We start from the raw sequence: 72,089 nt of genomic DNA on the forward strand, positions 1-72,089 counted from the left end.
TCTCCCCGGAAGCCCACCTGAACTGCTGCTGAGGGCACCAAGGAAAGGCTGTAAGGCACCACACACGGCCACCCTCCTTCATATATGCGGTACCCAGAGTCCAGCTGCTATTCAGTCTGGCAAAGAGGGAAGTTTTTTCCCCTTTTAGGCAATCTGCCCTGTATTATACAAGGGAAGGCACAAAGAAGCCAATTGATTTATAGACTCCTTTTGGGAGAAACAAAACAAAACAAAAAACCCTAATAAAACTTAAGCTCTACTTTTTCATCTGAACCTGAGTTTTGTCTTTCCTAGAAATACTGCTTCTTAGATGGATTCAGAGCTTTGGAAATCTCTCCTGCCATTGAAGGGTCCGTCTTTAACAGGTCAGTGGGTAAAGCTCATTGAAGCTGTTTTTATTTTTATTCTGTCAAAGAACTAGCCCACTTTTCCCTCTCAGATGATATAATGGTTCTCCAGGCTCTGGAGCCGGCAGATGGCTCATGATACAATGTTGACGTTCCATTTAGAGACCGACCTTTGGATTTTGTTCGTTTCCCCTGTCCCCTTCTCTTATTTGAGAGGTCAGGGAGGGACAAAGATGTGCAAGAGGAAAGCTGTGACTTGCTGGTGACCTCCCCACCCTCCAACAAGTGACAGGGCATCCCAGTGCACTGAGTCTGGACCCCTTGAATATGCCGTCTGCCAGTCGAACTCCTTTTTTGTGTGCAGATCTAAAAAGAAAAAAATAAACTGACATCTCATTATGGGAGGAATTCACCTCAAGTGTGGACATCAGAGACAAGGCTTTGACAGGAAAATGCCTCCTGTCTTCTCTCCCTGGGATCCCAGCCTTTATTCCAGGACCTTTGAACTCTCATTGTTACTGACGATGGTTAGAGAGAAAATGGGACAAGAGGGGGCACATTGAATGCTGCAGAGCGGCCGTCATAGTTTTCATTCAGTGGAAGAAACTGGACACTCACGAATGAGAGGGGGATGGGCCACTCACGTCTTGATCGTTAAGTTGTTGGAATATCTAAGCCTCTTGTTCTCTTGTCACCCTGTTATTTGGTCATTAACCCAGCTGCCCAGGGATTGAGTGCTGGAAGGATGAGTGGATAAAGTTAAAACAAGTGAGGACAAAATGGGTGAAGATGCTCAAAAGATGTAAACTTCCAGCTATAAGGTAGATAAGTCCTGGGGGTGTAATGCACAGCATGGTGACTATAAAGAAAAAAAAAAGAAATTAAAAACCCACGTGAGCATGTCTACTAGAGAGTAGATAAATCTGCGTCTACTTAATAAAAGAGAGTTTAGCTCAGTCTTTGTCCCTTACACGATAAAGGACGAATCCCCATAGTCTGGTCTCTCCCTTCCAACTACTGCATTCCAGCCACGTGATTTCTCAGGGTATTTGACTAGTCGAGTGGTTCCTGATCCCAGCTACTGAGGCTAATTGAGAGTTAATCGTATGTTTGCTCGTTATTTTGCTTACCTCCTGGTTTAAAAGTAAGAGCAGTTGCTTAGACTCCAAACTTGGGCCCAAAAGTAGCATCATATGGTGTGATTCAGGGTGTGAGGAAGCCTTTCTTTCCATTATCTTTCCCACCATCCAATCCCAGCACCTAAAATTAGAGTTATTCATTGAGGCTAAGACAGCTTTATTTTCCCCAGGGGAAGGGAATACTATATATATGTTTTTCCACTTTTCTACATTTTTGAAATGGATATGCATTACAAGTGATGAATATATTATAGTGTTTTTTCTCCCCACATTTCATTAAATTTATAATGCATTTTCAGTGGATGGAACTTACGATGTTGTAAATATGATATATTAAGCAGTTATTAAGTCAATCATATTTAAGTGTGAATTATTTCAGTATTTTTGTTTCTGGAAAGTTACCTGAGAAAAGCATTTTGTGAAATTAGAAATGCTAATATGTATTTCTTAAATTAATATATATTGAGTACCTTGCAGTGTTCCTGGCTCTGCTTTTATTAACATGACCTCACTTGATCTTTAAAGCAATCCTCTTACAGGGATGACTTTTTATTATTACTTTTATTATTATTATACAATTTGGTCTCAAATAATTTGAATGAAGTTCATTTATTTATGTAACATATTTGTTGAGCATCTACTAGGTATCAGGCATTCTTCTAGGTACCAAGGATTCAGAGATGAATTAAGGCAGTTACTGTCTCTGACCTAGGAAGCTGCCTGTGATAAACCAGCAAAGCAATAAACGAGATAATTTCAAATATCAAGTGCGATGAAGAAAATAAAACCCAGTGCATCTGGGAATTGCTGATTGTGGGGGGCTGTCACTGTTATGTCGGTAGAGGAAACAGCAAGTATAAAGCAATGAGGGTTCGCTTAAGGCTTTTGACTTTTCGAGGTCACCCAACTAGTGAGAGGCTCTGGGTTTTAATCTGTTTCTGGAATAAGCAAGAGGCAGTGGCAAGCCTGAGAAGTTTTGCTTCTTTAAGGTGAAGCCATGAGAGTTATTAGAGCATATTGAAATGATTTTTGCCGAACTGGACTGGTGCCAGGACACCTGGGCTGCGAGCTCCACCCCTCCCCTCGGAACATTAGGGACTTCAGAGGAAGTATCTGTTTTCATCATTTCTGGAAACAGGATTGTTCTTTGATGTTTTCTCATTCTGTTTGCCTGACGACCACACCAGAATCAGACTTTCTTCAAGGCCTCTCTTGCCTAATGAACTAGAGGCTTTGGAAAAATCTGCCAAATAATAGAAATATTTCTCTTTCAGCTTAACTGCTGACCCAGACTAGTCAGAGAAACGGCCTTTCAAAGGATAAATCGATGAAATTCCATTTCTGGGGGCAAGTGCCTTGATTTGCATCGAGCATTGTTGTAAATGTCAACCGTCCAGCTCCCACTGTCAGCTTGAATGGCCGTCAGTGTTTATCCTCCCAAGAAAATTGCCCCGACATATTCAGTGCATGGCTGGGGGCTGTGAGGCCGTACTGTTTCTTGTTAATCACAAGCATGCCCCTCTTATCTGTCCCCCTTCCTTTCTCTCCTGTGAGCCGCTTCCAAGTTTTCCAAAGTTCTGATGACACGCTGACTTCATTTAGCTGGGTTGTTCGTTTTTCTGGGCTACTCTGCTGAGCCGGCATTCCCATGACCCATCCTGTGAAGTCCTGGGAGGGCAGCAAACTGAGCTGGTGGAAGAATGAGAGGCAGTTGAAGAAACTGAACAAAGGGACGAGCCGTGGCAGCTTCCTTCCCTTGCAACTGGAAGTAGATGTGAAAAGCCCAGGGCACAAAACTGTTCCAAAGCAAAAACGCCAGAATGTATGTGCTGTCTTGTTTACCACTGTGTCCCCAAGACCTAGAACATAGCAGGTGATGAATAAATGACTCTCGAGGCAAGCTGTCTCTCCGAGCTTAACCACGCCCTCCATTGCCTCCTAGGTCCCTTTCTCATTGACCACTGCTGGGCTTTTGCCAGTTCTTTGCTCTTGAGGAAGGAATGGAGCCTAGAAAGGGGTGGGGGAAGGCTGGTCCTACTGCCAGGCTCGATTGGCTGAAGCAATCAGGACCCTTTTTCCAGCTGCAGACCACTTTGTGTGTGATAAATGATACAGAAACATGCCCCGGGCAGCCGACTGGCCCCTCACCCGTTCTTTGTAAATACCAGCCAGAGGCAGCTCTGGTCTTGTGCCAGGCTGGAGGCAGCAAGAGCAAATCTCGCAGGTTCCTGCTCCTCCCAGGGGCTTGTCATACCTCTACAGCTGCTGTCTCAGTTCCAGATACAGGGTGATGAATTCTTTGTAATTTTCCTTTGGAGCATCCATGAAGGAGACGTCATCCTCCCACTCTGCCTGTATCTGTTTGCTTTGGCAGAGCATCGCTTCGCGTTTCCTCTCTTCTCTACTCTCATCTCTTTGATTCAGAATGATCTCTCCTGCTGCTTACTTCTTGTTCCTGGAGGTACAAACCACAAGTAGGGCTTTGATAGCAATGACCAGAGGAAGTGTTAGGTCACTGGGGCGGGTCTAGATGAACAACTCTGTGTCTTGGAATTTATTTTATCTCTCTTCCATCAAACTGCGTTACACTGAGACAGTCTAGGAAAGAGAATTTATATAAATGAAATGTTTAGTCCCCTGACTGAGGGGCTGTGTTGCTATGTTTTGTGGCTTTTGAGACTCAGACATTTTCACCCTTTAACACCTCAGAATTTGGGAGTTATTTTTCTTATAATGTATGTCACTCATTAATTGGCAATTAAAAAAAATTTTTTTTTTTGGTGGTGGATATAAAATAATGATGTCTCTCACAATGGGTGTAATCTTAGATTTGATAAAAGAAGACAGTTCATTTTGGCCAGAAATGTCTCAATTTTTTTATGACTTCATTTTTTAAAAGCAATTTTTGGCTTACAGCAAAATTGAGAGGGAGGAACAGAGATTTCCCATACTCTTTTCCTCCGCATGTGCATGGCTTCCCCCTTATCAACATCACTGAAATGGTACATTTTTAAACCAAGGATAAGCCTACTTTGACACATCATAATCACTCTAAGTCCGTAGTTTACCTTAGGGTTCGCTCTTGGTGTTGTACATTCTATGGATTTGAACAAATGGATAATGACATATATTCATCACTGTAATATCATGTAGAGTATTTTTATTACCTTATTCATCATTTCTTCCCCTCCTGGGACAACCATTGACCTTTTTATTGTCTCCATAGTTTTGCCTTTTCCAAAACATCATATAGTTGGAATCATACAATGAGTAGCCTTTTCAGGTTGGTTTTTTTCACTTAGTAATATGCATTTAAGTTTCCTTCTTGTCTTTTTATAGCTTGATAGCTCCTTTCTTTTTAGCACTGAATAAAATTCTACTGTCTGGATGTACCACAGTTTATTTATCCATTCACCTACTGAAAGACATCTGGCTGCCTCCAAATCTGCTTTAGCAGTTATGAATAAAGCTGCTATAAAGATCCATGTGCAGGTTTCAGTGCAGACATAAATTTTCAACTCCTTTGGGTAAATACCAAGGAAGATGATGGCTGGATCACCTGGTAGGAGCACATGTAGTTTTGTAAGAACTGCCAGACTGTCTTCCAAAGTGGCTGGACACTTCTGCTCGTCCACCAGCAAAGAGTGACAGTTCCTCTTGTTCCATATGCTCACCAGCATTTGGTGCTATCAGTGTTCTGGATTTCAGCCATTCTAAAGGTGGGTAGTGGTATCTCCTTGTTTTAATTCGCTTTTCTCTGACAACAAATGATGTGGAACATCTTTGCATGAGCTTATTTGCCATCAGTATGCTTTGATGTCTGTTAATATCTACAGCCCATTTTTTAAGTGTGTTTTTTGTTTTCTTATTGCTGCATTTTAAGAGTTCTTTGTATATTTTGAATAATGCTTCTTTATCAGATATCTCTTTGGCAAAGATTTTCTCCTAGTCTGTGACTTGTCTTCTGATTCTCTTGAGAATGTCTTTCACAGAGCAGAAGTTTTTTAATTTTAACAAAGTTTAGCTTCTCAGTGATTTATTTCCTGGTTTGCGTCTTTGGTATTACATCTGAAAAGATATATGTAGGGAACCTGTAAACATTTGTGTAGAAAGAGTGCTGAAACTATCCAACAACCAACAGGACCGCAAACTCCTGGCACACTCTCCAAGCAGTGGCCGTTAGAAGTCTGTTTAAGGTCAGGGGAAGCTTAGAGGCTCCGAGGTCCTGCCCAAGATGGCAAATGGGGGAGTCGGAATTTTAACCCAGGAACTCTAACTGCAAGAGTTCATCCTCTCAAGTACCACAAAGGCCTTTAGGTCACGTTTATCTTTATTGATTTCAGTGTAATTTTACGTTCTCTTCCACTAGATTCTATTTCCAGAGTTACTACAATTAGGCAGGTAGAATATTTACTTGGTCCTTCCAGAAGCAATTTCCAGTGATCTGGCATCAATGTGATTGGACATATGTCAAGTGATCTTTCTACTCATGGAGCCATTGATGGGAGACACTGAGGATGTGCTTATTTAGCCTGTAAGTGATGCTACATCACGTAGACCAATGCAATATTATTTAAGAGGAGCATAATCCTGGACAAACAGGATAAAAGACAATTACACCAGGGTGAGAGTAGGCACTTAGGAAACCAAAACTATAAAAATCATTACAAGATTGACTAGCCACAGTCATTAGCCTGAAAGACCTGTGGGCCAGAGCTGATCATTATGAGTGAGAAACACCATGTTCCTATGGGAATAGGGCTGAGATGAACAGTTCTTCCTCTGTGCTCTGAGAACCTCAAGCACCTACTAGTGTGTTACAAGTAATACCACCTCCTGAATCTTTTTAAAAAAGATTCAAGCATTGGTATTTTAGTTTAACCAATAAAATTGGAAAAGTTGAAAAATAAGACTCAATGTTTGATTGTTTGGAAAAAAGAGACATTTCACATACTCCTGATGGGATTCTGAAAGATACCACTTTTCTACAAGACAGCTTGGCAACATCTATTAAAAGCTGTCAACTGTGAATATTCTTGGAGCAATTCCAATTTCAGAATTATTTCCCTTAAAGAAATTGTGGAAGCTGGATGAAAAGATTTAGTTACATAAATGTTTAGTGCAGTGCAATTTATAATAGCAAGATTGGATAATATGGTGGAAAATTATACAGCCATTAAAAATCCTGTTGTTAAATGAGAATTTTTAACTGTTTTTAGGTCATACATCCTTTTGGGAATATGATGAAAGCAGACAACTTCTTTCTTGGGAAGAAAGCATATACGTACCTGCATAAAAATTTATATATAATTTCATAGAATTCACTATGTGAAGCCCATGCACATACTTGAGTTGAAGACTACAACTTGATAGTAAAGAGTAATAATTTTTTTTACATTGTGTGTATATATATGTTTATGTATATATATATAATTGAAGTATAGTCAGTTTGCAGTGTTATGTCAATAAAAATAATAATTAGTGATGGAGAATCATTAGAAAAGCATGTATGTGCATTGACATATGAGACTGCAAAGATATATATCATAGTAGCTCTGAGAAATGAGATGCTGGAATTTAAAAAATTTATTCTTTGGGCTTTTTAGTATTTCTCTAAATTTCCACCAGGAAAATGTGTTATTTCAATATAGTTTAAAAAATTGTTTTAATATGGAGTCAAAAAAATACACAGGAAGCTTAGAGAAGCCCCCAAGAAAGCTAGCAAACATGAAAAATGATGAAAAGTGCAAAGGAATAATATCATGTTGCCTATGGTAATAGGCACTCCTGGGGGAGGGCACAAAACAGTTCTCTGTCCTCATATAACATTCAAGGGAAATGGATTTAATTTAAACTAAAGGTTATGCTTGGGCAGAAAATAGAATTTCTTTTCTGTCGTGTGTAAAATACTTAGATGAGGCACTCAAGGGCAAGGTGAAACCTCTGTCCATGAAAATGCAAAAGGTGTAGCGAAAAATTATCCATCTTGTTGGTTTAAGCATCCATTTCCCTGAAGGCATGAAATGCAATCAGCTGATTTATCTGGAACCCTTCTGTTCAATGTGCTTATATTTTTGAAGCAGGGTGTTCTGGTACACGAGAGGGAGAGGCGCTGCCGGTGCTCAGCCATCTGCTCCATCCCCCCATACTTCCTTGACGCCCCTGGCGGGGGTGGGCAATGAGTGCTGCTTCTCAAATAAGGTGATTCAGATCTCCTATTAATAAACGTTGGCTACCAGGGAAACTGGTGATCTAGTTTCAAAAAGCTCCATTCATTTTTGTGCCTTGTCTGACCCACATCACTAAGTGAAGTACGCTTATAAGGGAAAGTCTGGTCAAGTAAAATTATTCTCTGTGCTCTTGATTATTGATGTTAAGGGCTTCTCTGGAGGAAAGTATTCTATTTTTGAGCAGGCTGAATCCTCTGGAGACCTACTGCATCTGTAGGGGAATTTCCCTATTCTGCAGGCTTGGCAAGTCTTTGCCCTTGTTATTTCTTGTTTCTTCTCATGCTTCCCATTCTTTTTATGACCTTGAAGTATTGCTGCTAAAAATGTATACCTTAGGACAATTCAGTTTCTGTGACAGAATGCATGATTCAGTATCACTGTAGTACTCACACAGATGCATGTACAAACATGCACACACATATATACTACATGTATAAATGTAGAAATATGCAACATAGTGTTATGATTAACAGCATGGGCTCTGTGGACAGACTTTCTGAGTTGGGTTCCTGGTACCATAAATAGCTTTGTGAACTTGGGCAGTTTATTTAACCTTGGTAAAATTTAGTTTATCAAAATGGGGTTAGTAATGGTTACTTTTCTGATAGGTTGGTGGTGAAGATTAAATGCATTAATACAAGCACAGCGATGATAACGTTGCCTGTACTGTAGTGCGTGTTTGCTCGTAGTTTCAACACTTGCTGAGTATCAGGAGGTTTGTGAGACTGATTTGTTGGCCTTCTCAGTCCCAGAGCTCACGAAAGTCTTGCTTGATCCTAAGGCCACAGGAACCAGAATCTCCTTTGGCTATTACACCCTTTCCAGCACTAGCTTCTCTAGGGCAGACATGCCCAAGTGTCTGTATTGGTGCTAAGTCATTGTGTGGACAGCATTACCCAAAGGAGATTCATGAAGTAGATGGAGCTCTCTAAGCTTCAGGCACCCATGGGATTGGAGTCCTGCTACTTTTCCCTGTTAACCTACCAGCCAAAGCTACCTGTGGAGCAGGATCCATCTTGGTCTCTTGTATGTTTACTAGTCTTCAGGCCTGAGTACCACAGACTGTCTTGGGAGTATTGAGTGTCTTTTCTTGTTCATAACTTCATAGTCACGGTTGATTATCTTTTTTGCATAGTCCTTGCCTTCCAATAGGAGACCTGAATTCCTCTTGAGATTCTTGTTTCCTGGGATCCTAGACTTTCTGACTTTTCTAGATGAATCAGAGGAGGTGATTATATCAAGATGTTGGCAAAGACAGCTCACAGAGTCATGGAAGGGTGTGTCTCCCTTCATCCAGAAGTAAAATTTCTAAAGTTGTATGTAAATAAAATTTTTGTAACTCAAATGTACTAAACTTGTTGAAACTGTTTTTTTTTTTTTTTGGTCAAGATTCTGCCATATTCTCAAATAGGTAACAACATTATTCTGCAAGGCACTATACAAAATATTTGGAGGAAGTTATTAAAGAAGTAGAAATTATATTTGTCTCCATTGAGTCTGTGTTTTAATGGAGAGTCATGGAAAAACATAAATTAGGGTTTTTCTACTGTATATTATCTTGTTTTGATGCTCTGTAGTTGTGGGGACTAGAAATAGTCCCTACTGAAATCCACAGTTAGATCTTCACAGAAGTGAATCTGAAATATTCTCACCATTTTGATTTCCTGAAGGTTGTATATCCTGAATTCACTAGGATGGTGTCTATTTCCTGTTATTTCATTCGATTCAGTATAAGTGGTTTATTAATTATTGCATAATATTTAGCCTTCCATAGATTTTTATGTAAGTCAAACAACAATAACAAACCTTAGATGGACTTCAAGTTCCAATATTTGGTTCTGAAAATGTGGTCTTTTGGACTCATACTTTGGTTTCATACTTAGGAAAAGTGGCTGGCAGAGTTAGGAGTCGGATGGTCTCCTCCGAGGTGAGGACAATGCTTTACTATTCCTGCAGGGCACCTCGCCTTTGGCACGGTTCATCATGGTCATTGTGACCTCTGCATCACAGCTGTTGGCCTGTCAGCTTCTCCGTCTGTCAGGGAGGACCAGGAACCACGTTTGAGTGACGCTGCCATTGTTTATCCCCGACCCGTGCTTCTTCTCCTCTCTGCTTCCCATGGCTGCTCCGTTGTCCTCCACCTGTTAGCTTCCTTACCTGGGACTCTTAAAAAACTGGATCGTCCAGGGATAGAGTGAGTGTCATCACTGAGTGTCTGCTTCCTTGTCAGGGGAAGACTCTGGACAGCCTCTGTTCTTTTATTTCTTTCAAAGGAGATTAGAGAGGCTGTTGCTGGGTGGTTTGTGTCACTATGTAGGTCTGGCCTGGAGTGCCCCAGTTGTCTACTTTGAGAAGTGGAGAACTCATTGTTCACCTTCTTTGTGTCTCCGGGCTGACAGTTCTTAGCTGGTTCTGTCCTTGGGCTAGGAAAGTAAATGTTACACATGGAGCTCAAGGGAATTTTCCTTCTTAGGATTTACTAGTGCAAATAATAACTTCAATGCCATACAGAAGGGACTTTGACGGCTGAAAGAAAACCTTTAGGGCCAACCTGATCCCCAAAGTTAGAGGAAGGCACGAGGTGGGGCAGGTCAAGTGGTTTTAATCTCTCCAGCTCAGAGTTCTAGTTTTACAAACTCTCTTATGGCTCATCAACTGCTCTAAATGTGTTAGAAAATTTAGCACAAAACATTCTCTAATAGGCTTTGGAGCCATCTCGAAATAATTTCCCTTAATTAGATATAATGGATTGTCCGATGAACTGTATGGCTCGATTTGGTTTGGCAGAGGTAATTAGCCATGAACAATTGTACTTGGCCATTTTTTATGATGCAAGTGTGAAAATTACACTTTTATTTTTTACAGCTGCCATTTGATAAAGCCTAAAGATTTTAACTCAAGTTAACACCAGATTTTTTTTTCTTTCAAAACACTGTTTAAACTCAGTATACCTTCATTTGAGGTCTGCTCCACACCCAACACGCACTGGCTGTAAGATCCTGACAAATCACTCACACTAAGTGTGTTTTCTCAGCTATAAAATGGGGTTAATGATAACTTGTAGGATTAATTGGAATAGTATCTTGATCGCTTTTAACAAACAATGCTATGTCGTGTTGTCTATAAAAAATAATAACGAAACTTGCCAGAGGCTTGAATAAGCAGTGTTTTTCAAAGAATGGGTTGCAACTCATTCCTGGGTCCTGGAATCAGTTTACTAGGTTGAGATGAATAGTTACAGGAAAAGTGAAATAGAATGGAATAGAAAACATGTGCGTGCTCACAGGTGGTAAGGTCGTGTTTCACTGAAGGTTGTGAAGTATGCCTAAGGTTGTGATGTTTAATGTATTTTTTACCTTGGATCAAGGTGTTTGAGAGCCACTGGGGAAGGTGACTCTACGACAGAAGCAACATCAATTTTTGAGCAATTTTATCCACTAGAAAAGTTTCCTAAAACTTTTCAGCCTTCCTCTGAGTTTGTATTGAAGACAAAATAGCTTTTTGAAATCTTAGACCCGCAGAACCTTAATCAGATGAATTAAATAACAATTTTGAAAGCACAGTATTTTCTCTGTTTAGGAGAGACTGTTGCCTGCCTAATTGCCAAACCCCATATGTCTCTTTTTTTCCTTACTGCCTCCTCTGGAGCTCTCCCACAGAAGTCAGGGAAGACTGGCCCTATCTTCAGCTCCAGGGGCCAATCCTGATAGGTCTAAGCCAACCCTAATGGCTTCATTTCCCTCGATGGTAGTTTGTTCAGGAAAGGACGTATAATTCCCACCTACGAGATGTGAAGGCCACTTCTGAGAATGGTTTCCTTGCTGATGAAAACAAGTAACAAGAAAAGATTTCCCCTTCTGCGTCTTCCACCTGATGCGTCTTCTAATCCTGCCTGGGCCTGAGATAAACATCTGTTCACTCTAGAGGAACTAGCCAAGGGCATCTCAGTGGATGGCAGAGCTGAAAGAAGGAAAGAACCTGAGTCTTTGACAATGTTGTTGATCCTAAACTTTACCCGCCCCAACGTTGTTCTGCCTCTACCTCTGGCTTCTTTCTAATTGAGTTCATACATATTCTTTGTGGGTTGAGACATTTTACAACAGGGTTTTCTGTTGTTTGCAGCTGGGAATATAATAGCTAACACACACAGAATAACATCTTGATTATGTCCCTAAGAAATGTAACCTCTATAGCTGCATATCCTTGGAATATTTTGAGCTTACCATATGACTGTTTCCAACCTAAGAGCCAGATGTGAGACAGAAGGTTCTATATCGTCTTCTTCAAAATCATTATGCCTCATACTCTTTGGAGTTGTCTCCCTATAGAGGTGGTTGGTATAGGCGTGTGAAGGAAAGAGATTCTTAATGCCTCGTGTAAATATTGTGCTTTTGGAAGTACTTTTACATCTATTTTTGTTGAGGATTCTGTCAACTGAAATAAAATGCACAGCCTATCAGTTGAGAGTTATGTTTTATCTGGCAGACTTTCTGAGGACTCAAGCCCAGGAGGCAGCCTCTCGGATTGCTCTAAGAGACTGTTCCGCCCAGGCAAGGGAGAAGCCAGGATATATAGGAATTTTTGCAACAAAGACCAGGTAGTCAGAACATCAAAAGATTACTATTATGTAAAGAAAGCCAGATATCTCGAGTTAAGGAATTTAGCGATTTTCTGTATACAGAAAAGTGCAAAGGTCTGGGCCGCTCATTGAAATCATTCCTTTGATATGCACCTAGCTGTCTAGGGCCAGTATCCTGTTTTTCCACATTCTGAGTTCCCTCAGGGGGCACCGTTGGGAGTGGCAGCAGAGGCCGGGCTGCCTGCTTATCCATGTCCTGAGGGCACCCTGAGTTCCCTCTGCTCACCCTGAGTTCCCAGTGGCAGTAGTGGCTGCTGACTTGATGGCCACAGCATCCTTTATTTACTGATATGGCTGACCGTATTTTTCACTCACAATTCAGAATTAAAATCTGTTTATTGGACATCTACAAATGTCAGAGTGTTAGGTATTGGGGATATAGTCATAAGTATAATCAACGTGGTTTGTCTTCACTGTGAGCCTAAAATCCAGTCATTCTCAAATAACTTTGTGAAGTATGGCGACTATTGCAAAATGTATTAATTTGTGCATTTATTCATTAATTCACCTTGTTTTGATGAGATTCTGCTATGTACATGGGACTGTGCCGGACATGCTGTAGTAAGCAAAGCAGACGCGACTCCTGCCGACTCTACTTGGAGCTTAAAATCTAGCTCATGATCATCTTACAAGGTAGTAAATATTATTAATTCATTCCACTCAACAAATATTTATAGAACACCTTCTATGTGCTACGTATGGATGAAAAAACCAAAGCCAGAGAGGTGAAATGATTTAATCAACATAATACTAGTTAGTGAGAAAGTGTGATTAGGACACAAAAATCTGTGATTGAAGTGACCTCAACTTAAACGCGTTGTCTTTTAAACAATGCAAAGGGCAATGAGAAATGCTTCCTAAATACACTTTGCCAAGTATGTAAAAGAATTAGCATCAACACTGACCTCTCAAACAAAGCATAGAAAGTTAGGCTGAAAAATTCCTCTGAACTTTAAATGTAACATTTACTTTTATATCCCAGGGTGCGAAACTAGCCCAAATATTTTTAGCTCAAAAGACTGGGGCTCCATCAAGATGTAACATTAGCAAATGAATAAATAGGATGATTAGGGTGCTTAGAGAAAAGCAAAAATTCTAGAATTTATGGAGAAAACCACACAGACCAGTGACTTTGTAGCTATTCACTTCAAGTAGATATGCATCTATACTTCCCTGAAGAGTCCATATATCTTATCTGTTTGTGCTGTTGGAGTTCCTGTGATTGTCTTGTTGTTTGTACCTTTTTTTCTCTTCAAATATCTCCTTAGATTCCTCACTTTTTCTAAAGTGACCTGGCTTTATCCAACATCATTGACTCAGACCCTGCTTCAGAAGGACAAGAAAGGATGCTCTAAGGCCGTCAAATATAGAACTTTTAATGCTTAAGAGGCTGTAAGTTTCTAAGTATAGCAGTCTCCCCTTATCTGTGGTTTTGCTTTCAGCCATTTCAGTTACCCTGCTCAGTCATGGTCTGAAAATATTAAATGGAAAACTCCAGAAATAAACAATTCATAAGTTTTACATTGCAGGGCCATTCTGAGTAGTGTGATGACATCTCGCACCATCCTGCTCGTCTCTGCTCAGGATCCCCAACCACTGACATCATCTGCTCCTGACATCCAGCCATCAGTGATCCAGGATCACCCAAAGCAGATAGTCTTCCTTCTGACCTATTGCCCAAAGGCCAATAGGAGCCTAAAGTTATGTCACAATGCCCATATCAAGCATCTCACTTCATCTCCTCACGTAGGCATTTTATCATCTCATGTCATCACGAGAAGGAATACAGTAAAATAAGATCCTTTGAGAGAGAGAGAGAGACCATATTCACATAACTTCTATTACAGTCCATTGTCATAATTGTTCTATTTTTAATATTAGTTATTGTTGTTAATCTCTTACTGTGACTAATTTATAAATTAAACTTTATCATAGGTATGTAGTTATAGGAAAAAAACCATAGTACAAATGGACTCTGTTACCATCCATGGTTTCAGACATCCAGTGGGGGTCATGGAACATATCCCCTGTGGATGAGGGGGAACCACTATAGCATAAATTCTCATAATACGGAAAGAGATTTGGAAAATACTACTTTCTGAAGTGGTAACAAGCATTAAGATAATATGACATGAGTCACCTAGTGGAAATATTCCTAGGAAATAACATACCTTAAGAGAAGAAGGGCAGTGATGAAAGAAGAAGGCGACAAATGTTGAATAAATCAAAGAAAGAAAGAAGCAGGGGGGGAAGAGGTGAAGGATCAGCAGGGACATGAAATAAGAGGGTCACCTTTGTACTGTCGACTGAAATAAATGCAGAACCTAAAAGTTGAGAGTTATGTTTCATTTGGTGGACAATTCTGAGGACTCAGCCCTGGATGACAGCCTCTCAGATCGCTCTGAGGGACTGCTCTGAAGCAGCAGGGGAGAAGCTAGGATATATAGGAGTTCTACAACAAAGACCAAATAGTTGGAACATTAAAAGATTACTTCTTAACTAAAGAAAACCAGACATCTCAAGTTAAAGAATTTAGCGCTTTTCTATGTATGGGAGGAAGCAAACATTTGGGCTCATTGAATTCATTCCTTTGACAAGCACCTAGCTATCTAGGGCCAGTATCCTGTCCTTTCATTCTGAGTCCCTCAGAGGGCACCACTGTGAGTGGCTGCAGAGGCTGGGCTGCAGGCTTGTCTTCACTAGGGGGGGTGGCGGCGGCCGCTGATGACTTGATGGCTATACATCTTTTGTTTACTGACATGGCTTGCAATTTTTCGTTCACAGTACCCTGAGATGAGTTGGTCCCAGGAAGTACAGGGGGCCCTGGGGGGACCTTTCTGAATTGCAGGTGGATTCCAGGTGGCGCCTGGAGTGAATGAGTCCCTGGGAGAGAGTTGACAGGGAGGTCTCCTATCAGATGACTGGTTCCCTTGGAGTCATCTCTCCCTGCCCAGAACATGTGTAGAACCTTGTTCTTCCAATAGTATTGATAACACTCTGCCTTGTAGTGTGGTTATGCATTGAGTGACTCTTTTAGACTGTACTCTAAAAGGATTGGTTCATTCTCAGTTCTGTCTATGTATTTATAACTCCAAACGTAACTCTTGTTCATGGCAGGGAATCAATGAATATTCTTGAATGTTCAATCAGTGAAATGGAATGTGGGTGCGGATGTGAATGTAAGTACAGAGGTGAAAAGTTGAAACGCATCCTTCTTTTTTTATTGCATTTAATGTCCTTAGTAGTTGTTGCTTCTGTTGTTGCGGTTGTTATTACCTTTCAACTTAGCAAATAATCAAATAGCACACAGTACTGGAAAGCTAGTTTCCTAATGGAGGCAAAGAAAGGTGAAAGCAACAAGATAGTGACAAAATAATCATCAAAGGAAATGCCACGCGTGGAAACTCACTCTGGTCCATGTGACCTCCTTGGGCAAGAACATATGGGGGCAGACCAGGCAGCATGAAGGGTTTTTATTATTCTTATTTTTGTTTGAATTAGTTTACTCTTCTTTTCACAAACCAGTTACCATAGGTTTCTTGGTTGTGTCCCTGGTCAATTATAAGCCATACACATTTCAGTTTGTACCCAGTTAGAAATATACCCATTTTCATAGAAAATGAAATCAATGTCAAGATCAGAAATAATTTTCTGATCAGAAACACTGGTACCAGCATATTATTACAGAGCTGAGTTCTCAACTAATTATGTGAAAACCAAGAGCTTGGAGTCTGGAGCCAGAATGCCTGAGCTTGAATTTCAGCTCTGCCTCTTACTAGCCCTGTGGCAAATTGCTTAACCCCTCTGTGCCTTAGTTTCCTAATACACAAATTGTAAATGATCATAGCTCTGCCTTGACAGGATCGTTGGGAGGATTTAATGAGTTAATGTGTGTTAAGTTGTTAGAACCGTGTCTGACACAAAAGTGTTAGATATTATTATTAACAATCAAAGATTGATAATCATATCAATGCCAAGGTTTAATAAAATATTAATACTATTATATAAAAAAGAAGCACTGCATATTGCAATATTGGCAAATGTTGGTCAAGAAAGTATACAATGATAAATGCTTTTAAATAAAATTATGTTTTATTAATCAATAGCATTGATATCTGTATTTGACATATCAGTACTGGATATTGATGGATATATGTGGATTTGTCTGTTTGTGTGACATATGCATATATATGTACATCTTTTGGATTGTTCATTCCATCTTCACATGAAGCACAGTGACTATATGAATTTCTAACCCTTGAGGCATGCATGGTACATGCAGCCCTCAGTGTGGGAACCACTGGCTTCCTAAACTTAAGTGTTTACTCTAGATATCAATCATACAAATGAGTACAGATCCGTTTCCGGAAAGACATTTCATTGCATCTTAAAGAAAGCAGGCTGCAATTGGTTAAGAATCGAATACACTTCAATATAGTTGGAAACAACCAACAGAACTGATGTGGTATTTCCCTTAGGCTAGTGGGGTTGACTCCCAGTTACCAGGGATCTTCTGGATCTGACTGAGATAAGGAAGCACCAGGAGCAATTCTGGGACTGGAGGTAGAACAGAGTGCTTAAAAGCCCTTGGCAACCCTTTGAGCAAGATGGTAATGTTGTCTTTTAGAGATAAGAAAACAGACTCAGAGCAGGGCAGCAACTTGCTCGTCTTGCAGTAGAACTGAGATTCAAATCTAAGACCTGCTAATGCCACAGCATCATACCTTATGCTGTAGTTCTTCCAACAGTGACTCTCATTTTAAGACAGCCTCAGGGTTGTACAAGTTTTTTTTTTTGTTGTTGTTGTTATATTTTTATTTTGCCTTATCCCCAGAACACACCAAATCGATGTAATGCAGATAGAGGCAACAGAGGAATAAACCTAGCTATTCATCATGGCAGCCAGTGGCCAGGAAGGGTCTGGGATCTTCCATGAAATTCCTTACAAGCTAGAGACTAAAATCTAGGTTATTTAAATCAGTTACTCAAGCATCGCTGGTCAGTAAAGATTAGGCCTGCTTAATGCCTGCAGGCAGCGGGGTAAAGAGACAGGGTGGATCTAAGTCTCCACTGCAGACGTAGTGATTGTGGGGCTGCTGAAGGGGTAAGAGGCCATTCTGAGTGATAGGTTATCTTTCAAAGGAGGGAAGAGTGGTGGACAAGGAAAGACCCTATCAAGATCAAAGCACGCATGTCTAAGAGGTTATATAAAGAAGGGGAAGAGAAGCAGACTCACCAAGACACAAGGAAAGCAAGGAGACTGAGGCTGAGAGCTGGTATCCATTCATCCCCTGGGGGGTCCCCAGATGGAGGGTGGAGTCGGGGGTGTGTGTGGAGGAAGGGCGGCCCTCAATAGTGAAGTCTATTCTTCACGGCTCAATGCTTTAGGATGGCGTTTGGATGTCTGGTGTTGTCTTAGGCCAATACTCTCTAAGATATTTCCCTGTAATTCCTGGCATCTGGGCTGTGATTTCCCCTCTCTTCTACTCTTCCTCCTTCTCCCCAGCCTGTTTCAGGGTTTTCTTCCTTTGAGGATTTCAGAAGACACTCTCCTATTGCCTTATTTTATCAAACGCTGTTAGTGCGAGTGAGATTTGTTGAGCTCCTTCCCTTTGTTTCAAGTCCCCCAGCTGAGTTCCTGATGACCCTGTAAAGAAGCAACAATAAGTGAAGATGAACAATTATTCATTGAGCATCTACCATATGTGATGCCCTGGGCAAACATGATCAATGAAACATAGTCCTTCCCTTAAGGAGGTGACATCCCCTTATGGAGGTGACCTACTAAGAGGGGAAAACACGATCACAAACAAATGTAGACAATACAATGTGAGAACATGTTATTAAGGGTGGGTGCAATGTTGACTGCGAACAGGTCTTTCTCAAGGGTTCCCCACGCCAGTGGCATCCATTCCATCTCAGGAGACTTCTGCCAGCCTGAGAGGTCAGTGTAGGTCATTACCTGGCAACAGGGCAGTGGTAAGAACAGAGGAATGGAGATTGAGGGGATGAGTCAGGGACTATGAGCCAGCACCACCTCTTCTGTGAACAGAGGACTGTATTGGCCAAGAGTTGGCCTCTGAGTCTCCCTGACCAGCCCCTTGGCTTTATGAAGTGCAGAAGAAACAAAAGTTAACAACATGTAAGATAATTATGCTTTCCTCTCACAAAGAGAACATTTCTTGATACTATCTCCTCTTCTTCCTCTCCTTATTTAATTAAAATTGGGTGAGTTAGTCTGTAAAACTTTTTTGAAGACAATTTAAGAAGAAACTGGATGAAAACCTGTCTGGAACCTGGTTAGGAAATTTTTTTTTTTAGTTAAAAAAATGTTTTCTTAAACCTCCCTTAAAATATTTTTTTTTTAGGGGGGAGAATTAGGTTTATATATGTGTGTATGTATGTGTATGTATATATATACACACACACACAATTTATATTTATTTATTTATTTATTTATTTATTTATTTATTTATTTATTTATTTATTTATTTATTTATTTATTTAATGGAGGTACTGTGGATTGAACCCAGTACCTCTTGCATACTAAGCATGCGCTCTACCACTGAACTATACCCTCCCCCCTTGGAGATTGTTTTAAAGAGATGGTGGTTCCTGGAGCCTGGGTCCTGAATGCTCAGGGATGCATTTGAGAATAATGAACAATGCGGACAGAAGAGACACTCAGCACAAGGTGTACTGACACGGAAATATTGCTCTGAGCACTTGGACCCTCCCTACCCCAGGAACAGTTGAGGAACAGATGATTTTGCAAACAGGAGGAACCAAAACTTGGCACCAACCTTTGGAAGTACATGTTAGCTGATGCCAATAAATGAAAATGAGAATGCTTCAGAATCAGAACTTGCTAAATAATGGGAAGAATCTACCTACCTTTAGGAAGCCATCTGTCCAAACATCATGTATTAAAGTGTCTCTGTGGATTGCAGTGTTAAAGAAGGTGCAGTAAAATATTGCGTAAATATCCTCCCTTTAGAGAAGGATGCCAATTATGAAAAATTACGAAAACATTGACAGAAAAGAAATAGTTCTTAAGAAGATATAGGTCTTCTCTTCCTTTAGCTATTCTCCCCCTTTTTTCCCCCTGGGAGAGAGACAACTTCAAATAGAAATAGGATCTCCTGAAATGGGAACTTTCAAAAGTCTCTGAACTCCCCAGGGAAGAGACTTGACTTAAGATCCAGAAATAGCAGAAAAGGGAAAATGGCTTCAGCAAGCCCTTGGTCCACTTGTGTATGAATGGGAGAGTTGCTTCTAGGCTGTCTTAGTAAGAGGAACCTCATAAAATATGAATTAGCAAATTCAGCCTGATAGACACTGTTTCTTTGCTTGTTTGCCTTAAAGGAACTAGAAGAAGTTCTGATTTAACATTTTTGGTTGGTGGCATTCCCCGAATTGTGCATGGTGTCATTTCAGGTCAGTGGTTGTGTTTTGAATATCTGTGTCCATTATCAGTGCTGTAGAGGCACACCAAAAACTTAGATATGATTCTTACTTGTGTTCTTTGGCCAGACCTGGGATAAGACTCGTGGGATGAAAATGTGTTGGGATTGTTGAATAAATTAAAAAATATACCCTATAAGACAGTGTGATCATAATATTATTTGCAGATAATTGATAGTTGATCTGACTTTTTGAGAATCCAGACCTTGCTTGGTAGCAAATGGAACATAACTAAGGCCCCCCAAACCCAGTCTCTGAGATGTTATGTGTTTTTCTTTCTGCTGTTTCTCAAATAGTGATTGGAATTTGGGGGTGGAGTGGGGAAGCGGGTGAGCTTGAAGCTGTATGTTAGGGAGAGAAGCCCTTTTCAAATTGAGTACTTTGTTTACTGAATATCTGGCTTTTCAACGAGAGAGTATTTAATCCAAAGTGAAATTGGTGGATTTCACAGATGTATTTATTCCTCTATAATTAAAAGATCAGCCCCGTACAGTTCTTTTCTTTAAAGATTATTCTACAATGTGAATAAACCATTCTCAGAAATGACAGCTTCTCTTTTCTGAAACCTTTCATCTCTTCTACAGCTGATTAAAAGGGCTGCTCATGGTCTTTCTCAGCTGCTCATAAGGAATAAAAAGCAAACCAGTGCAGCAGAAAGAGATGAAGAAAGATGCCTTTGTTCCTGATCACGTGCCTGCAGAGAGAACACCACTGCCCTTGAGGCGCTCTCTTGAGTGGGTTCAGGAACGTCCCCCTTCCTGTAGCGGTCTGCACCATTCTCTCACAGCGCTGCATGAAAAAGCAGCACTGTTCCCCTGGGGCCGTGCCCCCGCCATCGAAGCTGCCACTGCCACCTCCGTTCCCCTTTTCCCAGACAACAGAGAGGAACTGCTCACAGCGCAACGTATTTATTTATTCCCTCTGCCTGGTGGAAACTGTTTCAAAGAAAGTAACAAGGATGACATGGCATTAGAAGTTTCAAAAAATGGAAGTATATTTAAAAATGTAATCTGTCTGCATTATAGGAAAGTAAAGTGGTGTCTGTTTCGGGAAGTTGCAAAGGAACAGATCAGCACAGTTGTCAGGGAGGGAGGGCGGGAGGGCGGAAGGCGGAAGGAAAGAGATCTCTGTATCTTCTCTCTTTCTGAGGCAGCCCATGACTATAGTTTGTACTCACATCTGAATTATCTGCCCAATCAATGTGATATGTTTGTTTTGATCTAAACTTTACAAATTTCCTTGACAAATAAGGCATCTGGTCTTTGGGAACCTTAAAATCCTGAATTCTGTAATTTCTCACTCTTAGAATCTTCATGATCTAGATTCCTGGTGGGCTCTTTATGGTTTTTTTAGTATGTTGATGATTTATTGTTGTTTGTAGCCCTGGCCTCCATGCAGAGCCTTGCATATACCAGATGCTCCATTAATGTTTCCTGAAGAAGTGAATGAATAGAAAAGTGAAGAGGCCAAAATATTAAACTGTTTACTGAAAATCTGATGAGTAATCCTTTCTCCTTAGGAATATTCTGGTATTGATATCAGGTTCAAGTATTAGGCTCCTCTGAAAAAGGGGCTTATTTCCTTTGGGCTATTACTGAGCTGGATGGCTAGAACATAAACTTTGGGGAAACATTCAGTAGAATGGCCACTGGGGGTAAGATAAGGGGAAATTTGGCCAGAGTAAATTGGGTCCCATTTCTCTTCAGGAAAGTCTTTGTTTAGTTGCCTATCTGGGATTTCATAGGCTGTTAATGTTTCTTTGAGTATAAAGAAGAGAATGAAGGGAAACACTGAAGATCTGGTTGAATCTATGTAGGAAGCTTCTTCTCTTCTTGTGAAAGCCATAAATCTGTTCTCCTGTATCAATGGGGCAAGGCATGTTGGCCCACTGGATGGGCCATTGAAATGAATACTGTGTTGGCCACTGGTGTGGTCTGTGTGTGCTCAGATGGGGCACGCATACCACCTTACCCTTCCTTCCAGTAGCAGGGGTATGGGTGGCCCAGTAGCAATGCAGTTTTCTTCTCCAAGGTCTCCAAGGAGACGGGCCTGTATGGGTTTTCTAAGGCTACTATCACAATTACCACAGACTGGCTTAAACAACAGAAATGTATTTTCTCATAGTCTTAGAATTTAGGAGTCTGAGATCGAGGTGTTGATAGGGTTGGTTTCCTCTGAGGTCCCTCTCCTTGCATGTAGATGGCCAGCTTCTCCCAGTGTCTTCACACGGTCTTCCCTCTGTGTGTGTCTGTGTCCAAATTTCCTCTTCTTATAAAGACACCAGTCATACTGAAGAGGGCCCACCCTAATGATCTCATTCAACCTTAATCATCCTGTTAAAGGCCCTATCTCTAAATATAGTCACATTCTGTGGTACTGGAGGGCCAGGGCTTCAACATATGAATTTTAGGGGGATGTAATTTTGTTCATAACAGGGCACTAGCAGCCAGATCCTTGTTCCACCATTGGATATAAGTTATTTTACCTCTGGAGGAAAATGCAACTATGAAAATGGAGAATAGTTAACTCCTAATTATAAGCAAAAGTAATCAGAAAAAGTTGGAGATGTTGAAATAAAGCTAAAGGGCAGTAATATAGCTGAATGTGATTAATTAAAACAAAACAACCACATTCCCCTACATTGGGATTGAAAAAGAGATTCCTAGCATGCAGGAAGAAAAATGTAGTTTTCCACTCAAACAGTATATCTTACTGTGCCCCTCAAGGCTTTTAAGAAATGAGCAATTTGAAGGGTGAAGGAAATTATAAAAGTGTAGGAAAACACACAATGGAGAAAAGATGAGAAAAATGAAAATATGTAGCTCAACAAAAGCTGAGAGGTGAAAAAGAAGGCTCCCTGATTTGCAGAATGGGAGGTGTCTTGGTCAGCTTGGGCTGTTACAAATTACCACAGAGTGAGTGGCTTGAGCAACAGACGTTTCTCAAAGTTCTGAGGCTGAGGAGACTAAGATCTGGTGGGCAGATATGGTGTCTGGGGAGGGCCAGCTTCCTGGTTTGCAGATGGCTGTCATCTTCTTAAAGACCCCACCCGCCGCCTAGTGCTGCCACATTGATGGTTAAGAATTCAACATATGAATTTGCGGGGGAGGCTGGACACAAACATTTAATTTGCAACAGTTGGGTTATACTATAGGTTATTGGGTAGTGTGGGCAGAGAGAATGTCCATTTTCACTGATATCAAAAGATTCCTCTAAAAAATTGTGAAAGAAATAAGCACTTATATGAATGGGTTTGTTTGTTTGTTTTGGTTGATAGAAAACTCAAAGGGCTTATCCTTAAGATGCCTTTTAGAGAGAACGAATGATGTTGAATTTTGAGTCTTGAAACACAATAGAGAGATTAAAAAGTTCAAGCCTAGAATCAAGAACAGAGAATCACTGACAATTAGGGCTAGAAGAGATCTGTGATCTTCTGGACCAGCTTTCTCCTTTTATAGGAAGCTACAGAAGTCTCAATTCCAAGGTCACTCAGCTGGCATGCAGAATTGCTGGTGCAGGTGTCATTTTTGCTTTTTTACTACTTAGATTGATGTCAGGCAAGTTACTCAAACACATCATGTTACATGTAGATAGGGTAGCGTATGAACTGCAGGAGGTGTAATGAGAATTTAATGATTTAAAATATTGAGTCCTATGTGATTGAAAATGTACAGGAGTCCCATGTGGCTCAAAAATCCTAGCATTTTAAAGAGGTAATTAAAATGAAAATGTGAACATATGGCACTTTATTTAATGTCCTTTTTGTAAAGCTGGAACTCGAGGGAAAAATCTGTGATTTGACTGCTCACAGCACCCCATGTAATAATGCTTTTATTGCAACTATCTGATTTTCTATCATAGAAGCAGAAAGCATAGCATTATTTATTGCAAAAGGACCTTCTATTGTTTCCTGCTTCTTTTTCTTCCTACATAGCTTTGTTTTCCCATTTTGAGAAAGTTTTATGGTAAGAAAAAAATTCACATTTTTTTTTTCATGCTGAGGGCCAGTATTTAAACTCTAGAAGAGAAATTTTTATGTTAATAATTCATCCTATCTTTAGATTTTTTGTCGTTGAATCTTGTTGAACAGTAGGATTGTGCTCTGGATCTACTTGAACTATCTTAAAAATATAGAAGACTATTTTACTGGTAAGGAATTTGAAAATATATCATAACATGCTTATCCAATTAAACTTCTGAGTCATAATTTTAAAAGTAAGCTTATTAACTTAAATGCGAGAGACATTTTTGAAAGGCATATACTTACTTCATTCAGTATTTGCTGAAGTTTGATAATGGTTCAAACTTTCCCATCCTAGAAATGGTAGAATAAATCAAGTTAAATTTTTAAGAATGGTACCCTGACTTTGGCCAAGCCTAGTCTATTTAACATACATATTCATGAGTTAAAAAAAAATCCCTCAGCATCTGAGAGAGTTTCCTTTTCAATTGTATTCTTTTTTAAAAAGTGGTTGAATTTTGAAAATTTTACCCCTTTTTATTTCTTCCAATCACATAGTCACACCTTCTTAGCATCTTTCATTACTTAATGAGGAAGATGGTGCTTCATTTTGCTAGCGAGGAAGCTGAGTATCTGAAATTCTGAGCTCAGTATTCATTGAGCTGTTGCGTCTTGAATTTGTTGTTGGGTAAGTGTGAGGTTGAGTGGAAGAGTTTTCTTTTTAAAAATTCTGTCTTCTCATGTGTGTACTGAGGTTCCTAAGGCAGGAGATTTGGGCTGATCAGGAGTCTTATCACCATCAAGACCTGACAGTTGACCTGGGAGAGAACAGGGAGAGGATGGCAACTGAAATTTGAACAGCAGAACAATGGGGTTAAGACTCAAAGAATGAGCTCCCTTCACTTCTTGGGAAGTTTCCTTTAAAGGCAAGGAGTTCAGCCTCAGGGAAGAGATCTGAGGAGCCTGGACTACATCTTAGGATGCTGGCTCACTGTTTTTGAGAGTAAATCTCCAAGTTGTGTCAACCTGGGAGACAGAGTTCCAATTTTTTTTTTTTTTTTCCACAAGAGAGGGAGAAAACCTGAGAAAGCAAGGCCACTCTTCTGAAAGCTTTATAAGAATCATATTCCTGATGGGGAGAGGAGCCTCTTCCAACCTATGCATGTTCATTTGTTCATTCATTCATTCACTCGTTCATTCACACATGGAGTTATGTGACAGCACTGAGATGCTAGAAAGCTTAGCAGAACAAAACTTCAGCCCTCCTAGAGCTTGCTTTCTAATACAGGAGGTAGGTAATAAATGTGTATCATAGGGATGAAGGGTTATAAATAAAACGAAAGCAGGATAAGGAGATGAGAGGTGTGGTAGTGGGCAGTGGGCAGTGGGCAGGAATTGTATTGCCTTGAAGCTCAAGCTCTCTACAAGGGACCTTGAAAGAAGTGTGGAAATGAGCTACGTAGACAGGTGCAGAAGGGCACCTCGAGGAGTGAGAACAGGTGTTCACTTAGTATACGCAAGGAGCCATTAGCAAGCCAGGTTTGCTGCATCACAGTGACTGGGGGTGGGGGTGGTGTAGGATATGATCAAAGAAAGATGGAGTTGTGGGACAGATTACAAAGGATCTGGTAGATTCTTGAATTCTGCTTTGACTCTGAGTTGGAAGCCATTTGAGGGTTTTGATCAGAAGAGTGACATAATATGACTTTTAAAAGGACCACTCTGATGATGGAGTGAGAGAATAACTCTGGAGGGGTCAGAGTGGGAGCAGGAAGCCCAGTTGGGAGGCGACAGCAGTAATCCAGCAAGAGGCAGTGGCAGCTTGGACCAGGGTGGACGTGATGTGGGTGTGAGAAGTGGGGGAGTCTGGATCTCTGATGTGAGAGGAAAACGATTAGCTGGTGGGTTAAATGACTGGTAGGGGAGAAAGAGAGGAGGCACGGATGGCTACAAGGTTTGAGGTTTCCCGTCATTGTGGTAGGGAATTGGTCTGAAGAGCAGGATGGGTTCTGATTTAGGAAACATAGTCTGACATGACTATTAGGTACCTAAGTGGTGATACTGACAAGGTGGTTAGATAGATAAGCGTGGGATTCTGGGGAAGTTAGTGCTGAAAGTCTTAATTTGGGAGTTGTCCACGTATGGGTGGTACTTAAAGGCAAGGAGCAGTGATGAGAGGAACAACAGGGCATTTGGCAATAGCAAGGTAGTAGCAGCTTGGCACAGGACCAAGAGCTGCTCTGGATTTAGGCTTTTGGCAGCAGGTGAGGGGAATGCAGTCAGTAGCTGCTAAAGAGAACTGTTGAGGACTGTGAAGGAGACTGGGTCACCTTGCGAAGAGAAGGAGAGCTGGTTGGTTTGGAGGAGTAGGGGGCCAGGGACACAGCTTGGTGAAGGCTCAGATCCAAAGACGCTTTCTGTTGCGGTTGTGACTTTTACCCAAAGCACATGCTGGTTTTGCCAGGCAGGTGTGCCTTGGTAAGGTAACAGCTACACCTTCACCCCTTGAATGAAAAAGCTACTTGTACTTTGGACAATTAGCTTCAAGTCTTCTATTTCCTGATTGTAAGTTCCTTAAGAGAAAAATACTACATTCTCATGTATTTTTATAATCTGCACAAACATAAGAAGCTTAGAACAGAAGACTTTATAAGTGGGAGGTGTTTAGCAAATATTTGTTTAATGGATTAATCAGAAAATTACCAAAAGTTTCAGAAATCTCCTAAAGGTGCTTGGACAGAGAGCAATTATCAGGAGGATTAGCTGTGCTGGGCTTTCCTGAACAAATGGCCTGCTCTGCTTGGGAAATGCCCTGAGAGTGTGTGTCTGGAATTGTGAGACTGTTCTGGAATCAATGACTGTGCGAGTGGCTTCTAGGTCTGATCTTTTTATGACGAAAAATTATTGGTTGCTTGGCTGCTTGTTTAAAAGTATTTGGCCCAAGTAAAAGTTTTTCTCTGTTATTGGCAGAATTACTCAAAAAATACATGCTTAAGCTGAGATTTCTAAGTAGGCTCTTGTAAAAACAAGCAATTACTTGCTCAAGGCAGTTAATTGCACTCACAGATGGGTGCTTGTGTTACCAATTACTCATTTGCTCTTGTGATTACCATTTGCATTAATTCATGAAATCTAGGGGAATTCTTAGGTACTAAGAAAGGTTTTAGGCATTTAAAAAAACATATTAGTACCATGCAAAGAGACTGGAGGGGAACAAAAGCTAAATATAAAATCCTAATCCAATGGCTCTATTTAGAGGACAGGTTTTGAAGCTCATGGTTGCTGGAGGTAAGAGGTTTACTTGACTACCTTGCTTAAGATGTTGCTGTTCACTCTATCAGTTTAAAAAAAGTGGAGGGGTAGAAATAAAAATAATGTTTCAGCATTTCTTATTTTATTTTGTTTTTCTTGTGGCTTTCTGTTAATAATGATTTCTGTCAAACTTTGTACTTTGATGGCTTCTAGTATGCTAGAAGAGGTTTTTTTTTTGTTTGTTTCTTGTTTTTTCTCTAAAAGAAAATACACTCAACTTAAAGTTCTTTGAAATAACTTGAAATCATAAATCTGGGGGAAATGTGGGTAAAAATCCCAAATCTTCCAAGGTTGTGGTGAAATGAGGAGGACATTTGCTGTTTGAAGTGATTGTCATGACAACTCCGTGCTCTGCTACATGGACAGGGAATATGGACAGAAAAGGAAAGGACTTCACCTTCCCATCAAAATATGAGCACTAGCTTTAAGAATTCTTGTTCAAAATAATTGTTGAATAGTCTGCTGTGAACAGTCTGAAATAAATGTTTTGTGAGGAAAGATATCCTACGTTAAGATGTTCTCATGTGATATGTCAATTTTTAGTACTGAAAAGGGAATTAACTTGTCAAACTTTCTATTCTGTGGAAGCTATGAAAACCTTTAAAGTTTCTCAAGGCACTTTGCAGGATTTGTTGTTTTATTCTGGTAGTTGAATCTATTGTCCAAAACATTGTGGGGAAAGAAGACAGGAAGTAAACACATCCCGACGAGGCAGTTTAAATAATGTGAAACCCTCCGAGAGATCTAGCATAATCCTTGATTTGGAGGATTCCCAGTGATGATTGGGTTGGTTCTTGGAGTCTCTTTTTGTAGTCCATTGTCACACATACTCCTCCTGAACTGAGGAGATCTAACTCTATGGAGCATTGTATTACTTAGGATAGGCTAAGTTGTGCTTCGGTAACAAACAATCCCCAAGTCTCAGCAGCCTAAACAACAAAGGTGTACTTCTCTCTTGTGCTGTATGTTCATTGTGTGTCCACACCTGGGGTGGGGTTCTTGTTCATCAGTCACTCCAGGACCTGGATAGATCAAGCAGTCTCCATCACTAACATTTCTGGACATTGTGTCAGAGGGACAAGAGAGGTCTTAAAAGTCTTGCGTTATCAATTAAATGCTCCTTCTTGGAAGTGACTTTATTTCCCTCTGCTCACATGTTATTGACCATAACTAGTCATATGGCTCCACATAACATAAGGAGGCTAGAAAAGGCAGTCCTATCCTATGTCTGGGCAATAGAGTAAACCAGAAATATTTGGCAAACTGTAGTAACAACTATCCCAAGTGACTTTAGATTTAAATGGACCCCATAGGATGTTCTTTAATTGGTTCCAGGAGCCAAAGAACTGCCGTACTGGTACCCATGTTCTCCCTTCTTTATAGGTGACTTTTCTTTCACCATGTGAGTCTCTTAGTAGGTGGCTATACTATGGTACTGAAAGCTATGCGGTGTACATTTTTTTTTAACTCTCATGAAAATGATTATTTCAGATAACTATGCGGTCACTACTTAGGTTTTTCTGAGACATTTGAGAAGCAATCCAACTATATTATTTGTCGTTGTATATAATGTTATCAGAATTCTAAAGCACTCAATTAAAACATTCGAAGTGATCTGAACTTGAATACCTATGCTGTTTCTTTTTGGCAGGGGGCATCTTTTCACATTCTATCCCAGTTTTGAGGCATTTGAGCTTTTTGTTTTGGGAAATGTCAACAGATCAAGAATTGTGCTGAATCTGAAAACTCTAAAGAGGAGAATTGAATTCTCAATTTGTCAGCCAAACCAACTCACAAAATAGAAAAATTAAGAGGAAAATAGATGAGGGGAAAAGTGGGGGTAGATGGACATTTATTCCTTATAGCTTCTTAATTTTTTAAAAACTGAATTCTAGCCTTAGCAGTAATGTTTATTAAACAAAGTAGGTGGATAATGGTATAAAAATAGTTTGTGCTAATTCCAGTATTGACATCTGATTTCTTCTCAAAGAGGACCTAGTGATAATACCAACTGGTATGTCTAAGGTAAAATGGTCTTTTTATTCTTTGTGATCTAGTCTAAGAGATCCTCTGCTTGCTTTATGATCTTTATTGCTAAGTCTTAGTCTTGGCTCAGGTATTTCTCAAAGTGCATTTTAAGTACTTGGTTACCATTAGCTAATTTCCATGAGAGCCTTTGCTCTCTTCCAATGTGAATTGCAGATTCTGATTGTGGATTGTGGCTATGCAGTGCTGCAGATCTCTGTTTTACCACTCTGAAGTCTATTTCCCTTTCTACCCCAGCTGCTGCTTCCTCTTTGGAATTCATAGTCTACGTTCTTAAAGATCAGTGTTCTTTCCTATGCTTGTGGTAATGAGTAGTAGGTATTTAGACTCTTTTTCCTGGGAAGAGTCACTTCCCACCTGGAATGGATGCTGAAATCTGGTTACTTATTTTTATAAAGCCCTGATACTTTTCTGTTTGGTTCTGCAAGGAAGACTTAAATATCCCCTGTAGACAGTGGTTTCAGATAAGACTGTTTAATTGCTTTTTGACTGGTTTGCGTTACAATAGCGTTTTCAAACTCATTGTCTATTTTCAGTTCTGCTTCTGCTACTTCATAGTTATATTACACAGGCAGAATTATCAAGATTCCTCTTTGTCAAAATCTGTACAATCATTCAATCTCTCAAATTGAAAATGGAGCTCGTCAGCTTTGCTTGTGCTAGTAAGTAACCCAGTGACACTGCGCATGGATGAGTGCTTAGTAAATTCATGCTTTTGATGGTGTAGGTGATTATACTGATGAAAACCATCATGCATGAACCAGTTTACCATTTTGTCCAGTGGTCTGCTTTAATGAACACACACACCATGGGAAACTGAGGCCGTATATTGTCAGAGAGGAAAGTTGCAGAATCATGGAAGGTGAGAATTGGGAAACACATTTTTTTCTATTTTCAAACTTATAGAGCTATGAAACCCTTTCTCTAAGGAAAATCTTATGTGGAAATTCAGTATATAAACGGGTAACTGACCTGTTGTGGCTAATGACGTGTGGTGGTGGGAATGGGTCCTATAGACCCATGTTCTCCAGTCTCTACACCCCAAAGTTTCATGGTGCACAATTTGAAAACCACTAATGCTTACTGCCCTTTCTGTAGAGAGAAAAGCTGAGCCCAGAGAAGGTATATGACTTCCCCAGGACCGTGGCAGAGCCAATACCATCCTGAGGTCTTCTCATTTGCCTACTTTGCCCTTTTCATTAAAATATGGTCTCTTAGCAGTCAAAGAGTGTTGTGTGTAAACAAGAAGGGAACGGACACTTTGTGTTATTGCTACTGCTACTGCAAGAAAAATGTGTGAAAAAAAATCTTTTGAGGCCATTAAATAAGACTTTGTACCAAGAAGTTATGAAAGAGAAGAAAGTGGGCTTCAGCCAAGTCCCTGTAAAAGCAAAAAGACAGGGAGAGAGAGAGAGAGAGAGAGAGAGAGAGAGAGAGAGAGAGAGAGAGAGAGAGAGAGAGAAAGAGAGAAAGAGAGCTTTCTGTGCAATCAGCTTCAACCCTCCCATTCTCCCCACAGACATGGGCACGTCCTTCTTATGATTGTGTGTGACCCAGTGTGAAATTGAATGAGAATTTGTCGGAACAAGTCAGTGGAGCTTTCCTGCTCAGAAACAGCTTATCTCAGTTCTTGAGGGACAGAAAGGAAAAAGGAGAATTAAAAAACACAAAGCAAAACAACCATCACCCGCAATGTTACCATATGCAAAACAGGAGGCTCTAGAATGTTAAAGTGTTTTAACAATTCCCAGACTAGGGAAAATTATGTGTATTCCAATTTAAACAGAAATCAATAGTTGTCTGCTGTGGTTGAACTATACACTAGAGAACTGTACTGTAATTATATTCATGGCAGGCATCAAGGACAAATCCCCTGGGTTTTGAGTAGGTGTGAGACAGGAAAAAATTACCAGCCCAGCCTTGGAAGATTAAAAAAAAAAAAAAGTACTCACAAAGCTTTTCTTTCAGAACGATGGGTTTAATTACATATTCTTCATCGAACAAATAATAGTTCTCCAACCCTTGCTAAAATCATTGCATAAAAAAAAAAAATACATGTCTGGGAGAAACAATGCTGTAAAACAGTTCCATCCACACCTGTGCGTTTTCAGTTGTTTTACCTGCTCCTAGTTGGGGTTTGATTTCTTTCTACTTCTTAAAACTGCTAAAATACAGACAGGCATTAGATTTAAAATTTTCATTGTTTCCCCTTCCTTCTACTAGGATAATTTAAAGAAGAACAATAATGTCTGTGATTCTGACATTGCAAATTAGGCTGCTGCCCCAACGTGTTCAATTTCACATCACAGTTTCCTAGGGAAGTTTTGAGGCCGCTAATTTATGATTGGACTGGGAACCATTCCCTTTCTCTGTCCTGTGATAGAAAGACTGGTTGTTCTGTCATCCAGCAACCAGTGGAATCCCTTGTATGTGTCAGGCACGTAGTAGGTCGATTCTGAGAATACGAAGATAGATTACATATAGCCTCAGCTTTTGAGGGGCTCTGTCTACAGAATGATTTAGGTAATAACCCCTCCCTTCTTAGCTCAGACGATGCTCCTTATACACAAATAGGCTGCCCTACTCCCTTCTCCTCTGGCAGCCACAGAATTCTCTTTTCCTCCCTTGCTGTTGGTGAGAATTTCTCTTCCACTCCTCCCATTGCAGACACCAAGGAGACCTGCTCAAGGATACTGAACCTCACCTTGGAGGAGGCTGGGTTCCCCACTTGCTCTGCCCAGCAAGTAGGACCAGGGTGGGGGCATATTTTGGGGGATATTTTGAGAGGAGTGTAGACAAGATGTGGTGTCAGACTGAATGTGAGTTGGCAAGATTACAGGAAGAACAGGGTGGGGAGGGGTGAATATTAGTTGTATTTTGGGGACCTGTTAAGTTTGAGGTGTACATTAGACATCCAAGTGGATGCTGAAAAGGCAGTAAATCATGACTGCTTCTACTATGCTACAACCTCAAGTCTTTGCTGTCTATGTAAATGTGCTATTGAAAGTCTAAATAATAATTAAGTGTTACCATATTCTCACGCAATTAAGGAAAGATATGGTAAAAAAAGAAGAGAAAAGATTTTTTCAACATCCAGTTACTTTGAAAGGAGGCCAATTTTAATAACCTTCAATTTAACATTAGATTCTTCTATTATTAATGCAAATTTTAAAAATCATCATAAAAACTAAATAGTCATTAGACTTCACCTTGGGCTGAGAGCTGGGAGAATAAGTTTTGACTTCAATAGAGCTAAAATAAATATTTAATGCTGATAATAGAGACACATAGAAAGTAAGTGGGAAATATGCGTGACTCACAAGGGAGGCATCCAGGGCTTTTTAATCAAATGGAAACCTTTTATAATAAAAGTTCTTTGAATTTTCATATGACTTCTTTTTGAAGTCAAAGTGTTTCCTAGAAGTAATCTCATTAAGCTCCAGTGAGACCAGCCAGAACACATAATATTATCTCTAATTTATAGATCTGGCTGTAGAGAAGGGGGCCACACAACAGGGTCGTTATTTTCTTGGCAACCCAATGGCTAAACAAGGTTTGGGGCCTGTATTTTTCATTTCACATAAGTTATTTTCTGGCTTAACTAAATCGTTATTTTCTTTTCTCTTCTCTATAAACAAACAAACAAACAAATCCTTCTTTTGCTTTCCTCAAATGGCTTCTACCATTTTTAACTCTATAAAGGTCATGGGCAAAAAAGTTTTTCACATTAAAGGAAAGATTTGAGCTCTGGCCAAGTATAGCTTTGTTTTCAGCCTTTTAGGTTTCAAAATGTAGACAGACTTATACATTCTCCCCTCAAGATATGTGTGAAGGATGATTCTTTCCTCTAAAGCTTCAGATAACCAACATGAATCTGTCTCTGTTGTCAAATTGTAGCAAGATGTGTCATAACATCAAATGTGGCTAGAGATGGGATTTGTCTGTACTCAATTTTCAATATTCCCTTTAGAGATTATGCACAGCCAAACACGAGAGAGTCACTCAACAAACATTTGTAGAGCACCTGCTAAATAGATAACTCCAATCAGTGATACAATGGGCTTTGACAGAGGGAAGCCCAGTGTATTCTAAGGATATAGCAGGATTCTTTAGTTAGAATTGAGTAGAGAATGTGATTATAAATAACCTCTGTGCCACATCCTTCTACATTCATGACCCCAGACACAAGAAACCCTCCCTGCTAGCCCCAGGTAGAACAGTCCAAGGCAAGGATTCTTATTGGCTAAGCTTGCTTCATAGCTCCATTTCTTGGACCAACCTCTATTACTAGGGCCATGAGTTACTGTAATATCTTGGATCTAGATAATGTGGCTGGAGGGCAGCAAAAGGTGGTTGTATTCACTTTAGACTCACACAGAAAGGTTAGTGGAAGAGGAGCCATTTTCCAAAGGAGACAGGGGTGAGGAGAAGTTGTTATTAAGGGAAAGGATGTTGAGAAGGCCACAGCAGTAGATGTTAGCTAACAAGTGACCATAGGAAAGACACTGAAGAGGGGAGTCAGGTGTCAAGGATGGTTTTCTGTAGGAGGTATTGCCTGACCTGAGTCATTTAAAAAAACGTGAGCTAAGTCTTGAAGAAAGAGTAGGCATTCTCCAGGTGTTTATCTGTGTATTTGTTTTGCACACATTGAAGACATTAGGGTGGTCCAGGTAGGGGGAGCAGGGTGTATAAAGATACAAACATGGGAAAAAAGAAAATGACCTATCAGTGAGTAGTCAGGATACAGGTGAAGGTTAAAGGGGGCGGATGAGATCATCAGGAAAAATACATACAGAGAAGAGGCTGGAACACGGACGCCCAGGGCAGGTGAGACAAGAGCCCCAATCAGAGAATGAGAATGTGTGGCCAGGCATAGAGAAGGAGAAACCAGAGAAAGTGTTTTCAGGAAAGTCAAAATTTGTAGAGGCATCCGTAGATGTGGTTTTCAGATTTTCTCCAGCAGTGCTGAGCAGGCTCTAAATATGGAAAAGGTAAGCAGGCAGTGTAATGGCTCCAAAATTTGGGTTTTGTCAGGCAAACGTGGCTGACTCTGGGCCAGGGAGTTGAGGATAGTGACACAGGTGCCGCGTGATGGACCTGAAGCTTCGGCAGGTGGGGCAGGAAGTGAGTATAGAAAGGGGTTAATTAAAAGATGTAGGTCAAGGATGGGAGGTCTCAGTGAGTCACAGAGAGGGTGTGGTGGGTGTAAAGGACTCGGGGAGCTGAAGGGATAGGAAGTTGAGGTCAGAATGGGGTGCTGAGTTCCAGATCCAGTGATGAGGTCGAAAGGTGTGATCATGGGTCATGAGAGGCTGAAATGCAAGGGAAGTGTACTAGTCAGGGTTCTCCAGAAAAGCAGAACCAACAGAACATATGTATCTTATGGTATTGGATGTTGTATGTATTTCATATTCCATATCTATATAGCTGTCCCTCTCTCTCTATCTAAAAAGATTTATTATTAAGAATTGGCTCATGTGATTATGGAGGTAGGCAAGTCCCAAGATCAGCAGGGTGAGTCAGCAGATGGAGACTGAAGAAAACTGATGGCTTAGTTCCATCCCAGTCCAAAGACATGAAAACCAGGAGAGCCTGTGGTATAGTACCAGTCATAAGGCCGGCAAGCTTGAGATCCAGAAAGAGCCAATGTTTCAACCATGTTGGAAGACAGGAGAATTCTCTTATGTGAATTCTCCCTCTTAACTGGGAGAGGGTCAGCCTTTTTGCTCTTTTTTAGACCTTCCGTTGATTGGATGAGGCCCACCCACATTAAGGAAGGCAATCTGCTTTACTCAGTCTGCTAATTTAAATGTTACTCTCATCCAAAAACGCCCTCACAGAAACACCCAGAAAATACTTGGCCCTGTGGTCACCCTGTGGCCCAGTCAAGTAAGCACAAAAAAATTAACCATTATAGAAACTGATCAATTTATTCCACATCCTCTACTTGCTCTGCTTTTCTGGCCTTGACCTTCTGGCTCCAAGTTCCTGCTTTAGATCCTGACTTGGGCCATTGACCACAAAAGCTGGGTCTGCCCCTCAGAACTGTGATGGGAAGTTTCTGAGCAAATTGAGGTTGAGACCTGGGAGCTGGAACTGAATTCTGACCCAATAATATACAAAGATTGCTTGCTGGGAGCATCCTGTTGTTAAGAAATCTATCTAGAAGTATTACTACAACTGTCTAATCTGTGCCTGGTACACAGTCCCATGGGGAAAATCAAGGCTAAGCATTTGAGGACCAAAGAAAAATTGTAGGTACATTACTATGTGCCGCCCCTTAAGTGAGCTTGGTGGGATGGATAACAGATACTGGCTACATCCAGCTACAAACTGAATTGCCCTCCCTGCAGGCTGAGGGCTGTTGGAACATAAGTTCACCTGTGAGGGACTATCAGAGAGGAGATTAGGCCTTGTGTTTCCTGAACACTTGTTTCCAGTGTTAATGGAAATAATAGAGATTCTAGTAAGTTGGTGGCTTCTGGGTAGTGAATGAATCGTAAGAGAAAGATCTACCTTTGTTGAGTGATTTTTGTTACACCCAAGCGTAAAAAGTAGCTGTCTCTTTTTAGGAGCTCATGAGGTATTAAAAAGTGCGCCTCTTCTGAGCTTCCAAGGACTACAGAAGGTTATAAAAGTGACCCTTGACAGGAAGTGAAAAACCAGACAACTTCTCTGGAATAGGCCTTCAGAGAGACAGATAATATTATTGTTCTGCACTCTGGTTTCTTTCCTGATTGTGCTTCAGGTTGGTTGTATTCCCACACATACCCTCCACTATGGGATAGTCCCCTCTTCTGTTTGCACTCCTGGAAACTGAAAGTCCTACATGTATTCCATACTCCATTAATTCCAAAAGAACCTTCAGAGGTGTTCACTTACTTCTCTGCTTCTTAACTCAGCTGTTAAATGCTTAGCTTGGATTTTTACCTTTTCATCTGTTTGGAATTGAATCTAGGTCCCATCTTTTATGTAATCTTGGGTAAGTTATTTAACTTCCATGGATGCTAGTTTCCTTATCTACAAAGTAGAGATAATAATAGGATCTACCTCCTAGAATACCATGGAGATTCAATAAGATATTCTATCTACAGTTGACCCTTGAACCACGCTGGGGTCAGGGGCACTGACCGACCACACAGTCGATATCCCAGTACTGTTATCTTTGCCTCAAAAACAAAGGAATTGATAAAATGATTTATCTAAGGGCAGGAAGCTGAAACAGTTTGGACGAAACAGAATTAGGGCTCAAACTCTGATCTCTAATTGCAATCTCTAACTGAGCACAAATTTTCCCCACACTTAGTTCAAGGGTTGACTATAGATACCTGAAAGCTTGGCAAACAGCAAATGCTCAATAGATGTTAACTCTAATTTTTATTTCTTAACCTGCACTTCATATTCTTTCAGGTTGTCTTTACAGGTATATAACTGATCTGTGTTTGTTGATCTACTAACAATAGGATGTTTACCTAATTGTGACTCATGCTATATTTCCTATAGCTGACTACTTTATATTTGAAAGTGAAAGCAAGAAAATCTTGCTTTTCATAAATCTGCCTGAGTTACCAAACTTTGCTTGACAGGGTGCATTACAGGGGAGTGAGATGAAGGAAGGAGTATTTGGGTGGTAAATCTCAATTTCCAAATCCTATTTCTAGCTTTCAATTGTGCAGGAAATCAGTGATTACATTTCTGACACCGATGACCTTTTCGCTCCTGACTCATCTCAGATGATGCCGTAAGGAAACCATGGCTCTGGTAAATGAACGTAGAATTTGTTTCTTGGATTTAATAGTGTATGAGTTGGGACTCTCCAAGCACTAATCTCACTAACAAGGACAATTTCTGATTGCCAATTATTTAGTCTGTATACAATTTGGAAACTTGGGAATGTTTGGATATTCGACTGTTTCACAAGCAAAACTATTCATGCTCAGAGAATGTCTGCTGAATCTTCTGATTTGGTTCAGATAACATACAAGCTTATGCAACACTTGTAGAAGATATTGAACAACAAAGCAGTGAATCACATGGCTTGATCAACTCTGCCTTAGGTTTGTCAGGCATTCTTCAAACATTTGTACTCCAGACACACAAATGAATTGTAATACCATCTCTGTTCTCTTGCGGTGCAATGACAGGTAGTACTTTCATCAGGAAAATATGGTGGTTACAGCAGGAAGCAACCATTTATCCATCGATCCATTTATCCATTGATTCAGTAAATATTTATAAATCATTTGAAGGAGCCAGGCACCAAGCTAGTTATAAGTGATTCAACAAAGGCAATGCAGATGCTCCCTGACTTCCCAGAGTTTTTAAAACTCATGGTAAGAGATAAAGAATTGAGCACAAATTTATAATACAGTGTGATAAATGCAAGATAAAGGAACCGTTTATAGCCCATTGGGACACATGCAATATAAAGAAAGGGGCTAGAAGTATGAAAGTTAAATGCTCAATTCAGAAGTGATTTCTTCTTTTTTCTTTTCTTTCATTTTCCCTTTTTCTCTTCCCTTCCTTTCCCTTCTTTTTGCTTGTGACTGGAAAGATTGGAAGCCCTGCGCAAAAAACACAGTTCCATTCAAAAGAGGTCATATGAGAGGGTTGTACCTTTAGACATTTCTTTGGTTATAGGAGCTTGTACAAAAGCAATTAGGAGTACAGACAGAAATAGTAATATAGTTGGCATCTTAATTGGAAGAAAACCTGTATATTAGGTAATGGACTTTGAGTGATTGCAGGCACAAAAAGGAAAGAGTTCTTTATGATGAGCATATTAGCACTGACAATAGGAAACAGCCAAAAAGGACCTACCTGTATATGAGAAAATGATGAAAGAAGATGCAGATTTGGAGTTGGACAAGGGCAGGGCTTCTCTTCTAAGTGGTCCTGGCTAAAGGTTTCCCTAGTGTTCTGGAGGAGAGGGCATTTATACTTACAATTATTTATGTTTTGCTGTACACATATAGTTAACTATATAAGTAAGTTACATGTATCCAATTACGTTCATCACAGGGGATTGTATTTCCTTAAATAAAGATTGTCTCATTTTCCTCATCATGTCCTGAGTTAAATTTTTTTTTTTTAATTGTTGGGAAATACCTGAATCAGATGGAACCAGCCAACAATACTGTGCTAGTAGCCCATGGAGCTTCTGATTTAGTAGTTTTGGGGGAGATAGCTGGGAATATATTTTGAAAAAGGCTTCTCAGGTGGTTCTGATGTAGCTACTCTGCCTTGGGTGACTGTTTTAGGACCACTGTAACAGGTTAACTGTCGAGCTCTCATTTATTTCCATTTTTAGATGAGTCACTCACATGAAAACTCAAAAATAGATTTATATCAATGCCAATTAAAAGTTCTAATTGCCTTCCTTGGTCCCATCCTCTTTTCTTTCATGTCTTCCACATTTTTCACTGAACCCTGAAATTTGTAGATACACTGTGATCACCTTGTCTAAACCTGGCTTTGAGATGAGAGAAGATAAATAAATGATTTAGAGGAATTACTTACTCATTTAGCCTAACACATTTTCCCGGAAGAGTCTCAGGGTCAGGTAACAATTCACAAGCAGAACTACTTTACAATAAACACAACGTGGTTGAAAAGGAGCAGAGCAGCAGACAATCTGCTGAAATCAGCACATTGTGTAGCTGGTGTTTTCAGACCTGCCTTCTCGTAGGCTCTTCTAGTCAGCTCTGCCCCATTTCATGGCACACGACTCAGCTTCCAGGACCTGGCAGGCTTCTCACTGTGGCCCCTAGGTTTGGCAGTTTGGCAATGGCTTTCCTTCTAGGGTTGGGGCGTATCCAGCTTGGACTTAGCCTGTCAATCCCTTTGGCCCTCTCCTGGCTTCCTGGTACCCAGGCTCCTTCCCTAGGCAAGTGACCTTTCGGAGTCACAGCCCTCCCCCCAGAACTCTTTTTTCCAGTGTTTGATCGGCTTTATAACCAAATAATTCCTCCCTTATGTTCAGCTGAGATCTCTTTTGTCATAACATGACTGTTATCTCTTTATCTGGCCTTCTGAGGACCCATATCCTCACAGGACCCAATTTCTGTTCCTTTGATACTCTCTCTTACTCCTCTTTTACCCCCTTGCTTTTTTCTTATAGGAATTCATGAGTATAAAGCACTTTGAATAGTGCCTGATATACACACATGTAGGTGTTATGTCTATTTTTTATTATTTTCTTTACATCCTTCTAATGGTGCTGTGAACAGAGGTAGACTTAACTCTCTGATAACTAAGTGATTTCTCTAATAAGAATCAGAGTAAGAAGGACTGTCACATTCCTTTTACTTCATCACACACTGACTTCTGCTTTTCTCCTTCGTACCTCCGACCCTCAACCTCACACACCTCAGCTAAATTGCTAACTTTGCATTTGTTTTCAATAACAATGACCTCCATATATATTTTTACCCCTCCTTTATTTGTCAATGGTGAGTACTTTCTCCTCCTGTTAATTATGTCTGTTTTGGCGGGAATTTGCGATAAAAGACGTACCAATGTAGTTTCCACTTTCATTTTCTATAAAAATTGCTTATTGTGCCATAATTTGTTTATGATAGGAAGTTATGGTTAAGTGAACGCTTATATACATTTACATTGCCCAGAAGCATTGTTTGTAGAAAAGCAGGTGTTTTCAGTTTTATTTCCCCAGGTCTTTTTTTTCAGTCTGAAGGAAAACCTTCCTCTGTAAGATTCATCACATAAATAAAATGTGATCAATAAGTTTGCCTTGAAAAAATTTTGAGGTGTGATATGAAACATCTTGTGTTGGCAAGATACCTCTTACGATAAGACTCTTACCATATGAAGACAGAGGCCCTGCTGTAATTTTGGCAAGGGTCAAGGTGGGGACCAGAGGTTGGTGGGTTAATTGATGAAGTCTGCTAAAGCTGGGAATTAAAATGAAGATCTATAAATATCTATGGATCTTAAGCTTTTTCATTTAAGCTTACAATGCATGGATTATATTTTACTGTAAGTCCCCACTTTTCCTTGCTATGAGTTCATTGTTTGGAGTTCCATGTCCTCGTTCCTATATAAACCACTCTTATGCATCGTTTACCACATCCAATTTCAACTTCTTTAAAGTGGAACAAGGTCTTAAAAACACTTGTAAAGTAAACTGACTATAGTCTCTGTCTAGAGTTTTCATATATTTTTCTTCCTACTTTCGACAATTGTTTTACCCACACCTATATGAAGAGCAATTTTTAAAGCAACTCATTTTTGAGTTTTTATGAGACACTGAACTAAATTTTTACAGGAACAACCTTTTCCTTTTATTTTTTAACATTTTTTTATTGAGTTATAATCATTTTACAATGTTGTGTCAAATTCCAGTGTAGAGCACAATTTTTCAGTTATACATGAACATGCATATATTCATTGTCACATTTTTTTTCGCTGTGAGTCCTTTTTACGTTTATACAGTATCAGATTACATAATATTTACTCCACGTAATTCTAATGACAAATACAATCGGCATAAACATGTCTGGGATCAAAGACAGGTAATTCTTTATAGCTCAGCTGATGGGCACAGAAGTGCAGGGGCTGCTGGAAAAGTCTATGTTTGATTACTGGTCAGTGGTTTTAAAGAAGGACACAGATTGTTAGGTGTAACCACATATCATAGTTTGTACCTACTGTCCTAGCTTAACTATTAAGAGCTCCCTTTTCATTATTCAAGAGGTCGTTCAAGGGTAATAAACTACATGATCATCCCTAGTGTTGGTTAAAATCCAGATAGACTGGTGAAGTGGAGCTAAAAGTTGATTAAGAGAGTTTCTACTGAATTTGGTTAACGTTTCCTTATAGCTGACTTGACAAGGCCTCTAAATCTTCGCCAACTGGTTGGTGACATTGGAGTTGCTGAGAAGGTAGAGTTCTTGTTTCAGACTGGGAATGGGGACCAGAGCCACTGAGTGGCCCAGATGGCTGCCGAGAGGCTGTGTGGAGGGCTTCTCAGGTGGGGCTGCTGTGGTGGGGCTCCTCGGCTGCTGTGGTGGGGCGGCTCTTCCAGGCAGGCAGGTATTAGAAGCAGGTAATAACTGTGAGCATCAAAGATGACTTTCATTAGCATGGGAATCTAAAGTATAGCAGTTTTCTCTGTGTGCATGTGTGTGTGTGTTTTAAGCATCAGTAAATGTGGTTTACTGAAAATGATAATAATAAAAGCTCCTCTTTTTTACTTTCTGTCCGTGTTTCTGGGGCAGGGTCTCCTCAACCTCAACCATTTTCTTCATCTCTGCCATCACCTTCCTGCATCCTCCCTTCCTCAGTCCCTCCTTCTCTTGGTCCCCTTCCAACGCTGCTTGCTGCTTCTCTTCAACACTGGCCCCAGAAAGGATGCTGACCCCCAGTGTGTTCTATCTTATCGAGAGCCAACCTGGCTCCAGCCAGCAGGCTGATTCCTGAGGACCGCTGCCCGCCACCTCCGCCTCTTCATGCTCCCCTCCTCTCACACGCACTCACCTTCTTCTTTGCCACATGACCTCTCTGCTGGTTCTGTGCCTAGAGGACAACTCCAAAGCTACAGTCCTCAGAATGGAGTAAGCCTGGAGTTGGCTCTAACCCTGGCATCCAGAAGATCTGACCCTTCGCTCTGTAATGCTCTGTGTGGTCTGGAGTTGACACTGAGCTTGGGTGGGGGCAGGAGGGCCATTGTGGAAACATTCATGGGGCCTGAATTCTTCAACTGCATTAGGTGCTTTTTAACATCTTGACTCAGTTTCAGATTAGCCAGTCATCGAGTATTTGCTGCATACTAGTTCAGTACTGATTACTTTTATAAGTACTATAACATTTATCCTCACAAAAATCCTTTGAGCTAATATTACACACACATACACACACACGTATGCACACACATTATTTTTAAACAAACAAAAAATCAGAAGGTATAAAGAAACGTGTACATGGTCACACAGAGAGCACGTGTGGTCCCCAGATTTAAACCGTATGCCTTTGACTTGGCACCTTCTTCCCTTCGTGTCCCTCTTCTGTAAAGGATTGTTCAGAGAGGGTTGCTATTTACACACAGTAAGTAAAGAGATCAATACTATGGTTTTCAGGCTTTCAGAGTGAAATCATAAAACCTATTATTTAAGTGACATCTTGTGAGGGACCTCAAAATCTACAATGGCTAAAATACAAAGCTGGTCTAAGCAGGTGGAGGGGGTCTACAGTCATCTCCATTACTTTCCTACCTCCCATCACTACAGCCCCTCAAAGCTGGCTGAGGAGCACAGCAACACTGAATTAGTGTAATCATGCAAATGCACCCATTTCATTCACATGGCTCTGAAAGGGCATGTAGTGGGAGATCACCCCTGCCCTCGCCAGCCAGCACCGAGCTCCCTCTCTGGAAGCAGTGAGATGACACCTCCACATTCACCTTCTGGTGATTCCATATCTGTGCAAAGCAAATGCACATCTATTCTTTTTCCTTTTTTTTTCTTAAATGGAGGTACTGGGGATTAAACTCAGGACCTTGTGCATGCTAAGCATATGCTCTGCTACTGAGCTATAATCCTCCCATACTTTAAAACATTTATTTATTTTTTCATATGTATTCTAGTATTTTTTTTTCACTTTTTTTGGTGAACAGATCGATATAATTTGCATTTATGATCTTATTAAGTTTCTCAGTCATCCTTTGGAATCCCAAAGACCAAAACAATATTATGTTTAAGGTACTTTGACAAGTGGGGGCAGTGCAATAGGTTGACCAGCCAGCTCTGTTTGCCTGGGGCTGAGGGATTTCCTGGGATACCAGACTCCCAGTGCTGAAACTGCAGCAGTCGCAGGAAAACTGGGACAGTCGGCCATAAAGCTGTGAGGTCACAAGAACTGGCCCCGAGGACCGCTCTCCATGGTACCCCCAAATCACTACTCTTATGACCTGGCCAGATGGTTCCTGGGCCCTGTGATCAGGTGACCTGCAGGTAGTTTAAGGAGTCTAGTCAACACTGCTCCTTTATTCCTGGCCTTGAACTTGATCTGAACCAAGGACAAATGTGGCCATTTCAAGGACATTAAAAAGCAAGGCTTTTTGTTTTTAAAGCATAGTTAGAACATGGACATTATCTCTTTTTCTTCTATTCTCAAGCTATTTTTAAGGAAAATTAATAGCTAAAGCTATTTTAAGATTATCTAATAGAAAAGCATTTTTTGAATTGTTATTTTCTGAGGATTTCATTTATTCTTTACATGTTTCTTTGTTGGGCATAAATAAGTAAGAGCTGGCTAAAACAAACACCCCCAAAGCCTCTCATTAGTTGCAAAGTATAGTAAGTTGTATTAACTGACAGTATGATTAAATGGAAAAAGAAAAAAGATTTCTGAGTTGCTTATGGTCTGTAAGACACAGGAAAGTCCCTTAAACTCTCAGATCCCAAGCTGTTTCTTTGCCTCAGTGGAGATAACTACACCTGCCTAACAGGATTAGTGTGATATGTCAAAGTGCTTGGCAAATTGCGTTTGCTTGATAAATGTGAGTTTCTTTTCTCCCTGGCATGGTCACGTTTCTGCTTAGTCCAATATTCTTATTAGTAGAAAGTTATCAATATGTAAAGAGTGAAGTATGTTCACCATTAAAAATGCACCAAACAGGCATAGAGACATGAGGGAAATTCCTGGCTGATGAAGATATTCTGTATTTAATCTGAATAACAGTAACGTAAGGGATCGCCATGCCGTATACTAAATATTTAGGTATTTTACTGTATGTAGATTAATCTTCAATTTTAAAAAGTACTCCAAAAGTAAACATTGTTTGTACTGATTTATATGATTCTTTTAAAGTGGAGAAGGGTCCTAATCATAGAAATTTATTTCTACTTTACTCTTAGTAGGAAAGAAATATCATTTATTAGAGTGTTTAGTAATTAAAATATTCAGACTAATATTAAAATTCATACTAATATATATGTGTGTATATATACATGCATACACACATTTATAGTTAACATTTACAGAGTGGTGAACATTGCTATATTCTGTGTGCATTGGAGAGAAATGGTGCTCACTCAAGGTCTAAATCAGTTGCATTTTGCATTCTCCATGGATTACATGGTAAAATATTGCTTTTATTTTCGCTTCAGCTAACCAAACTTTTAGAGTAGTTTAGTTATTATCCAGTATTTGGATTTGAGGAAGGTGGCCGAAGTCTGTACTCTATGGAGCAATGGCCTGATAAATGATTTTGGAAAATGGATTTGGAAAAAGCCTTTGGGCACTGAGCCTATGCAGAACTCACTCACAGGCCCCTGGTGACAACACTTAGCACAAAGCACAATTGGGTTAAAAAGGAGGAAAACACTGGCGTTTTGCAATGAAGTTTTACATTGCACCATTTATTGTAATCTCTTGCTCTCTTTGTGGCATCCTGTGTTTAAGGAAATAATGTTATCATCTATTTCCAGAAATGGTCTGGATAACTTCTTGGAAACCCTTCCCACGCATTTGTATTTTGGTATCTCTCCATTATTTCCCACTTAGGCAGACTGACCACAGGGACACTGGGAAACTCTCTGGCTCTGGAATGCACCAGCCTCCTACTTTCACATGCCGGAGACACACGTGGGATTATCTAGAAAGGGAAGGAAGGAGTTGTGATATGGAGGGGAAGCTAAATATAGCACTTGGCTCAAAGGAGGGAAATGTAACCATCACCACCACCACCTCCACCACCACCTGGTATCATGGGGAGAGGGAGAGATTTGAGGGCACTGCCTGAGATCATCTCATGAGATATAGTGTCCAATTCCCTGGTTGGTGGTGACAGGTGATCTCAGAATGTTAGTGGGCAGCAAGCCCAGAGAGCAGTCATTCTATATTGGAACAGAAGAGTGGAAGCTCTGAAGAGGCAAGGATGTTTCTAAGAAAATGTAAAACAGAGAGAGGTGTTCAATCTATTAAAAAGAGGTTATATATATATATATATATATATATTTTTTTTTTGGTAGAGAATTTGCAGATGAATTAGAGATTACTGAAAAACTAAGCAAGGGGGAAAACAATGACTAATTCTAAGAAAAACAAAGTTTACAAGAAAGGAAATATAGAAAACTACATGATGCAGCTGTGAATAAATATTGTGTAATCATGATAATACCGAGTACCAATTTAACTCTCGAAAAGTCTATTGGGAAGATGAGTGGCAAAGCAAAAGTTGTGTGTGTGTGTATGTGTGTATTTGTGCATGGGTGTTGCATTACATGAAAACAAATTTCTCATTTTCAATAGTATGGTGTCAACAGATAACATCTAAATTGAAAAAAATCAAGAAACAGCCATGTAAGTAGACTATTTTAGAAACATGGAGGTAAGAAAGGGTTATAAGAATTGAAAGTAATTATTCTCAGGAAATAGGGAATAAGAATATAACCTTGGTAACTGAAATTAAGTTAAAAATTACCCCAATTTAGTCTTAAGACAGTCCAGCCAATTCACCTTTTAAAATTAAAGCCTTTCCTGAAGACATTAATGTGCGCAGAGATGTAGGGCAGCCAGCAAGTAAGAATTTTCATTGAGAGTGGAAAACAGAGCCCAGCGTTCCTGTATAGTTAATTAACACTGTGGTGCACGGACATCTCAAAATGGACTCTGGTTAGAATAGAAAGGGCTGGGAAGTGACTGGTGACTTTTGCAACATTCTACTTTTCTTCTGGAGGCTGTTCAAGATTTGAATCTGCAAGAAAGTATCTCACCAGATCCCGAGAGCTGGAGAATGTAGTCGGAGTGCAAAATTGTGGCCAAAACATCTACTCTGTGGATTGGATCCCACTGTTAACATGTAGCCTCTCAATACGCTTCTCAGCCCCTCTGGGGAGTTATCTGTAGTGGGTTGTAAGTACTCCACATATTTTCCCTAATTGCAGATTCTTGCAGGGCCCATCTGTGACTATACAGAATCATCCCTGCTCCCTTCTGTGCTTGCTTTCTATCACAGGGCTAGAGACCTGGGAACTACGTTTCCAGAATCCCTTGCCGTAGTGTCTCAGATCCTGTCATTGGGAAGTACTTGTGAGGGATCTGGAGACAAAAGTGATGCATACGGTTCCCCCAGCAGCAGGAGATGTGAAGTCGCAGGGGAGATGTGAAGGCTTTACTGAGAATGATCTGTAGTGGTGTTGTGGGCAGCTGTCATCACTGCTGGTAGGTAACTTGGGATTCAAGCAACTTCTCGATTCTCTGAAGCAAGGGCAAACCTGAGAACTAGGGATGTGTCCACCTAAACCTTGGCTTCACAAACACCTAGATTCAAATCCTGACTCTTTTTTTTTTTAAAAACTATGTAAGGCCCTGCACTAGGATTTTAAAAAAATTCTTGATTTATTTTTTTCAACTGTATAATAAGGATAGTATCATTTATCTCACAGATGATGGGGAATAAAGATAATACATGTAAAAGTGCCCAGCAGGAGACCTGTCACCAGAGTAGGTGCTGAGTAAATGGTAGCTACTGCAAGTCTTATTTTTATCCTCTGCTTGCCACCTGCCACTGTTGTTATTTACGCTATAGCTGCTGTGTGATCACCAGGCAAGAACCCGTGTGCAGGGTGCTGGGTTGAGCAGCTGGGGTAGCTCGCCCACTCCTCCTTCCATAAGCTTCTCCTCTCCAGAAAGCTGGAATGCCCACATCTTCTCTCTGCCTCAGAGTAAAAGCCTCAGCCTACTAGATACCCAGACCCATCTGTGTGTAGGAGACCAGGACTGATCAACTTGGCTGTAACCCTGGCACATGTGTTTTGCTTTTTTTGCTTTTCCTAGCTTGCTTCTCTCAATAACCCAAGGACGGCAGTGGCCCCTACTTTTTTCTCCATGTGATGAGCTGACATGTAATTGATATCCTTGGTTCTGCTGCTTTTGGGGGGTGGCCAGTCACATTCTCCTACTGTCTTGAGGTCTCCATGCTTGACCTAGACTCCTTCTTACACATTTGGGGGCTTTCACAACAAATCTCATTGCAAGGCAGAACCCTTTCTAGGCAAAGTTTATAGAATTCCTGATTTGGAGAACCTCTGTCCCACCCCCCCCCCCTTTTATATGTGAAACACCAGATGTTCTAGCTGATGAACCCGGTAAGTGAGTTTTTTCCTCTCATTGATTTAAAAAATTGTACCCTTTCGCTATACGGCACATGATCGAGCACTTTAAAATATATAATTAATTAAAGTGTTTACTGAAACTGACAAGCAGGCAAAATAAATGTAAATGAAGGAGGAGATCTGTAGAAACAGTCTGAAAACAGCCATCTCTTCCTGGGCTGACTTAACTCTAAAGTCTAAGAAACTGGGAGTCCTTGTGGATCGAGGAGGTAGCCAGTCCAGACACGGAGGTCACCACACTTAGCATGAAGCGTCTCCTTCCTTCTTGCTTAAACGGCAGATTTCTAGCAGAAATTTCTAGCCTCTCTCTGTCTTCAAGAAATATGGACAAACAGGGAGAGAGGAAAAAAAAGAATTTTTAGAGTTAAAAGTTGTGGTATCATGTCTATTTCATTCGCCCCACTATTTGTAATTTCTTCTCTTTCTGTTTACAATTTCCAAAGGCTCTGAATGAAGCAGATCCTAGGGGAAGGCACGATGCTGTGGGAGGAAAGGGCACGGCCCAAGTCTCTTCCCTGTCCTTCACCGGAGACCCAAAACTAGGATGATGGCCTGTGATGCTGTAGCAGTGTCTGCTTTCTTGCTGGATGACCTGTAACTAAAAGTGAATCAAAACAAAACATCTTCATTAAGAGTTTTGTTTCCATGAATGAAAAACATAAAATATCCCTTACTGTTAGGTGGAGGATTTGGCATAAAAGTTAAAACCCCAAATAATCAAATACACACCTCTTTACTCTATTGTGATAAGAACCATGGAAAGAGAAGGACAGGGGCAAGCAGGAAGGTAACTGCAGGGTTTTCTATTTGGAGGTCCTCGTGTTCGTTAAATCTGTCTCTTTGGCAGTTCATGTTAATTTGGGATGTATTTGGCAGCACTACAGTAATTACCTGCTATTCATAGATCTTCTGTGACTTTAAAAAGCCTTCCACGATCTTTAGCTGGGGCATCAGAACAGCAGGCTGGGATGAGTGGGGATGTCAAATTTTTTGGTCAGGGACAGGAATTGGGAGGGAGGCAACCTATAGTCTGTGAGCCAGATACAGCCTGCTACCTGTTTTTGTAGATAAAGTTTTATTGGAACCCAGCCATTCCCCTCGTTTGCACATTGTCTATGGCTTCTTTTTTTGCAACAGTGGCAAAGTTGAGTACTTGTGACATAGATCATCTGACCCACAAAGCCAAACATATTTACTATCTGACCTTCACAGAAAAAGTTTTCCAGCCTCTGGCCCAGGATGAAGTGTTGCTGGAGCTAGACTCCTTACATTTAACTGCATAAAGTTAAGCCCAGGGCTCAAATTGATTCTTGAAGTGCTTTACAACACTTTTTAGTAACTGAAAACTATGACTTGCTTGTGAACTGTCATATTGTTGGTTTCATGTAGATAAAATCATTCAAGGTGTACAATTACTTGAGCAACAGTTGACATTCATATCACCCTACGTGGGTTTGAAGGAGAGTGGGCTTCCGAGATTTGCTGAAGTGAGTGAATTACTTGCTAACCCCTAGATGCCAAGCAAATGAACCTGAAAACTGAACTCCTTTTTTCTTTCTGGGATGAGATGGGAATATTTTAAGAAGTCTTGACAGATGAAGAACCTTTATGATTTGTGAGGAAGATGAATACTAGAATATAAGATTAGTTATAATTAGGCAAATTTACATTATAAAATCAAAGCACTATTTTTAAAAAGCACCTTCATGCCTGTGTCTCCCCAGGTCTTCCTCTAAGGACAGGCATTATAAAGTAGTGAATAAAATAAGTGAAGGATCTGGTGCCAGACACATCTGGGTTTGAATTCTGGCTCTGCCATTATGAGCTGTGTGGGCTTGGCCAAGTTACTTAACCTCTCTGTGTGTGTTTCCTCACTTTTGAGATGGGCATGATAATCGTACCTACCTTGCGGGGTTGTTATGATGACTGATGGAGATGAGGCAGGCAAAGACTTAGTTCTGTGACAGTAGCAAGTTAGCTATTATATTTTTAGTCCCCTCTCAGAAAAATCCATCCAGCTCTACCAGAATCTTAATTTCCTGTACTTGCTTCTCAGAATCCCCCTTAATTTGCCCAAGATGTTAAAGACTGGGCTGTTTGGCTGTGTCATATGGAAACCCTCCTCTGATAGGGGGAAATGTGATCCCTAAGGAAACAAGAGCCCTGGTGGCAGACAGGACCCCACAGTTATCTGAGCTACCTACTCACCTCCTGGCAATGTGGTCTTTCTGGAAGAGAATCGTGTGAGTCACAGAGGGGATGGGACCATCTCCGTGTTGCTGAACCGTGACCAGTGGCTTGCCAATCACAAGAATGGGTCTCTGTCTTTGCTCAATACATGTTTTTACCTGCTTCATTGTTCTTCTGACTCGGGCCTGTCTTTAGTTCTTGCATCTGGAAAAATCTCTGACAAGAAGCATGATTAGGCTGCTCCTTTAGTTGGCAGGAAATTAACTCCAGCAGACTTGGGCTATTTTGCCGTAATCATTCACGTGTGTGGCAGTGCCCATTGGGATTTTTTGCATTTGTGCTTCAGTCATTTTCATGTCTTTCTTGGGTTACCTTTTATCACCTCCTTTTACTAAAAGCACTGATGTTAGGATTCAAAAGAGCTTAGCCAGGTGTTGGTGAATGTGAATCAGTGCTTTTGGAGGAGAAAATGCCCCCGGCAGGCTCGTGGTTGGCAGTGGATTTGCCACCCATCCATCCTTCAGTCCATCTGTGTGACACTGTGAAATAATATTAAATTTGACTTTTAGCTTTACCTAAAATTCCCATTAGCTCTTCTCATCTCCTCTTGCAACCTCCTTTTTCTTTTTCTTTTTTCCCTAAGAGTTCCAGGCAATATGTATTCATAATTATAGGGTATTTTGGTTACAGAAAATACCAATATTCTAGCAAACCTATGGGCATTTTAAGGCAGCTCTGATCAGTTCCAAATTTGTCAGGAACAGCAGACAGTGCAAAAGACTAAAATGCAAATTCTAAAAGCAGTGGTAAGTTTAACAGAATGCTGTTGACATCGAATTTTAAAAAGCCATCAGTTTGGCGACCTCATACTGATTTCTTTTTTTTCCCCCAACTTCTTTTTTTCCCATATGTTGAATGGGAATAATAAACGTTCACCTAATTATCTTTGTCTCTTTGGACACATTTGTTACCACCACCTACCTTTTCCACAGTCCCCTTCACACCATACACACATAGTTGGATAAATGCAAGTATTTTGCAGTCCTATGATCATTGCAGGTTTGCTGTGAAGTTTATGTCAGGTTGCATATGTGAAAACACTTACTACTGTGTCTGGTATAGCACAGGTGTTTCTTGGACCTCCATATTTGAATCCCAATTCTTGTTATGTGTCACAGACACAGAGTTGTGTTTTAGAAGACCTGTGCTGAAGTTCCAGCTCTGTCACTTAATAGCTGTGACACTTTGAGCACATTGTATCACTTACTTCCCCAAAACGCAGTTTTTCATCAATAATGTGAGGAAAACTGTGTTCCATTGTTAGTGAGATCAAATGAAAACGTATTAAAAGTGTTTTCTAAGTTGTAAAGGATGATACAAATGCATGGTGTTGTATAGACAGTTGTGACAATTTCAGCAGCTTTCAGTTGGAAAGGAACGTCAAAATTGTTTAATGATTTTCTTTTTTGCTTTAATTCAGCTTTACTCAATGGCCCCAGGATACGTCTAAATTTTAATAAAGCAGGAGAGCTCTTGACCTTGTTCTTTAATCAGAGCCAATACACACACAAGCCTATCACATCCATCAACTACACTACATGCTTTCAGACCTCAGCAGGGGAGCATGGGTGTGGCATCCACAGCAGGGAAGAGCACGAGCCAGTTTGCCCCATTAGTGCCCCAGGGACCAAGTGCTGATGGTGAAAAGTCAAAGGGGAGACAGGGTGCAAGTTTAACCCAGAGGAAGGAGGCTGGTTAAGCGCCTGACCTGGCCAGTCTTACCCTGCTGCCTCAATTAAAAAGGGGTTAATTATTCAGATTACCCAGATGTTTGCCCCAAGAGTCTCTGATTCACTTTGCAGTGGGAGGGAGGGAGGGGTGAGTAGGTGGGAGGTCTGCTGCTACTCCTCTTCGTCTTCCTCCTCCAATCCAGGGAAACTGGAGGGAGAGAGTGGAAGATGGTGTGAGTCATCTAGAAGACATATTTGCTTTCCTCGGGGCTTGCTTTCCCTGTGCGTAAAGGAGACACTTCTAACGTCAAGAACGCTGGCGAGAACAAATGGATCAATGTCACCCTCATCTCATGTGTTACCCTCGTTTGACCTCATTTTCCAGCCTATGGTTTGGAGGCCTGAGGTCAGCACAGGACTTGACAGAGAGAGGAGAGAAGACAGAGAATATGTATTAGAGAATGTAGTTTGCTGACAAGGGTACCTGTCCAGGCAGGCTAAATGTCTTAGAAGTAAGAAGAGTCTCTGGAAGGTGGTTTCGGCAAGGCCAAGCCCTGGGTGGGGCCAGGTGAAACAGCTGAGTGTCGTGGAGTCATACAAGAAATTGGGCAAAAAAGAAAAAAAAAAAAAAGAAAAAGTCACTCTGAATATCAGTTTCAAAGATGCCGTAGATACAGGGAAAAGCATCTAGTACATTTTTAGACACTGTGGAGGGTACTTGACAAATGTAATTTAACTTAATCCCCATAGAAATAGTATGAGAAAAGTTGTAGATGAATAAACATAGACTCAGAGGAGCCTAAAGCTATTAGCTTAAATTCAGGAAGTTGGTTTAATTCCAAAGTCCGTCTTCTTTCTTGAGTTTCATGTATAGAAGGTCAAACTAAGGTATGTCACCTGTGGGTAGGACTTTTGTCCCTCTAAATCCATGGGACTTCTCCACCACTGCTGGTTCCATTGTGGTAAGAATTTTGTTATCCTTACCCCAAAGCGCTGTGGCAGCAGATGGTCCTGCTCATTAATATTCTGGTACTTCTCCTGCACCTAGGTTTGTGCTGCCCCACTCCTTGAAGATAGCATGGCCAGGTAACTTATTCGGAGCCACGAAGAATGAGTGAAAGTGATTTGTGTCACTTCTGGGTAGAAGGCTGTGAGAGCCAACGAGAAATTTCTGTGTTTTCTTCCAAATGACACAGCAACTGTTAACCCTCCAGTTGGTAAAATATCTGAGATGAGTGAGGAAGCATAGAGCAGAACCCCTGTTCATTTAGTGTAAGAAATAATAAAACTTAACTGTTAAAAACCCCTATGACTTTAGGATTGTTTGTTGCAGCATAACCTCACCCATCCTGACTGATACAAGCAGGAAATAATTTTCCTATCACTCATGATTTCAAAAAATATATTCTTATGGAAGGGAAAGAATGGAGAAATGGGCCAACTGGAGTAAGAAAACATTGTAAGAACTAAACAAATCGTCTCTTTTGTTTGTGTTTATCATCAGCGAACACATTGTAAATTGTGGACACATTTCAGCTGGTGGATAATTCCCGAAGAATTAGAGCTAATAACTGTCAGTTTGCTTGGGCTGCCACAACAAAGTGCCACAGTCCAGGTAGCTTAAACATAAATGAAAAAAATTTATTTTTTTAGAGTCCAGGAGGCTCGAAGTCCAAGATCAAGGTGTCAGCAGGGTTGGTTTTGTCTGAAAACTCTCTCCTTGGCATGTAGATGGCCATCTTCACATTGTCTTTCCTCTGTAGGTATCTGTGTCCTAATGTCCTTTTTTAAACATAAGGATACCAGTGACACAGCTTAGGGCTCATATTAATGATCTCATTTAACCTTATGTACTTCTCCAAAGACCCTATCTCCAGAGCAAGTCACATTTTGAGTACTGGGTGGGGGAGTAGGATTTCAACATCTGGATTTTGGGGGGAAAACAATTCAGCCCATAACAACTATGGAGTAGTACCTTCTACATAATGTATACTGAGAAGAATGACTTGAATGTCTTTTTTCTCAGCTAAACATTTCCTACGTATTCTGCTCTGACGGAAATGAATTGGAGACTCTGGCTATCCGCCCTAAACACACTTCTAGCCAGAGCAACTGCAGTGTTTCATTGATCTTCATTGATCTCTTAACCCCACAGCAGAATGATCCCGGATGGGAAAGAACTCTAAAGGAATTGGGAGGAGGGCGCTCCTAGTCCCATTTTACTAGCTAAGGAAACTGGAACTCAGAGACGTTAAGTGAAGGATCCTAGGTCACGCAGACAACGCGTGTCAGAACTGGGGATTCTGTCTATGATTTCCGAGCCCCTGGAATCGTCTTTCCATGAGGTCAGAGCTAATGTGTTTACAGCAGTAGAGTTTGGGCTTTGAATGAATGAGAGCGCACAAGAAGTTCTCAGAGAAGATTTGTAGGATGGGATGAAAAGAGCAAAGAGATCATTCCAGGTGATCAGAGCAAAGGTAGACTCACAGAGGGCAAAGGGCTCCTTATTTTTAGCCACTGTCTGTCCTCTAGGACACATATCATGTGCATGTCACATGGTACATATGATGGTATATTTAGGACTCATACATTGAGTCCTCGTGTTGAGGTTGGGCAGACAGGACCTCTCTAAATAATCCAGAAAATAATGAGGCGTCTTGGCTGTGATATCTGTTTACTTCCTGGCTCATTGGGAAGGCCATTAATGGTTATTCTCCAGCTAATTTATATTTGCAAAATGGTTTGTCATAATTTTGATTTGATTTAACTCTAGCAAACTCGTTCAGGGTGGTCACCACATGTTACTCATATCACCAAGGAAACATTTAAAGATATAAAGACATTAAATAAATTTGCCCAGAGCAGCTGAGAGCAAGAGCTAGGATTAAGAACTGGAAACTTCAGAGACCTCCTCTGTTTTTGCCCCTGGGGCTGGCTTTTTCCACAAACAGGCTTCTGGGAAACAGACTGATGTGGGGATTCCATGAAGAACGCGGCATTTTTCTATAACCATTTATTAAAAATGCAAGTCATCAGATTAGAAGAAAGGCATGCCATCCAAGCAGGGAGGCCCACACTCTGGGCCAGGGTTTGAGAGCAAGGGTCCTGGACTGGGTTCCCTATAACACATTCGTATTGATGACCATGAAAGGGTTCAGCGTCTTGAATGAGACAGCTGCTTGTACAGAGGCGTTTTTTATGAGCTGACGGGTTAGCCAGGAACAAAGCATGTTTGTAGGAAGTAAATCGTTGCCAGTTTTAATCTGAGCTTCTCATTCAGCTGTGGCTGGAGACAATTGAGTTTTTAATGTTCCGCGTGAAGTTCCTCGTTTTCGGATTTTGGTCAGAATGGGGCCCAGGATTTGGTTTGGCTTAGGTGCTCCATTTTCAAAATGTCACTGAAATCAATGAAAACAAAAGCAATGCTGGTTGTTTTCATTTCCTGCTGATCATAACTTTTCCGGGGGACAGGGGCTGGACAAACAAAACTGCTTCCATGAAGGATGTTTATGTTTCTCGCTCCAAGACTGGGCTCAAAGAAGGGAGAGAAACAGTTGACATGTTATGATGTGAAAATGATTTAAAGTCTGCACTGAGATGAGAATTAAACTGAGGTCCCCAGGGGGAACCCACCGGGGTCTTGAAGAGTTGGAGGAAATTGCTGTGAGTCACACGGATGAGAGTGCCGAATTGCCTCTGATCTCGCTTCTTTGGGAGAGATGTTTTTCCTGAGAATAATTTCCAGTTAACTGAAGAGAATTTCTTTAAAAAAAAACTTTTAAAGAAAGCGCTCTTGTTGGAGTTATTTAACAATGTATTATATACTTCCTTACCTTATCAACAAGAGTGCAGACCCTAATAGGCCCTGTTCTCGGTGATTCAGAGTAACCACAGCCTCCACCAGCTCTACTCTAGTGACCCGTGTGGTCCTGGCACCGTCTGTCAAGGTATCAGATCGCTGGGGGAACCTGCATTGGCTGTGTGGCAGTTGGGTGCCCCTGGGGACTTGTAATTTTATTCTAGACCATGAATGGAATTTTCATTAGAATCTTAAAGATAGTATCTGAGAATACCCAAATCCTGCTATGGGGGAATGATGACTACTAAGCCAACTAAGTTAGCATTTCAACAGGTCAACCAGGTTTGGCTTGACCAGCAATACCTTCTCATGAGAAAGTTGATGCTGGATCTAAGAGTTTCTTGTCACCTGACACTTTTCACTATTTGTCTCTTCATAGAGACACAGCAGGGGCCTTAAACAACTACCTCTGGGTTTGTAGGATGTCTAGTTATGGTAATATGGCTCAATCCAGGATGACCCCATCCTCTAACAACCAGAACTTTGCTACTTTTCACCCTACTCACTGCATGAGTCTCTTTTAAACTGTCTTCAAACTTTATGCAGTCTCCTTCGGATGCTGCCTTCCAAAGGATGAACCTTCTAACTCCTTAGGGATTGTACCCTAGCTTCCTGAACATGTGGTCAGTAACCCCAGGGGCTGAGTCATTCTCTGGTGAGGCTGGGATCCAGTCTTCACTGAACACAGTCAGCCTGTGGTCTACCTGGCCTTAATCGTCTCACTACTTTAATAAAGAGAATGAATATTCATTTCCAGTTGCAGTTCTGGGTGGGGAAAGATTGGTTTTATGGCTGAATGCCACTAAGGAAACTTCCCTGGGGGGAAAAAAATTAAACTGAATTCATGGTCTTTCCAGAAGTCCTGCTGTGAAATAATCTTCTTTTGAAACTGTGGGACATAATAAAAAATAATACCAATACTTTGGTCTTCTTTCAAACTACTGCTTTCCCAATAGTTACTCCTTTTGGCAATTTTAAACCACGTAATATTTTTTTCCCTATGGCCAGATTATGGTATCTGTTTTGTATTATTTTTGATTCTTTATTATTTATGGATATTTGAATTTCCTGGATAAGAGAGATAATATTCTTCATGATTTTAATTGATTTTATTTGTTTATTTACTGCAGCTTTATTAAATCAAAGGCCTTAATCTAAGGGTGTGGTAGGCTGAATACTGGCCTCTAAAGATATCAGACCTCAATCTTTGGAATCTATAAATGTTACCTTACATGGAAAAAGGGCCTTTTTAGGTGCAAATAAGTTAAAGGTCTTGAGATGTGGAGGTTACCCTGGAATATCTGTGTGGGCCTTAAACACCATGACAGGTGTCTTCACAAAGAGAGGCAGAGGAAGGTTTGACAGATAGAACAGGGGAAGATAATGTGAGCCATAGCAACTGAGACTGGATGATGTGGCCACAAGCCAAGGATTGCTGGCAGCCACCAGAAGCTGGAAGGGGAGAGAAACAAATTCTCCCCTGGAGCCTCCCAAGGGAGCATGGCCCTACTGACACCTCAGTTTTAGCCCAGTGACATTGCTTTCAGACTTCTGGCCTTCACAGCTAAGAAAGAAGACATTCCTGTTGTTTTAAGTCACCAAGTTTGTGGTCATTTATTACAGAAGCCACAGGAAACTAACACAAAATGTAAATACGCTACTCTTAAATTTGGTTTGGAAAGATGCAGTCATCGGCAATACATGCTTAGAATGTACTGAGTTCTGGGTTAGACCACGTAGAAGGCAGAGGAGAAGTAAAGGTCATTCTCTCTTTTAACAGCTTTGTGTCCCAGCTGGAGAGACGAAGTGGCATTCCCGAGACAAGAGCCGGTGAGACAGGGCAGCGTTATCATGAAATACTGCGTTACTTAAAGGCTCCTAAGAACTGATGAGGTTCAGAGGTGAGGTTCATGAGTCAATCAGTAACACAGAGAAAAGGTTTCCTTGAAGAGAAGGGAATACTGGGGTTATCCTTGAGCTGTAGTACAATGACTCGATATTATGCAAATACCGAGGTTGTTCTAAGGCCCATGCCAGCAGAGAGCAGGAGGTGGGCATTCCTGTGGAGGAGCGGATGGGTGAAGCAGAAGCAGAATCACACCTGGTGTGCACTGGGGGGCCAGGGACCATGTTCACGTCTTCACTGTTGACCTCTACCAGCTAGTGCAGGGCCTGCACGTAGAAGGTACTCTATAAATATTTGATAAATAAACGGATGATGTCTTTGTGGGATATCACCATTCTAGGGCAGCTGGCCCATGAGAACAAAAGACACACTTTGGGAAAAATGGGGAATTAGTTTGGGTTTGTAGAGGGGAGGTCAATCTGGAAGGGGAAGACAGGGAGAAGAAAGTCAAAGTATCAGAGTACCAAGATATTAAAGGAAAATTATTCCTGTAGAGGGTTTGAAAGGCATTTAAGAAACACACCTTCCTGGCACTTTTTTTTTCCTTTAAAAAATAAAATAAAATAAAATAAAATAGACCAACCCCCCCCCCCCCCCGATCTCCAGTTTTCCTGTGACACCGGGTTGGAAAAGATAGAAGTGAATTTGATAACCTCTTTGCAGGTTTGAATTGCCTTAGTTCCATCTGGATAGTGGAGATATTGATGGACTTTTCGTAATCCAGCACCAGCCATCCGCCTGAGAATTGTGCCCCACACGTCATGGCTTCTGAAATCGAGAGGCTGTGTTTCTCTTTTATTTTCCTTCTCCTTCCCTGAGCCAAGCTGGACAACAAATGCTAGCAGTTTTACCAGGACAATTGGACAAATGCTGGCTGGTTGTTTGTTTGTTTGTTTGTTCTTCTTGTTGCTGTTTGGTGGTGCACCGAAGGCATTAACTAGCTTCCAAATGGTAAGAAACTTAAGACCTTTGAATGCCAAATCAAACCCCCAGAAGGGAGTTTCCATTCTGTGAAAGGCAGAGAGCTAGTTGTTCAATGACATGTTCTATTTCCACGGTGACAGTCCCCATGGCCAAATCACAGACACAGAAACTCTTGTCTCAATCATGAAATTACTCTGGCGGCTGATGGGGTCTCTTTTACCTGTAGGGTTTTCAATCTCCTCTAGAAACTCCTTCTTCACAAAATAAGATGATAACAGCATATATCATACAGCTATTACTTCTTGTTAATCAGTTAATTCTGAGTTGTACTTAACAAAGATCTTACCTCCTCCCCGATTATTCATCAAAATAAAGTATACTAAACTCCAACAAAAGAAAATTATTGTTTTAGGTTGTACTCCCTTTCATGCAACTTCAAATCTTTTCCTGTTGGTCATTAAACCATCTTGTCAGCCAATAAAAAATACTCCCTTATTCATAACCCTAAAACAAACAAACTCTTCCTCAATTCTGCTAACCTGTTATAAACCATTTTACTTTTCTCATGCTTTCATTGCTAGAATTAATGAAAGCAAATTGATTCAGGAGGTTTTAGACTATTAAGGCAGTGAGTTGGCTTCTGCCTGTAAACCTGTTTTGTTGACCTATGTCATGTTTTTTCCCCCTAGCATTTAAACATTGGGAGATTTGCATAAAAATTTTTTTATTTCTCTTTCTCTTAACATTTTGGGAAACTGGAAGCCCTGGGCCCACATTTATACATGGCAGTAGTCTCTTAGAATTGAATTTCAGTTTTTGCTTTTAGACAGGATATGCATTCTTCAGTTAACCACAGACACCACCACTCTTTATTGTCTCCAACTCTGAGATGAAGTGTCCATTGCATTTGCTATCATTGCTTCACTATCTTGTTTTCCTTAGATACTGGAAAGTTTCTCTGCAGTAATGCCTCTGTCAAATATGGGAAGTGAAAGATAGATTCAGGGGGCTGCATGAACTTCCTGTACTCACCTGTTTTATTCTTGTATGTTATCTGCCCGGCTCCTTTGGCGTCTGAGATTGCATCCCCTGATCTGTATCACACTTTGTCAGCCTCTTAATTCTTCATTTCTTTATTAGATGGCTCTTTCCTTTTCATCCAATGTCACTGGTCCTAACTATCACTCCTCACTTGATAGATCCAATGGCCTTTTGTTGGTTCTGTCATGGTTTTGACAATTGCCTCTGTGGATGATTCCAAATTTCATCCTTTCCTCTCATCTCCCTCCTGAGTTCTCATCCTGCAAAACAGCTCCAGAGGGGTCCTGCTGACCCCTGCATTTCCTGCCACACATCTAGCGTATTTACTTCATTGCTTCTTTCTCTGAGTGACATGATTGTCCTTCCAGCTGTTCAGGCACTTGACATTATTCCATGTCTAATCAGTCTCCATGTTTGTTCTTTCTTTTCTCTCCCATGATCATTGTCCTATTCAAGTTCCTGTTACTTCTTTTTTTTTTAAGTTTATTGGTTTCATTATTTCAATCTCTCTTTCCTTCAGTCTGTTGTACATACTACTGCTTGACTAATCTACCCTAAAAAATTCATTATTGATGCATTGATTAATTTATACAATAATTACTTAATGCCTGTAAAATGTGGTGTTTTTTTTTTTGTTTTGTTTTGTTTTTTCTTTTAAAAAGTCATCTGTTGCTCTTTACTGCTAACAGAATCAAGGTCACACTACCTATCCTGGCTTGGGAGCCCTGTACTGTCTGCCCCCAGCCTCTCTTTCTGGCCTCATCTCCTGCTACTACCAGGTACAAATCTTTGCTCCTTGAGTTAGTGTCTGGGTGCACATAAGCATAAAGCCCTAGAGTCTGCCTTGATTGGATCTCAGCCTGACTACCTGCTGGCTGTGTGACCTGGAGCAAGTCACTTAATTTCTAAACTATAGTTTTTTTATTCATTTAATCCATAGAGTTATTTGAAGATTTAAAAAAATAATCAGGCATGTAATACAATGCCTGGTGTCTAGTAAGAGCACAATAAATGCTAGACATCATTATCCAGCCAAATCATAGTTTGCTGTACATTCTTATGTTATTTCTTCATCCTGGAATGCCTACCTCTGTTTAACTCTCCCTACACGTCTAAATCCTATTCATCTTTAAGGGCCAGGGCAGAGATGGTATGGTCTCTGTCAAGCATACTCTGAACCCTGCAGGTAGAAATGCTCTCTCTTCTTGCGTCCTTAATGTAGACATTAACACTTTATGATTTGCAAGAATGTATTATATACAGGTCTCACCTAACGGACATGCGATACAGTAGACTCTGATTCCTGGGATCTTAATCATGCCTTTGTCATCCATGGCACCCAGAGTGCCTTGTACAAAATAGATGCTCGATAACTATTCGTTGAATAAATAAGCATTCAGAGCGGGTATTTCCTTACAGTTCTCTATTTTTATTTAATTAAGAAAACATAAAGAAGTATCAGCCATTAGATTTAAGAAGCACAGCATATTTTTCAGTAATTTTCCCCCCGACTCTTATGTTTTAGGTATAACACAGGCATCTTTTGAGAAACTTATGTATCTATTGTTTATTCAAAATATGTACCCCACCTTTTTTTAAAAAAGGATTTCAAACAGCATGCAAATTAAGCCTTATGTATAAAAGGACAATTATGGCTCAAAAGAGAACAGAGACCATCTCAAAGGAACAGGCAGCAGATGCTATCAGGCACCTGGGATGAGTTAATTACTATACTTGGTAACTGGATTTGGCTCTGAGTTTTTTGGCAGCTAAAGCTGAAAGGAGACACATTGGGTTATTCATTCAGCAAACATTTGTTGAATATGTTTGATAAATGGGGTACTGTGCTAACGCTGGAGATTCTAAAATGAATAAGCCTGCCTCCCTGGCATCAGCACATCACTTAGCTCCAGTTAAGTGATTGGAGGTCGGTATAAGGGGCAATATGAACTCAGGAAAAGGGCACTGACGATGTTCGTAATGGGGGGTGGGGTGGTCAGGAACAGCTCATGTAAGGGGAGGGGCTTTCCCCAGAACATCCCGTGGGGGAAGTACCTTCCTGGTATAAGGCACAGAGTATAGAGAGACTGCAAGGCCTCAAAGGACATGTTTGCTGAGTGAAGCAGAGGGTGTGGGAGCAGCAGAAGTGAGGTGCGAGAAGCTGGTAGAATTCAGAATATGCTGGACTTGACACGTGATGGAAAGGAGTTTCACTGTCATTCTCCTGGCCAGTGTTTTCCAATGTGACTGCATGTAGGCATCACTGGGGAGCTTTGAAAAGATATATATATACACAGACTTACTGAGTTGGATTCTCCAGAGGTGAAGCCTGAGAATCTGTGTCTTCAGCCTGCTCCTTAGTCGCCTTTCATGCGGCCGGCCTTGACGCTGGTCTCTGGACCGGGTTTGCAGACCACCATAGCACAGGGGAGAGAGACATGCCTGAAAGAACTGAAGCAGGGATCTGAGCGACGGGGACTTGAAAAACCTCCCTATGATGCAGAAGAGGGAGGGTGAACAAGGGTAGCCGTGAGTTTGGAAGACAGGACCAAATATGGGTTTGTTTTGCTCCCTTTGATGAGAGCTTATCACATTGCCTGGCATGCATGGGACTCAAAAAAGTCACTGATTGTTAAACAGAAAAGCTGATTTTACTTACAGTGGTTGTGAGATTTCTGGGATCTAGCAAGTGGCTACATGGGGACACCTGAGCAGGGATGAGATGTGGTAGAAAGACTCATGGAGTCACATAGTCCCAGGTACAGATTTCAGCTTCATCCCTGGCCAAGTTGTTTTCGGTCCCTCAGAACTTCAGTTTCCTCACCTAAGAGATGGGAATAATAATCCATAACTCACAGGACTTCTGTGCCTATTAAATGCGGTAACACCTAAAGCATGGGGTGGCAGAGAACTAGTTCTCTTTCTTCTCATGACATTCATTAAAAATAGTCAGGGATGCTTTCACTATCTGACAAATAGTGGTTTTCTGCTGCTGTATTATCAGTCACACCAAACCTAGAGGTATAAAACAACAGCCATTTTATTCTGCCCGTGAGGTCTGTGGGTCTGGGAATTCAAACAGTGCAGAGTTTAACAATGGCTTTGTCTCTGCCCTGCAATGTCTGGGGCTTCAGCTGGAAAGACAGGCATGCCTGGGGGTGACCGGAGTGGCTGGGAGCTGGAACTATCTAAACGCACTTCACTCACATGTCAGGTGTCCAGGCAGGGATGGCGTGAAGGCTGGGTTCAGACAGGACTGTCAGTTGGAGAACCTACTTGTGGCCTCGATGTGTGGCGTGGAAGCTTCTGGTCATTTAGACAACGTGGGTCAGGGCTTCAAGAGTAAGTGTAACTATGGATAAGGTAGATATTGTGAGGCCTTTTATAATTAAGTCTCCCAAGTCATAGAGCATCACTTTAGTCATATTCTATTAGTTAAAGCAGTAACAAGCCTGCCCACACTCAAGGTGACAACACATAGATCTGACCTCTCAACAGGAAGACATATCAAAGAATCTGCAGCCATATTTTAAAGCACTGTTTATCTGAACTTTAAAAAAAAAAGTGCACATAATTTTTATTACTTAGGTATTTGTCCTTATAAATAAGGGTATGATTCTTTTTCTTTAAATTGAAGTGTAATCAGTTTACCATGTTGTGTCAGTTTCTAATGTCCAGCATAATGTTTGATTCTTTCTTGATTGTGTTCTCTGTTGTCCAAGTGCCATCTACCCCAAATAGTTACCCCAAGTTAGCTCACCCTTGCTTTTCTACTTTTCTTATGGATATTTAATGCAAACCCAGCCTTCATGTTGTTTTAGGCACTATTTACAAAACTTCGCTCCTTCTGGGATTCTTTATGAAGAGAATGTAAACCACGTTTTAAAACGAACAGACTCATCAAAGGGAAAGTAAATGAATGGAACCCTTTCTGGGATTGGCTAGGGACCATGGCAGGGAGACTCTTCATTTATTTGGCTTCAATTTCTCCAAGTGCTGGAGACAGTTAGAAAAACTGAGATAAAACGGGACACTCATTGTGTCTACTTACAGCTCATCACAGAAAAGTGATGCATAGTTAATGACCTTTTGTGACAACCTTATTCTTACAATCTAGTGGGGCCATATGTGCCCTGCAGTGACAGATGGTCCCAATCTGCTGTTGCCAGATAATGGCTTGTTTAGAGGCTTGGGGTGACTGTGTGACAAGTCTGGGCTGGACCAGCTGTTTCTCCTGCAACTAAAGCGTGGTCTGGCTGAATGAATGTGGGCAACAGACTTTAAAAGACGTGCTCCTACTACACGGAAGTATCCATAATTTCTCTGGCAGGGGACCTGATTAATATATTTCTTTAAACATATGTACAACATTCTTTATTTCCCCCCTAAAGGCACTGGTCTAGGGGTCAAGGGACCTGGATTTTAAGCTCATCCCATTGCTAACTAGATGTGTAACCATGGATACATCACATAAATTCTCTGAGCTCCTATTTCCTAAAATGGGTCTGAGTGAGATCATCATTGAGATCTTCTAAACTTTTGCTCTTTTGAATCTTTGAATCCAGATTGTGGGCCTTAATGATTAGCATTCATGAACTTACCAGGTGTTAGGCTCACTGCTAAGTCCACACTAATGCTACTTTTAAAAAATAATCACAGTGGCCCTACGTGGCCATTATTATTATTTTAAAGATGGGAAAACTAAGAAACAGAGAGCCCAGTAACTTGTCTACAGCCAAATGGCTGGGACAAGGTAAAGCTAGAATTTGACCTGGCCTGTGTTCTGTATCCCCACTCTATACTGTGTATCTGTGTGAGTTGAAAAAAAATAGGTAAGGCAAGAAAGAACCAAGATGGAAACAAATCAACAGATTGATTTTATGGCATCTCTATTTCCTCTCCTTGCTTTTTACTGTCAGTGTTCCTGTATTTGTGATAACCTAGGGTATGTGCCCTAATCCATTTCAGGGCCCCACCATCTGGGTACTTGCCTCCCCTGTGGCACCGAGCAAACCCTGAAGAACCAGGCTCCTGGGGTTCCCATGTTGTGTGTTTGGAAGCACCCTATTCATGTGCAACGTTGGGGGCACTTTGGTAGGGAGTAGGGCTGGCCATGGGACAATGCTCTTTCTTAGAAAAAAAACAAAGAATCCACAGGACGCTGCTAATATATCTCTGTGTTCTTAAGTCACATGTGCAGATTTGTCATCTCTTAAGCCCGCTTTATTTTAGTTCACATTTCTGAAACCTCTTATTATATTAGCCTTGTGTTTCCTGGTCATATGAGTTTTGAGACAGTGATCCCTTTCTGTGAAGAATGACCTCATTCTCCTCATAGAGAAATTACTTTGGCATTTGAGCAAATAGGAATCCACTTGAAACCCAAGTCGCTTCTCTGATTGTGGTAAGCTTCTCCACTCGGAGCTCTGCAATGTTTTGCTGTGTCAAGTTATATTTTTCCCTAGGCTCAGGTTTATTTTAAGAATATAATGTAAATATTGTTTAAATCAGTCCTTCCGCACCAAGTACAGGGTAAAAGACTTGGTCATGCTGTGAAAAGGAGACTAGATATTTAGTCGACTTTGAGGTTGGAGAATAGACTCTTCTAAATTTAGATCAGCTCGATTTTCAACCGGGATCTGAGTCTCAAGAGACATTTTGTGGATATTGCCAAATATAGTAAGGGTCCTGGGAAGAAGGAGATACTATGGCTCCTATGAAGTGCTGCCAGGCTTTTGGTATATTAGTTGATCATTTTACTTTGGTCATTTACCCTCTCATCTAGCATCATTAGGTTTAGTCCCTCTTGTGCCTGGCTTGGGGACTATCGGAGACTCCTTAGAAGCCTGCAGGAAAGAATGATGGTGTTTAACTGGAGGCGAGATCTTTCAGACTGTGTTGACATTATTTAAAAAAAAAAAAAAGCCAGCCCCAGGGCATGCAGGAGGGGATAACAGAAGACCATCTGGATTAGAAAAGAGAAAAGTTGAGTCTGCAAGGCAAGGCTGGTACCTCCATTTCATGAGGTTTGAGGGAAGCTCGACTAGAATGAGATACATTAAGTTAGCCTTTTAAATTTAGAAAGTGGTACTTCTGTGAAGTACACCACTGCCTGTGTCTCACACCCACAGTTCATAGCAGTCCAGGGATTATGTTATAGATCAATTACATTGACCGATCTGGCCAGGTCAATAAAGTTGCTGTAACCACGCGTACTGTCTGTGGAATGTTCCATTCAGGTTGGTGCTCTCTGGCCTTCCGTCATGATGTCAGGGTTTCTTAACCTTGACGCTCCTGGCATTTGGGGTCAGTCAATTCCCTGTAGTGGAGGAGGCTGCCCTGTGCTTTATAGGATGTTTAGCAGCATCATTGGCCTCCAGCCCCTGGATGCCAGTTGCATCCTCCAATATGACAATGGAAAATGTCTCCAGATGTTGCCAAATCATTGCCCTCCTCCCCCACTGGAAATCACTGCATCAGATTCACCCTGACCCACATAGGACTGAAAGTCTGTATGCGTTTGTGTGTAACATGGGCCCACAGGCACACACATGAACGTACACTTCTTTCTTTTTCTAAGGTGTGAAACTAATAGCAACCACTTACACACAACCAACTTTGCATAAATGGAACGTTAACAAAAACTCTTATTTAGTAAAATTATGCTACCTCCTCCCCACTTGAAAAGCTGACTCATCTCAAAGAATGGTGTGAAACCAGGAATGATCTATGGCAGATTGTAATTGGAGCTGAAGAGAGGCTGTTAAACCAGACCTGCAAGGCCTTCTTCTGTTGAGAGGTGATTCATGGAGTGAAATCTGAGAAAACAACGTAAACACTTCGTTCCACCAAGGCACTCCTACGGCTCTTAGAAGAATTGTTGCTGAATTTTTGGAAAACCTAGGGATACGTTTAATGGTTTGCCCTGGTTTATTTTGTTTAGTTTTCCTTCAGGTAAAAATCACTGTTTGTTTTGAGTTAGGGGAGGAAGTGAAGACAGGGAAAAGAACCCCTGAAGGAAGTTTCAAGGACAAGTGAAGGAAGAGATGTTTGTGGCTTGGGACAGATCATCAAAATCATAGAACCCAAAGATGGGGAAAGACTTTAGAAGGCTGGTTGCTCATCTGCCTTAACTCCACTGCAACAGTTCACATCAGGGTCACCAGGACTCTGTACGGATTGACAAACCCATGGCCAGTTAGTTATCTGTCCTTATCCTGGAGAGCACTTGACATTGTTGGTTGTGTCCTCTTCAAAACACCGTCTTGTCTAGGGCTCCTTATCATCTTACTCAGAGACCTTTCCATTTGTCTCATTTGCAGGCTCTTCTCTAGAAGCCGGTAATACTGGAGTTTCCCAGAGCTGTTTCTTTTCTTTCTTCTCTCTTGAACTGATTTTACCAGGTCCCAGTGACTCTCACATATATACTTCCAACCCAGAATTCTTCCTTAAGCCTGACTTATATGTTTGTTTGTCTTCTTGACGTCTCCTCTTGGATGTCCAATGGGCACCTCAAATTTAATATGGCCAAAAGCCGCCTGATTTCCACCCCTCTTTCTAGTCCATACCTCACAAGTCTTGCCCATGGTGATCTGATGCCCCACTGAGTATTCAGGCCCCATCTGGGATGCATCCTTCATTCCCCTCTTCTGCTCACACTCATACCAAATCCTTCAGAATCTCCCATCAGTACCACTTCTTAAATGTAACTTGAATTATATCACTTTTCTTCAACTCTAAGCTCCAAGCTCTGGTCCAAGCTCCCAGCGTCTCTCAGTTGATCTTGCCTCTGCTCTGCCCACCTGCAGTCTGTGCTCTTCACAGCATCGAGAGTGACCATGTGTATGTCAAACTGAGCTCTTTCCTGCATGAGCCCTTCAATGGCTTCCCATTATACCAAGAATAAAATTGAAACCCCTCTTGCATTACCAGCAAGTCTTAGAGGTTCCAGTTCTTGGCTCCCTCTCTGGCCTTATCACCCTGCATTCTGTCCCATTCCCTGTCTCTCTAGCCAGTTTTGGCCTTTTTTCTACCCCTTGAATAGACATCAAGTTCACGCCTATCTCAAGGCCTCTGTGCTATTTCCTTCTGCCTAGACTGCTCTTCCCCAGATCTTGATATCGCTGCCAAATTCTTGTCATGCAAATCTCAACCAAAGGCTCCTCTTTATCATAATATCCTATTTCTCTTCCTCATAGCGCTGATCAGTATCATACAATACCTTGTTTGCTTACATGCTTCTTGTCCATCTCTTTCTCACAAGAAGGGAGGCTCCTGGAGACACTGTCTGTTTTCTCACTGCCTGGCAAATAGTAGGTGTTTAATAAATACACCCGCATTGCCTGGCCAACATACCACAACACAGTGAGACACAGCCACATTCTGACTACAGGCTTGGCTGGCTAAAGGGAAGTAGCAAAAGGGAAGTTGGCTGGTTCAGAAAAAGCTTATTCCTGTATCTCATGGGTGTAGACAGGGGAATGACGGGTCTAAATCTTAGATGCCCTTTAAAATGTTTGCCTTTGATATCTGAGGGCAGGAGCCATCCCCTAAATTGGGCTGACATATTGAATAGTATTCAAGCATCTGTGTACTATGCCTTAAGATTTCTCTTCTTGTTATTTCCAATTAGTGTAAGTAGAAGAGTAAATTGGTCCTCATTGGTTTAGATTCCCAGAACAGACCCTCCCACCCCCCATTTTTAAAATAGAAAACACAATCCCCCAAAAAGGTTCCATTTTCCCATCACTGTATTTCCATAAAGGGACAGGAAATTCATGCCAGGCCCTAGGAAGGCAGATCTTGGGATGCATTCTCCCAGGTCCTCTCAGCCTCTTCACCCATGCTCATTCAAGCAGGACTCAGCTGATTGGTCTGAGAGGAGGAACTGAGCATGCTCAGCTAAGCCCCTGCATGTCTCTTATTCCGTCTGTCTGTCCACTGAAATGTGCAATCTCATCTGCTCTCTGCCACTAGGTAAGCTGTCTGCTCTGGGCATGGCCTATGGATATTGAATGATGACACTGACTAGGGGGAGAAGGCTGCATAAAGGGGCCTCACATAAGGAGTCAGTCACACCCTCCTGTCCCCCTTATCTGTAATAAATGCATCGTGACTTCTTTTGGTCTCAGGCCTGTGTCTGTTTCTCTGTTGGTTCTGAGTCTGTGCAGGTAGAGTGCTGTCATTTATGGTCCCTCTTAAACTCTAAGTGAAAGGGATGGATTCAGTCTTAAAAACTCCAGTTTGAAACGTGCCGATAGATTGCAACAAGTATTCAGAGTTTTTCTGCATCCTGACAGCCGTAACTTTTAACCATAAGTTCAGACTTCCAGATAATTTTGTACAGAGACAACTGATATTCCATGAAGGCAGCAGAGTGTTGGTGAAAAGATCACATTTCGAAGTCAGTAAGACATGACACCAGTTCTCAGCTTGACCCCTTACAAATAGCTTGTAATTCAGTCAACCACTTAACACTCATTTTTCTCATTTGTAAAGTTAACGTAATGGTATCTACACTTCCCGGGGCTGGTGGGAGGCTTAAGTGAGATTATGTACGTGAACTGCTATCACAGTGCCTGGCACTGAGTGGTTGCTCTGTAGAACCTAGTTCCCATCTGTCTTCCCCATGCCACATGGCTGGAAGGTAGCCATACTGTTAACATTTATGTTATTCTTTACATCTATGAAATGCATTCACCTATACAGTAGGGCCTCTCTAAATGACTACATGGACGGGAGAGGTAGATGCGTGGGTAGGGGTGATCCTATCCCACAGATGAGACAAGGTAGCTCAGATGGCTGGTGGATTTGCCCAAGGTCAATAGAGTCAGGTGTCAAACTCAAGTCAGACCCCAAATCCAGCACTCTTCCCACCATGTCCTGCAGCCCTGAGCTGTCAGTTTGAGCAGCATGTTACTTGCTGGCTATTCTAACAGATAGGAGAACTGGGAGATGGCAGTATGAGTGTATCAAATCTAAGGTAAATGTTAGGATAACTCTCGGATTAGTTTCCTCACGTTATTCAGGTATTCCTTCCTTATCAGGTCCTTTTCCTATGGTGTTTCATTTTTCTAAGTGTTAGTTTCCTCCATCCATTCAATCACTCATTCATTCATGAACATTTCTTGAGTCTCGACTATGTAGATCAAGCAGCCCTAACAGGTGCTATGAATACACTAGCCCAACATGGTGGCTGCCCTCTAGGAACTCGGTGTTGCTGGGGATACAGACGTACAGACAAATAATCATAATACAATGTGTGATGAGTATCATGAGGGAAGAAGGTGCCAGGTGCCATGCAGCTCCCAGGAGGGAGGGAGATATCAAGGAAAACCTGGGGGGGACAAGGTCACAGGCAGAAGGCTTTTCAGAGAAGATGCTTGAATTGAGCACTGATGGGAGGAGGAGTTGGCTCCTCCCTCTGAGCCCCAGTCTCTCACCTGTGAAACAGTGATAACTTCAGTAACTACCTCATATGGTTGTTAATGTATATAAAGTGCTTAGATCCGTGTCTGGCCAGTAGTAATCACTCGATAAATGGTGGCTGTTATGACTATTACCATTTCATTCAGGAAAAAGCCATTTCATTTTATGTCCAACTTCACACAGGACAGTAGAATGAAACAAATTCTCTCAAATTCTTTAGAAATTGGTTCCAGAGATGTGCTTAAGAGGGCACATATATTTGAGCCCAAATTCTAGATAACACTAGGGAAAATAATCTTTAAATTTTATTTATAAATGCTTAAAGAAACATGTTACATGACTTCTTCAGACCCTCGCCCCTCCTCCTTCTTCGACTGTTTGTGGCAGGCAATACTGGAATGTAGGTTTTCTAATTTTCTGTCCAGAAACTGCTCTCCTGTCCAGAATGCTTCTGATATATCTGAGAGAGTTAATCTCAGTATAATTTTTTTTCTAGCCTTTGGGATTTGGTTGACCTTTGCTAAATTCTGTTCATCCACCATGGACAATGACATATTTAATTGCAAAATGAAAAGACTTAGGGGTCATGGAGAATCCTGATTCAGGAGAGTCAGATTTTTTTTTAATTCTTATTTTTTATTGAAGTGTAATCGATTGACAGTATTAGTTTCAGGTGTATAGCAAAGCGATTCAGTTATACATACATATATATGTATATATTTAGATTCTTTTCCATTATAGCTCATTACAAGAAATTGAATATATTTCCCTTTGTATACAGTAGGTCCTTGTTCTTTATTTATTTTACATACAGTAATATGTATCTGTTAATCCCAAACTCCTAATCTATCTAGGAGGGTCATTCTTTAGAGGTGGCTTGATCCTCAGGATCGAAGCTTGGTCCACAGGCTGCATGTCTTCTCAGGGCAGCTCCTTTGAGAAGATCCTGAAGCTACCCTGGACCTTTATGAAATGAAGCTGCCTGTCAACTGTATTTGCATATTTATCATCCCGTTTCTTTCTTTTTTTTTTTTTTTTCTCAAATGGCCTCAATAAAGCAGAGGTCCAGGCATTGGAAATGTATACAGATGCTAGAGAAGAAGTTGCAGGGAATTTTACTGATTTCATGTTGCTGAGTAGCCAAGAAGGGATGACATGATGAACTCAAGTAAGACTCCTGAGAAAAATGAAGACTAGAATTGCCTGGTTATGCCTTTTCTGGGAAAAGGGATTCAGATAAGTTAGTGGCCTAACATGAACTCAGCCCAGTGTTTTATCTTACTTCCTCCTTGATAATAGTTCACATCTCCAAAACCCAGCCTGGAGAGGGTGGCTCAGTTGGAATTTAGAAAATCCACAGAGTGAGTTGGCCTGCCAGCTCTATCACATTTCTCCTCTTGAGAGAGAAAATGTTGGGCTGCCAATAGCAATAGTGTTTAGCATTAGTGTGGCCAAAAGATAGAGCACTTGAGGGAAAAAACCCAAAACTCTGACTGAATTGTGCATTGCTAGAGGGGCCTGCTTAACTCTCTCAGGCCCTAATTTAAATATCTTACTCTTCTTCTTTATTTCCTACTCTTATCTGCTGATACCTTTGATATGAAATATGAAAAATTAGATGTGTGTACATGAATGTGGTTAAGAAATGTAAGTTTGCTCTATAAAAGGAATTGCATTTTCAATCACTACATATTTTACTGGTAATGATAATCTGGTATTTTAAATTGTATTATCATACATACATTGTTATTTTTACTTACAGAATTTTCAGTGTTGTTAACAAAACCAAAAGCTGCACTAGAAATAATAAAGATTGACTTGCAAAGGAATTAGGTATTTTGGGAATTACCATGCTGTATGAAATAGAAAAATACCTGTCTGATTTCATCGTATGCCATTACACATTGTACATTGTCCAACAGTGAACTTACAAACTATAAGAAACTTTTAGGTGTGAGACTTAATGAAATTTTATATTTATTATTATTATGGTTATTATCAGCGACATTTATGAAATTTTTTCAGTTTCCAAAGAATAACCATTGTTTTTGCTTATTCAAAGATATTTAGCTGTATGCTCCAAGTATGCTGAAACTAAGTTATGCAAATGGCTAAAGGCAATGGAAAAATAGATAGAGATCAGTAAAAATATTTTACAAATTGGGAAAGAGATGTGCCTTCTATTGTGGTTTTGATTTGCATTTCCTAAAGGTAACCATGTTGAACATCTTTTCATGGCTTATTTACCATTCATATACCTTTTGTGGTGAAGTTTCTCTTTAAACTTTTTGTCTACTTTTTATTGGATTGTTTGCTGATTGAGTTTTGAGGGTTCTTTATATATTCTGAATATAAATCCTTTATCAGCTATGCGATTTGCAAATACTTCCTCCCAATCTGTGGCTAGTTTCATTCTCTTAACAATGTCTTTTAAAGAGACATTAAAATTTTTGATGAAGTCCAATTTATCAGCTTATTCTTTGGAACATGTATTTGATGTGATAGCTAGATTTTATATTTTATTTTATTTTTATTGATGTATAGTCAGTTTACAATGCTGTGTTAATTTCTTGTGTACAGCATAGTAATTAAGTTATATATATATATATATATATATATATATATATATATATATTCCTTTTCATATTCTTTTTCAATATAGGCTATTTCAAGATACTGATTTTAGTTACCTGTGCTATATAGTAGGACCTTGTTGTTTATCTATTTTATATATAGTAG

Source organism: Camelus ferus, chromosome 12 (assembly GCF_009834535.1).
Source record: "Camelus ferus isolate YT-003-E chromosome 12, BCGSAC_Cfer_1.0, whole genome shotgun sequence".
Lineage (NCBI taxonomy): Eukaryota > Metazoa > Chordata > Mammalia > Artiodactyla > Camelidae > Camelus > Camelus ferus.